Consider the following 72,089-nt stretch of genomic DNA (forward strand, 5'->3'; position numbering starts at 1 on the left):
AGAATCCTCACTGGGCTGAATCTAACAAAAAACTGTCGCAGTGACATTTTCATTAAGTGTGACGGGGAGTTGTCCTGGTGGATGGGCCAGAACAAAAGGGGACCATTCTCTTCCCAGAGGGGGCCACACTACCAGACCCACCGAGCCTGGCCTGCTCTCACCACCCAGTTCCGTGCAGTATCTTCGATCTGAAGAAATATCCAACAATACAGGACAAGCATCAATAAGCTTCCCCACTCTGTAGGGATAAGGGTCACCGTATTCTCTCTGCTCCCTCCCACTCATTGTATATCTGTTATAACACCGATCCCCGAACAAGGCTCATGCTCCACCACTCTCACTACCGCATGCAGCACCTTCTCTCTCTTTCTCTCATCCCTTTCTAATGCCCCCCACAGAGTTATAGAATATTCTGGGGAATGCCAATTATGGAATGTTCCAGGTACTGTTCCAACTTACTCCCAGTTTCAGGAAAACGGCTGTGCCCCAGTGTGTAATACGTAAGAGGATGGAGTAGCGATGTTTTCAAATCACACACAATTAAAATCCACCATGAGGCCATTCAGTACTTCAAATATCCTGCAACATTCAATACGTTGGGGGTATTCTGATGGTTTTCTCAGCTCCATGTTACAGGAACGTTCAGTCATTCAACCCCCAGGTTCCTGTTACCGAGCAGACGATTCTCAGACACTTCATACCCCGGGTCTCTTCTAGCATGTGTTCCGAAGGCATTTCCCATGGGCACGGACTCTCCTTACAATATATTTCATCTGATTTATAAATTCATGCAACAGTCAGCATGCTTTCCACAGACCATTCAAAAACATGCACTTATTTTATGGTTATCGGTATCCAATCAGAATTAGTCATTCTGGTTATTTCACTTGTCTCAACTTATTGTATTCAGCCAAAGACAGCTTCCAAACACTTTTCTCATTATAAAATACAATTTCTAGCAGAGAACATTTTTGTCTCAAATACACCTTGTTCCTTGTCATTAAAATTTCTCTTGCCCTTTTCTGCGGCTGATTCTATGTGTAATAGTTACACAGTCTCCCACTCAGTTGGCTGGATGGTTGGTTTGTGATGCAGAGGGAGGCCACCAGCGCAGGTTCCATTCCCAACACTGACAGAGGTTACCATGAAGGCGATGCTCTCTCAACCTCACTCCATCACCCGTGGGGTGACCTTCAACGTAAACCACCATGAGTGGTATCTCTAATGAGAGTTATTTGGGTCTCGAATCTATCAATGTTAGCATTTCAAATTTTTAGCAAATTATTTTATTGTTAAATATATTTTCATTATTATATTAAACCAATAACAAAACAACTCAAATAACGGAGCAAAATTACACCCATGTGCATGTATATACAAAATAAGTTTAAGTCTCTAAACGGACAGAAGAAAAACAAAAATAAACAATAAATAATAAATAAATAATATGGCTCAGCATAACAAAGTGTTAGCTCTCGTTCTTGGAGAGCATTAACTGATGCCCATTCATATGTTCATAATTTCTAATATGTGATTCATTAGACAATATCGTCATGGCTATATAAAAGCCCTTTTTAGAGCGGCAGGTAAGCCTGTATCGCGGTAATCCAAAAAGGGTTGCCATACCTATATAAATCTCTGCTTTTCGTTGCACCATACTGATGAGAACGCCCAAAGGGATATTCTCCATGACGAGCTTGCAACCACCCAACAGACCCGGGGGTTTTTCAGACATCCAAAACAAAATAATATTTTTCCTAGCACAGGAAGTATGGGGGAGATACTAAAGAAGTATTGTGCATCAGTATGTACTGTGGAAAATGATATGGAAGATATAAAATGTAGGGAAATAGATGGTGACATCTTGCAAAATGCAATATTACAGAGGAAGAAGTGCTGGATGTCTTGAAGCGGGTAAAGGCGGATAAATCCCCAGGACCTGATCAGGTGTACCCTAGAACTCCGGGGGAAGCGAGAGAAGTGATTGCTGGGCATTTTGCTGAGATATTTATAATATGGATTGTCACAGGTGAAGTGCCAGAAGACTGGAGGTTCGCTAACCCTGTGCCATTGAATAAGGAGGGTGTTAAGTACAAGCCAGGAAACTATAGACCAGTGCGCCTGACGTTGGTGATGGGCAAGTTGTTGGAGGGAATCGTGAGGGACAGGATGTGCATGTATTTGGAAAGGCAAGGATTGATTAGGGATAGTCAACATGGTTAGCACTGCTGCTTCACAGCGCCAGAGATCCGGGTTCAATTCCCGCCTCAGGCGACTCTCTGTGTGGAGTTTGCACATTCTCCCCGTGTCTGCGTGGGTTTCCTCCGGGTGCTCCGGTTTCCTCCCACAATCCAAAATAAATGTGCAGGCGTTAGGTGAATTGGCCATGCTAAATTGCCCATAGTGTTAGGTGAAGGGGTAAATGTAGGAGAATGGGTCTGGGTGGGTTACGCTTCGGCGGGTCGGTGTGGACTTGTTGGGCCGAAGAGCCTGTTTCCACACTGTAAGTAATCTAATCTAAGTAATCTAATCTAAAACATGGCTTTGTGCGTGAGAAATCATGTCTCACAAACTTGATTTAGTTTTTTGAGGAAGTAACAAAGAGGATTGATGAGGGCAGAGGGATAGATGTGATCTATATGGACTTCAGTAAGGGTTTTGATGAGGTTCCCATGGGAGACTGAATGGCATGGTTAGATCTCATGGAATAAATGGGGAACTAGCCTTTTGGATACAGGACTGGCTCAAAGGTAGAAGACAGAAGGTGGTGGTGGAGGGTTGTTTTTCAGACTGGAGGCCTGTGACAAGTGCAGTGCCACAAGGATCGGTGCTGGATTCACTACTTTTTGTCATTGATACAAATGATTTGGATGCAAGCATAAGAGGTACAATTAGTAAGTTTGCAGATGACACCAAAATTGGAGGTGTAGTGGAGAGCGAAGAGGGTCACCTCAGATTGACCAAATGGCCAATGGGCTGAGAAGTGGCAGATAAAGTTTAATTCAGATAAATGCGAGGTGCTGCATTTTGGGAAAGAAAATCTTAGCAGGACTTATACACTGAATGGTAAGGTCGCAGAGAGTGTTGCTGAACAAAGAGACCTTGGAGTGCAGGTTCATCGCTCCTTGAAAGGGGAATTGCAGGTAGATAGGATAGTGATGAAGGCGTTTACTTTATTGTCAGAGCATAGAGTACAGGAGTTGTAAGATCATTTTGCGGCTGAACAGGACACTAGTTAGGCCAGTGTTGGAATAGTGTGTGCAATTTTGGTCTCCTTCCTATCGGCAAGATGTTGTGAAACTTGAAAGGGTTCAGAAAAGATTTCAAGGATGTTGCCAGCGTTGGAAGATTTGAGCTATAGAGAGAGGCTGAACAGACTGGGACTGTTTTCCCTGGAGCGTCGGAGGATGAGTGCTGAAATTATAGAGTTTTACAAAATTATGAGGGGCATGGATAGGGTAAATAGGTAAAGTCTTTTCCCTCGGGTCGGGGAGTCAGAACGAGAGGGTATAAGTTTAGGGTGAGAGGGGAAGATATAATAGAGAACTACGGGGCAATTATTTCACACAGAGAATGGTGCGTGTATGGAATGTACTGCCGGGTGGTGTTGGGGAGGCTGATACAAGTACAACATTTAAGAGGCATTTGGATGGTATCTTACACTAATGAACTGTTCCAAAGTACAATCATCCCATAAGCTCGTCCCTTAGCAAAAAGATACACCCAAGGCCAGTCAGTAATCCATGCAGTTCTCCAATCCAGGGGTAAACAGCATCAAGACAGATTTCAGAGAGAATAGCAACTTGGGATCATTTACTGAAGCATCCAACCCTTCTCCCATCCCAGGCACCTGGTGGTTGGTACAGCTCAGAAAAACTGGAAAGCCTGGTCTGTGCGGGCTGACCATTGTTATCATTATTTATAAAAAAAAACTAAAAGCCTCCTAAGTTATTTAATTCAGCGGTTTGCAATAGGCAGTTCGGCCTTTAAATTCTCTCTTTAAAGAAAATGAGCAAATAACCCTTTTGAAAGTGACAGCATTGTCAGAGATGTTAGGTACCTATTCCTTTCCAATAATACACCAGGGGCTTCCTCCTGTTACTGACCACACGATCAGCTCAAAGGCACAAACACAAAAGTCAGACATTCAGTGGACAGGCGCAGATCAAGTTTACAAAATCTGTGAAAGCTGCTGAAAACCCTATCCAATACGGAGCAGCACATGACACATACCGGGAAGTGAACAACAGGCCGACACACGACCCCCTCCTCTCGCTCCCCATCCATGGAGCACCACATAGGACACACCGGGAAGGGAACAAAATCCCAACACAACCACCCACTCCTGAACATGGATCCCCACATGGGACACACCAGGAATTGAACAACAGCCCGACACATACTCCCCTGAACATGGAGCACCACATGGGACACATCGGGAAGTGGACAGAAGCATGACACACACCATTTCATTGTTTCTGAGCTACACAATACCAGCACACAATACTAGGAAGTCAAAAACCAAGGCCAGGGAAAGATACAGAGGGACAGAGAGATTTACATTAAAGTCAGAAACAGACAGTTAATTAATCGAGAAAATGTTGTGAAAGTATATAGAAAAAGACTGGGTGGTGGGACGAACGGTAGGATTGAACTCCTAGAGTCCAAAATTCCAAGAATGATAACATTAAATAAAGTTTTTTTTTTCAGATCAGCTGAAATACTTTGTTTCATCAAATTCTGAATCGGTTTCACAGAACACTACAAGCAGCATAAGCTAGGACAAGATGACAGACCAACATGGCGAGTTGTGCAGACGATGCTTGTGCATTGTTCAGAGAACGGGATTATCTGCCCAGCATGAGGAGCATTGCTAACCATACTATCATATGGGAACGATACACACATCAAATACACACAGGGGAAGGTTTCTGTCTCCATTGGACCAGTATAAGGGGTGTGTGTGTGGGAGGTGGGGAGTGGTGGGGGGTGTGTGGTGTGCATTTGGGATGGTTGAATGTGAAAATCACTGCTTAAGAGAAATGCACTTAAAGGAAACCAGGTTAAATATGAACAACTGGCCGGGATTTGGATAAACGACACAAAGCGAATGAGGGAAGTTTCATGGACACATGAGTTATGCTCCCGTTCATATTAGATTAGATTACAGTGTGGAAATAGGCCCTTCGGCCCAACAAGTCCACACCGACCCGCCGAAGCGAAACCCATCCATACCCCTACATTTACCCCTTATCTAACACTACGGGCAATTTAGTACGGCCAATCTTTTGGATTGTGGGAGGAAACCGGAGCACCCGGAGGAAACCCACGCAGACACGGGGAGAACGTGCAAACTCCACACAGTCAGTCGCCTGAGGCGGGAATTGAACCCGGGTCTCTGGCGCTGTGATGCAGCAGTGCTAACCACTGTGCCACCGTGCTGCTCACATATTGTGGAATAATACATTGACAGAGCCCATTTGTCAGTAAAATATGGAAATGCTCCACTGGAATAAATACAATCTATGGAGACTGACAATAATCACAGTCACTGAACGAACAGGTTCAGTTAACCCCTTCCGGACATCACATTTCATATCATAATAAAAGGAATATTTACTCAGTCTGAATGGAATGGATGAGGGTTACTGCCGGACCAACAATAAATCTTTCAATCTTTCTTTTTACCATTTCCTTGTATCTGGAAGAATCTGTATTCACTCAATCAAGGGAGAAAGTGAGGATTGCAGATGCTGGAGGTCAGAGTCGAGAATGCGGTGCTGGAAAAGCACAGTCCTTCAGGCAGCATCCGAAGATCAGAAGAATCCACATTTCATGTGTCAGCCTTTCATCGGGAATGAGGCTTGTCACCCTAAGGTGCTGAGAGATAAATGAGAAGGGGATAGGAATGGGAGAAGGTAGCTGAGACTGTGGCAGGTAGCTGAGAATGTGACAGGTAGATAACGTTTAGGGTGGAGGTGATATGGCAGAGAGGATGGTGGAGCAGAAAGGTGAGAAGGAATTTGGGCAGGTAGGACAGGTCACGGGGGCTATGTTGAGTTGGAAGGTTAACGTGTGGGAAAGGAAAATGAGGAAATTAGTGAAATCCACATTGATCCCGTGTGGTTGCAAGGTCCAAAGTTGGAAAATGAGGCTTTGTTCCTCCAGGCATCCGTTGGTTAGGGGGTAGTGGTGAAGGAGGACCAGGGCCTTGGTGGAGTGAGAGGGTGTGCTGAAATGTCTGGCCATGGGGCAGTGGGGTTGATTGGTGAGGGTGTCCTGGAGATGTTCTCTGAAGTGTGCCGCATGTTCGCTTTCTGTCTTCCCAATGTGGAGGAGACAACATCAGGAGCAATGGATATGGTAGGTTGTGTGCCTAGAAGTACAGGAAAAACTCCGATGGATGTGGAAGGATCATTTGGGTTGAAACTTTATTGCTGGAACAGCACAGCAGGTCAGGCAGCATCCAGGGAACAGGAGATGCGACGTTTCGGGCACAGGCCGAAACGTCGAAGAAGGGCCTGTGCCCGAAACGTCTTCAAGAAGGGCCTGTGCCCGAAACGTCGAATCTCCTGTTCCCTGGATGCTGCCTGACCTGCTGTGCTGTTCCAGCAATAAAGTTTCAACTTTGATCTCCAGCATCTGCAGACCTCACTTTCTCCTCGAAGGATCATTTGGGGCCTTGGGCTAAGGTGAGTGGGGAGGTGAGGATGCAGGTTGTGCAATTCCTGCGATGGCAGAGGAAGGAGCTGCGATGGGAGAGTGTTTTGGAGGGGGTGGAGGTGTTGACATGAATGCACGAAGCATTAGAAATAAGATGGATGATCTTGAGGCTCTTTTGGAAATTGGCAGATACGATACTCTGGGGATAGCTGAGACGTGGCTTCAAGTGGACAGGGCCTGGGAAATGAATATTCAAGGCTATCGTAAGGACAGACTGACGGGCAGAGGGGGTGGGGCGGCCATGTTGGTAAGGGATGATATTCAGTCCCTTGCGCGGGGGGATCTAGAATCAGGGGATGTAGTGTCAGTGTGGATAGAGCTGAGAAATTTTGAGGGTAAAAACACCCTCATGGGAGTTATCTACAGGCCGTCAAACAGTAGTCCGGATGTCGGATGTAAGTTGAATCAGGAGCTGAAATTGGCCTGTTGCAAAGATGTTACTTCAGTTGTTATGGGGGATTTTAACATGCAGGTAGACTGGGAGAATCAGGATGGTATTGGACCTCAAGAAAGAGACTTTGTGGAGTGCCTCCAAGATGGATTCTTAGAGCAGATCGTGCTGGAGCCTACCAGGGAGAAGGTAATTCTGGATCTCGTATTGTGAAACTAACCAGAATTGATCAGGGACCTCGAAGTGAAGGAGCCATTACGAGGTAGTGACCATAATATAATAAGCTTCAATCTGCAATTTGAGAGGAAGAGGATACAGTCGCAAGTGACAATATTTCTGTTAAATGAAGGGAACTATCGAGCTATGAGGGAGGAGCTGGCCAAAGTTGAATGGTGCAATAACTTAGCAGGGATGACAGTGGAAGAACAATGGCGGATATTTCTGTGTATAATGCAGAAGATGCAGGATCAGTTCATTCCAAAACGGAAGAAAGATCCCAGGAGGAGGCATGGGTGGCCGTGGCTGACGAGGGAAGTTAAGGAACATATAAAGTTAAAAGAGAACAAGCACAATATCGCAAAGATAAGTGGGTGAACGGAGGACTGGGAAGCTTTTAAAGCACAACAGAGGATTACTAAGAAGTAAATACGCAGAGAAAAAATGAGGTACGAAGGTAAACTGGCCAAAAATATAAAGGAGGATAGTAAAAGCTTTTTAGGTATATGAAAGGCAAAAACAAAAATGGTTAAGTCTAAAATCGGGCCCTTGAAGACAGAAACAAGGGAACATATTACAGGGAACAAAGAAATGGCAGAAGAATTGATTTGGTAATTTAGATCTGTGTTCACTGGGGAAGACACAAGCAATCTTCCTGAGGTAACAATGGCTGAAGGACCTGAACTTAAGGGAATTTATATCTGCCAGGATTTGGTGTTGGAGAAACTGTTAGGTCTGAAGGTTGATATGTCCTCGGGGCCTGATAGTCTACTTCCCAGAGTATTGAAGGAGGTGACTCGAGAAATCGTGGATGCGTTGGTGATTATTTTCCAGAGTTCGATAGATTCAAGATCTGTTCCTGCGGATTCGAGGTTAGCTAATGTTGTACCACTTTTTAAGAAAGGTGGGAGAGAGAAAGCAGGAAATTATACACCAGCTAATCTGACCTCAGTGGTTGGAAAAATGCTAGAGTCTATTATAAAGGATGAATTTACAACACATCAGGATAGTAGAAACCGGACAAGTCAGAGTCAGCATGGATTTATGAAGAGGAAATCATGCTTGACTAATATTCTGGAATTTTTTGAGGATGTAACTCTGAAGATGGACGAGGGAGATCCAGTAGACGTAGTGTACCTGGACTTTCAGAAAACTTTTGATAAAGTCCCACATAGGAGTTTAGTGAGCAAAATTAGGGTTGCATGGTATTGTGGGCAAGGTACTAACTTGGATTTAAAGTTGGTTGGCTGATAGGAAACAAAGAGTAGTGATAAACGGCTCCATTTCGAAATGGCAGGCAGTGACCAGTGGGGTACCACGGGGATCAGTGCTGGGACCGCAGCTTTTTACAATATATGTTAAAGATATAGAATATGGTATTAGTAATGCCAGTAGCAAATTTGCTGATGATACTAAGCTGGGTGGCAGGGTGAAATGTGAAGAGGATGTTTGGAGATTATAGGGTGACCTGGACAGGTTAGGTGAGCGGTCAGATGAATGGCAGATGCAGGTTAATGTGGATAAATGTATGCACTTTGGTGGCAAGAACAGGAAGGCAGATTACTACCTAAATGGAATCAATTTAGGTAAAGGGGCAATACAAAGAGATCTGGGTGCTTTATACACCAGTCAATAGAGGTAAGCATGCAGGTACAGCAGGTAGTGAAGAAGGAATGTTGGCCTTCATAGCAAGATGGATTGAGTATAGAAGCAAAGAGGTGCTTCTGCAGCTGTACAGGGCCCTGGTGAGAACACAACTGGAGTACTGTGTACAGTTCTGCTCTCCAAATATGAGGAAAGACATTTTGGCTATTGAGGGAGTGCAGCGTAGGTTCACGAGGTCACTTCCTGGAATGGCAGGACTACCTTGTGCTGAAAGACTGGAGCGACTGGGCTTGTATACCTTTGATTTTAGAAGACCGAGAGGAGATCTGATTGAGACATATAAGATTATTAAAGAATTGGACACTCTGGAGGCAGGAAAGATGTTTCTGCTGATGGGTGAGTGCCGAACCAGAGGACACAGCTTAAAAATACGGGGTAGACCATTTAGGACAGAGATGAGGAAACTTCTTCACCCAGAGAGTGGTGGTTGTGTGGAATGCTCTGCCCCAGAGAGCAGTGGAGGGCTAATCTCTGGATTCGTTTAAGAAAGAGTTGGATAGAGCTCTCAAGGATATTGGAATCAAGGGTTATGGAGATAAGGCAGGAACAGGATACTGATTAAGGATGATCAGTCATGATCATATTAAATGGTGGTTCAGTCTCGAAGGGCAGAATGGCCTACTCCTGCACCTATTGTCTATTGTGTATTGACTCCCTCCGGACACCTCACCATGTCCAACCTCCCCACCTGCACCAGCACTAACAGCAAGGCGACTCACTCCCACACTCGCTCCCTCCCTCCCTTCCTCCCATTCCAGGCAGAAACAGCCTGAAATAGGACAGAAAGGGCCAAGCCGGGTGGTGAAGTGCCCAATATCCGTTCCCTCACACTCCCTTCACTCCTGCCTTGTGGGGTGTGGTGGTGGTGGTGGTGGTGGTGGGGGGGGGGGGGGGGGCGGGGGTGGGGGGGTGGGGGAGGGATACCTGGTACGAGCCGAAGAGGACCAGGACGTTTTGTGTGGAGATTCTGAAACATCCACGTCCCACCAACCGAGAAAGGAGCAATGTTCAGTGAAGGGCAATTCTCACTTTCAATCCATTGGCAGCTCCGTTTCCCCCCGGCGCAAATTAGAAGCCGTGGCCCTGATGCCATCTCCCTTTTGTGTCGAGCTGGTACAAATGGAATCCAGAAGGTCTCGGTGGGCAGCAGGGTGGGCTCACAACACATCATCACCACCACCTCTCAAGAAAGGAGCATGGAGGCTCCCTCATTCATATCCTTCTGTAAACAGCTCAGATACTGAAACTTATCTGTGATAGTTACTGCTCTCCCCACTTGTCCCGTCATCTTCAATAATCGTTGATCATTTACACTCAGGTCTTCTGTTCCTGCACTCCTTTTATAACGGTACAGCCTGTTTTATATTGTATTTCAATGTTCTTCCTACCGAAGTGTATCATCTCACACTGCCCTGCATTGATCCTCATCTGCCATAAAACTGAAAACCAGCGTGTCACTGTCCTGTTGGCGTATCACACTGCCCATCACAAACTTTATAATTCTTCCAGGTTTGTTACCTGCAAACATTGAAATTGTCCTACAGTCACACGCCACACGGACATACCGACTCACTCACTATTGTGATCAAGTGCAATACTAACAAACTCCCTGAGTACAGAATTAAATCCTGACACACACTAGATAGGGCAAGTGACATATTGACAAGAAAATCATGGAGCAAGAGAATTACTGACAGACTCTCCATATCTGTATTAATTTCTGTGTATTAGTGAGTGTCTCTATGTCTCTGTATTAGTGATTGTGTGTATCTGTGTGGGGCGAGTCTGGCAGTTACTATGGTTCTTAAAGTGATGTAATATCCCCCTGTCATGAGTTCTGAGGAAAGGTCACTTTACCTGAAACTTTAACTATCATTTCTGTCCACAGATGCTGTCGGACTTGCTGAGCTTTCTGTTGCTGTCAGTCTATGCTTCACTCTCCACACCACTGAACAGGGATTTAGTATAGGAGGGACCAAGAGATGGCAACAGTTCACAGCACCATCAACACACACACACACACACACACACACACACACAGAGGCAGATATATATATACACACACACAAACACAGAGAGAGAGAGAGAGAGAAACAGACACATAACATACACAGAGAGATAGATACACTCGGGGGCACACAGAGACACATATAGACACACAAACATAGACAAGCGCAGAAAGAAATATGCAGATACATGCTTGGACATACAAACACACATGGAGTCATAGAGTTACACTGGGTGTTTGTAAACAGTCCTATTGGCTCATACAGTCCATGCTGATGATAATCTCAAACTAAACCAGTCCCACCTGCATGCGCTTGGACCATATTGTCCCAAACGTTCTCTTATACTTGTACTTAATCAAGTGTCTTTTAAATGTTGTAACTTTACCCACATCCATCACTTCTTAGGAGTTCATTCCATACACGAACCAAATGGTGTATAATCAAAATGCACTTCATGGGTCCTGATTAGGTATACATGAGAAATCTGTGGGAAGCTCGGCGAAATGAGTGCTGGCAATCTTAATGGCATGTTCTTATCATCAATAGCCAAAGATGAGGTGCTGGAAGACATGAGGCCGACTAACGTGATGCCACCATTAAACAAACTGGAAAGGAAAAGCCAGAGAACTATAGACCAATGATCCTGACATCGGTGGTGGGCAAGTTATTGGAGAGAATTATGAGGGACAGGACGTACATGTATTTGGAAAGGCAAGGACCAATTGGGGATAGTCAACATGGTTTTGTGCATGGGAAATCATGTCTCACAACCACGATTATTTTTGCTTGAAGAAGTAATGAAAAAGATTGATGAGGGCAGACCAGGGCAAGTGATCTATATGGACTTCAGTGAGGAGTTCAAAAATGTTCCTCCTGGTAGACTGGTTAGCAAGGTTAGAGCTCATGGAATACAGGGAGAACTAACCATTTGGATACAGAACTGGCTAAAGGTATAACGCAGTGGGTGGTGGTGGTGGGTTGCTTTTCATACTGGAGGCCATAGATCAGTTGAGTGCCACAAAGATCGGTTCTGGGTCCACTGCTATTTGTCATTCATATAAATGATTTGGATATGAATATAGGAGGCATGATTATTACGTTTATAGATGACACAAAAGTTGGAAGTGCAGTGGACAGAGAGAAAATGTTATCTCAGAGTATAACGGGACCTTAACCAGAAAACCAATGGGCTGAGGAGTGGCAGATGGAGTTTAAGTTAGATAAATGTGTTGTACTGCATTTTGGAACGGAAAATCAAGGCTTGGCTGTTACGTTTAAAGTTAAGTTCCTGGGGAGTGTTGCTCAACAAAGAAACATTGTACAGAACATTGGTTAGGCCACTTTTGAATACTTGCTGCAATTACGGTTTCCATCATAGAGGAAGGATGTATGAAACTTGAAAGGATTCAGAAAAGATTTACAAAGGCACTGCCAGGGTTGCGGGTTCTGAGATTTATGGAGAAGCTGAGTAGGCCGGGATTATTTTACCTAGAGCACCAACGGTTGAGAGGTTCCAAATTCATAAGTGGAATGAATAGCGTGAATAGCTAAGGTCTTTTCTCCCCAAGTTAGCACGTTCCAAAGCTAGAGGGCATAGGTTGAAGGTGAGAGGGGAAAGACTTAAAACCTATCTAAGGAGCAACGGTCTCAATTAGAGCATGCTGTGTCTGTAACGAGCTGCGAGAGGAAGTTGTGGAGGCTGATACAATTATAACATTTAAAAGGCATCTCATGGGCACATGAAAAGGAAGCGTTTCGTGAATATGGGCCAAATGCTAGCAAATGGAACTACATTAATTAAAGACGTCTGAACAGTAGGGACGAGTTGGATAGGAAGGTATGTTTCCATGCTGGACAGTTCTATGACACTATATCTTCTGTTAAGCTTACTCTTGTCATCTTAAAATTACCCAGTCTTGAAATCCACCACCCTAATGTAGGACACCTGCCATTCAACATTATCTATACCCGTCATTGATTTATAAACCTCTATACGTTTAATAAGTTCGCAAACTGCTACGCTGCAGTGGAAAAGGTCCCAGTCTATCGAGGCTCTCCTCATAACTTAAACACTCCATTCCCAGCAATATCTTGGTAAATCTTTTCTGAAATGTCTCCTGTTTAATAATATCCTCAATGTGACTGGGCGACCAGAACTGCACACAGAACTTCAGGAAAGACGTCACGAATGTCCAGCACAACCTGAAGATAATGATCCAGTTCCTGAACTCAAAGGTCTGAGCAATGAAAGCCAGCAAGTAAAACGCCTTCATACCCACCCTGCCACGCATGATGCAAACTTCAAAGAAATATACCAGAACCCCTAGATCTATTTTTTCTACAACAGTACCAATGGCCTGACCTTGAATTGTATATGTCCTCTCGTTGTTTGTTTTACCAAATACTGATACCTTGTAATTAACGAAACTAAACTCCATCTGCCACACCTCAGCTCAGTGAGTGATAGTACTGGGGTAGAAAGGCTGGCAAATAGTTCGCTGCCTTGGATCATTTCGTGGTTTTCAGAACAGGGCCGTCATACGTTACTGGCGGGAAATTGTGATCCAGAAAGTATGCTCTTTCTAACTCTCTGGTGTTCACTGATAAGTATCTGTTCCAGATCCTTTATAGTGCAAAGTGTGTCTGCAGGATGTCTTTCCCTCGTATTGCAGATGTCAGATAATAGCCACTTAAGGTGAAAATCATAGCCAAACAATTAAAGATCTTCATAATTTATCTCGAAGGCAGAGCACATAAACTCAACATCCTATTTTTGAGGTGAGTACCTTTCATCTGTTAAATAATATAATTCTTTTAACTGTGTAATTCAGTAAAAGTGAACCAAATTTTAATGAACCCACAATGAGCTGAAAGCTGACATTTAAAATGTGACCCAAAATCTGGCCATGTTTTAAGTATTGTGTAGTCGGTAACGCCCATGCCTCTGAGCCAGAGCTCTGGGTTAGATTCCAAAACCTGAACTTGCGTGGTTGTGCCTCTCACTCTGGACCAGAACGTCTAGATTCAAGTCCTGCCTGTCAAGGAGGTATGTCACAGTATTTAACAACAGTCTGTTGAACAAACATACAGGAGACTAATGTTGCAGCTTAAGGGATTGCTGTCAAGTGGTTGTGGTGTTCCAACCTCTGAGCCCAAAAGTCTAGATTCAAATCCCACAGAGGTGTTTTAAAAAGTGGCTGAACAAGTTGATTAAAATGGTTTTAGAACAGTGACTTTATGCAGAAGAAAGACTTGTCAGTATTGAATTTCAAAACTTAGGCCCGGGATGACTGAAAACACAGACATTCGTGTTGATTGGAGTCACATTTACCATTCTAGTGGTTTGTAAAATCATGAAGACCATGGATAGTGTGAATAGTCAGGGCCTTTATCCCAATGTAGCGAATTCCACAACTAGAGGACGTAGATTTAAGGTGAGATGGACAGAGGGTGGCGCATGTATGCAATGAGATGCCAGAAGAAGTGGTGGAGGCTGGTGCAATTACAACATTTAAAAGGCATCTGGATAGGGACATGAATTAGAAGGGTTTAAAAAGATATGCAACGACTGCTGGAAAATGAAACAAAGTTAATTTACAACATCTGGTTGGCAAGAATGAGTTGGACCAAACGGTGTGCTGTACAACTCTATGATTCATTGATGCAATTAGTTATGATCTTTTTATAATCTTTTGTGACCTTCTTCACCTTCCACGATAGAGCTTATGATTGATGTCAACCATAAACGTGCTCACGATAACTTCTATTATTTACATCTAAATTACTGATATACATGACAACCTAAAGTGGATCCAGCACCAATCCCTGTGGAACGCCGCTGGTCACAAGCCTCCAGTCCAAAAGAGAACCCTCCTCCACTACCCTCTGTCACCTGCCAATAGGGAGAAACACACACACAGACATACGAAGACATAGACACATTTTTGTCTTTAAGGCAGAGGTAGATATGTTTCGATTGTTCAGGGGATCAAGCATTACAGTGCGAAGGCGAGAGAATTTTGTTGTGAAACATGTCAGCCGTGATCAAACATCTGATTAGACTTGATGGACCAATCACTGTAGTTCTGCACCAATTTGGTACGCTTTGTGTTTACTCTATCTGAAATGTCTGCCTAAGAGAGCAGTGAGGCTGAGTTTGATAAATACTTTACTGAAAGAGTCAGTGGAATGTGGGATAGGTTTGAGGGGCTAAATGGTCAATTTCTTTCCTATTCGTCGTGCCCTCATATCTAAAATTGCGGTGACTTGCTGTAAAGATCATACACTTTTAAATTTAGAGGTTGTCCCATTGAAGATTGAGATAAGGATGTTCTTACCTCCTTAGGGTTGTGCTGCCTGTGATATTCTCATCCCCAGCGAACAGTGAAGACTGGGTCATTGAAGATATTCAAGGCTGACATTGACTGACTTTTGCTGGACAGGAGAATCAGTGTTTATTGGGAATAGACACGAAAAGAGTTTTCAGCCGCAAAAAGAACAGCCATGATCTTCATAAACTGAGCAGCCGGCTGGAGCTCGTATCTCATATGTTGTTCGCTCACTGCACCCCTTGAGCCTGTTATCGAGTGAGAGGAATACCCCATTCAGCCAGTCAGTATCACTGCAATGAGGTGGGGTTGGGGGGGGGGGGGAGCATTCTGCCCCTCTAAGGAGATACATAGGAATAGAATGAAGGATTCAGTCATTGTGTATTAGAGATATACATCTGGGAAATAGACTCTTTGGTCAAGCTCGTCCGTGCCAACCAGATGTCCTACAGTAATTTAGTATCATTTGCCAGCATTTCGCCCATATCCCTCTGAATCATTCCTTTCCACGTATGCAACTGGATGACGTTAAATATTGTAATCACACCAACCTCCATCACTCTCTCTGGCAGCTCATTCCATACACACACCATACTCTGTGTGAACAAGTTGCCCATTAGGTCCCTTTGACATCTTTCCCCTCTCACCTTAAACCAATGCCCCCTAGTTCTGCTCTCCCTTACCCCAGGAAATATACCTTGCTTATTTACCCTTTCCATACCCATCATGATTCTAAAAACATGTATAAGGTCACCTCTCAAACACAATACTTTATTTTAATGTGCAGTGACTGCGACAATTTTTCAGCACATCACCAACAGCCACGAATGAAGATTATTGGTTGTGTTGTTAAGGGGATGCATGTTAATCAGACTAATAGGAAATTCCCCTCTTCCTCAGTGTCTGCCTGGTGAAAATTGAGCACATGATTGATATTGCAGAATGGTTCGATTGCTGCATCTGAAAGACCACATTTCTGACCGGGTAGCGACCATCCCTCCCCGCAAATCTTAGTCTATATTCTGTTCTCATATTTTAAACTCTCAGGGATCAGGCTCAATGACGGTACAAACTACACCTGATCATCTGGCAACAACTGGCCGGAAGGAGGATCAATGGGATCAGAAACAAGTCGACACTTAGCTACATTGCAGGAGGCCATGCAACCTTTCTGGGCAGGTACACAGGAACAGGGGAGCCCTAGTCAGCTACCAGGAAATACAGGGTAGAAATAATTATTATTTTCATGTTGGAAAGCTGTCATTATTGGAATTTGTCAGGGATCAGTGTGGGGTTATCAACAGATTGAAATCTAGATTATTGATTTGGATGAAGGGGCTGATTGGACTGGAGTTCAATTTGCTCAGATACCAGAATAGTCATTCAATGAGATGTCAAGTGGTGACACAGTGTCTGCAATGGGATACAGACACGGGAGGGTTGTGAGCAAACCTTCAGCAAAAAACAAAATGCACAAAGTCGGTGACGGGAAGTTTGTGTTTGAGAGGAAGCATAAACCCACCAACACTCTCAAACAAAAAAACTCACAAACTTAAAAGACCATGTACAAAACCAACGTCGCTTCCAAACTCCATGCAAGGACTGCCAGAAACACTACGTAGGAAGAAAGTAAGCCAACAGGACACACGAACATCAGCTAGCCACAAAATGGCACGACACTCTTATCCTCATAGCCCCACACATGGAGAAAAAAAACACCATTTTGTCTGGGACAACACATCTATCCTGGGACAGGCTAAGCAAAGACAACCCAGAAAACTCCTAGAGGCCTGACACTTCAACTCCAACGCCATAAACAAACAGATAGATCGAGATACCATCTATCAATCCCTCAGAAAACGAACAGGAAATGATATCACCACAAACCCCAGGAACCCCATCCAGGACAAACATATAAATAGAAAGCAGGAGACAACAGCTTCGTTTCACTTGGAGGTCGCCACTGATAATGTTGCCTCGCCAGGTAATGAAATGTCTGCATATCAAACCTACAGCTCAACGAGCAAACCTACACCCCATAAAACAACAATACACTATGTAACTGGAGGCAGAATGCAGAACTCGCTGGTACAAAGGGATTCCTGTGTCCTGGTACGTAAATCATATCATGTTAGTCTGTAGATTCAGCACGTGATTTGAAAATAAATACAATGGTATTTTTTTCTTGCAAAGAGTATTGGGTCTGATCTTAAGGATGTTTTACTGTATCTGTAAAGGCCGTTGCTGAGACGACATCTGAAGTACTGTGTGTGGTTGTAATTCCACTGAAGTGAAAAAACAAAGTGTTTTTGAAACTTTTCAAAGACGTTTCTCTTTACTCATTCTTGGGATGAAGGCATTATGTTCTGTACGATTAGATGTTTAGACCTGAGAATGAGCCATGTTCTTATTGACCACATAAGATTTTAAGCTGGTGTATATCTGATGAATATTTCATCTTGTATGGGAGAACAGACTGGGAAAGTACTTTAAGACGAATATGTGTTCATTTAAATACAGATATTATGAAGATATTAAAAGTTGTATTTTAAATGTATACCGGAATATGTAAACACATCTATAAATCTAATGGGGCTATTTGTTACGAAGGTATTGGCTCTGCATACGACAGCAGCAATGATGTAGCTACATGGAGAAGGGAATGCAATGGAGTCGTACAGTTGAAACACTGTCCAAAGAGACCTCATTTGGTCCAGTTTGGGGCTAGATAATGGTATTGTGTGATTCAACTCAGAGAGGCAGGAAATGTATCCTTCCTGGGAAGGAACAGCTTGTTGCTCCCTCCCTCTACGCGTTCCTCTTCCCAGCAATGTGTGTGAGCTGGAAACTCCTTTGCCACTCATGGAGGATTCCTGTTGAGGATTCACTAAAATAGCCCCACTGCCTGAAGTAAAGGGAATTCAGCAAAATCATCTGTTCCAGAAAGTGATCCCATTACCAGTACCTTGTGAGAACAGAATAGCTCCATAAGCTGAATGATATTTGGAACAATCACTAATGTTCCCTTTCATCATGAGTTCAATTAATATTTCGGCAAAATTCTTCCAAATTAACGCTCTGCCGAGATTTTTTTGTTCTGTTGGTCATCAAACGTGTGCATGTGTCAGTACTTTTCGAAAGAGAAACATTGGTGCTCAGATTTGTAATATCCAAACTGTTTGTCATGTATCTTTCCAAAGTAATTTGAGTAACTTTGTTTGGGTGATAAATTTGTTAATTTTAGCTGATTAAAGAATCCTGCCTAATTTGTTCCTAACCCTGACCCAGTCTGCAACCTATATTGTTGGTCAAATAATCAACCCGTTTGCATTAGCATTTGCAGTGAGCAGTGGAAGCATGGGACGAGGAAAGGGAATAATGACCTGAATTATAGATCAGTAAGCCTGATGTCATTAGTGGGCACGTTGTTGGAGAGGATTGTGGGGGATAGGATTACTTGCAATTGCAGATGCAACTACGGATTAGCGATAGTCAACATGATGTTTTGCAAGGGAAATCATTTCTAACAAAATTGATTGAGTTTTTTGAAGAGATGACAAACAAGTTTAATTAAGGCTGTGTGGTCGACGCTGTCCACACAATGTTCAGCAAGGCATTCGACAGGATTCCACACAACAGACAAGTTAGTAAGTTTGGATCATAAATGGATCCAAGATATGCTCGCCAATCCACTACAAAATTACAGTGAATGTAGGAGGCAGAGGGTAGTAGACGACTGATTTTCAGACTGGAACCCTGTGACCAATGGTGTAACACAAAGTGCTGAGTCCACTGCTTTTGTCATTTATATAAAGGAAATTGGATGTGAATATTTGCCTGTTTATTATGTTTACAGATCAAATCAAAATTGGAGGTGCAGTAGCCAGCAATTGGAGTACAATGGGATCTTGATCAGATGGGCGAAGGAGTGACAGATGGAGTTAAATTTTGATAAATGTGAAGTGCTGCATTTTGGAAAGGTAAAGTACAGCAGGACATATACAATTAATGGTGTGGTCCTGGGGAGTGTTGTTGAACAAAAGGGTGCAGGATCATTATTCCTTAAAAGTGGAGTCGCTGGTCAACAGCGTGGTGAAGAAGGGGTTTGGTATGCTTGCCTTTATTGGTCAGTACGTTGAGTATGTGAGTTAGGGGATCATATTGCAACTGGGCTGGATGTTGGTAAGTGAACGTTTAGAATATTGTGTCTAATTTGGTTCTCATTGCTATAGGAAAGATGTTGTTAATCCTAAGAGGGCGCAGAAAAGATTTACAAAGGTAGTGCTGGGCATGGAGGGATTGAGCTACAGGGAGGGTCGAGACAGACTGGGGATTGTTTTCTCTGGAGCATCGGAGGCTGAGGCGTAACATTATAGAGGTTTATCAAATCATGAGGAACATGGATAAACTGAATATCTAAGGTCCTTTTCCCAGGATCGGTGAGACCAAAACTATCGGACAAACGCTTCAGGGGAGAGGAGAAAGACTTTAATAGGATAACATTTCCATGCAGATTGTGGTGTGTGTATGGATTGAGCTGTCAGAGAAAGTGATGCAAGCTGCTAAAGTTACAAAATTTCAAATGTTTCTGGATGTGCATATTAATAGGAATGATAAGAATGATCTAGGGCTAATGTTGGTAAATGAGTTGAGATAAGGTTGGGATGTCTGATTTATGTGGACATGGTTCCCTGCTGTACGACACTGTAAGAGAGATGACACGAAATTCTACAAGATCCATTTGAGTGGGGATTTTCTTCCTGAGAGGTATGTGTTGCCTCTCTGTTCACATTTATTCAAACTGAGTTCATTAAGTATTTTACAAAGATTGATTTATGAATAATAGGATAGAGACAGGAAAGTGGGGTTGAGACCAAAACCTGATCAGCCACAATCTTCGTGCCTAGTGGAGAAGGTTCATAATGTCAAACGACCTAACCCTGCTCCTGAGTGCGATGCTCCATTGTTCCATTCAACCCCTCTAATCTGCTAGACAGGAGCAGTTGGAGGCCACTTACTGCTATAACCTGGTGCACAGAAACAGGGAAGACCATTCAGAGATCTTTCAGTGATCTAGCTCCCCTGACTCTCCTGAATAGAGAATTCCTGACGTTCACTACACTCTGTTTGAAGAAACCATTGTCTGCTCTTACACCAAGATATATTGATACGAACGATAGAGGTGAATACAAGGGCTTAGCTAAGAGTGACTGGTCATGATATCAAGGCAGTATTTATGTGAGGAAGATATCAAGGAGCCTGAGCAAAGTCGCACTTCATAAGAATCCATTGCAAACTCTCCACTGTTGGAGTCATTCACAGCACAAGGGAATATGTTTATCATCAGTGGGCATTAATAATCTCAGCTGTGGGGCATCACTCAGTGGAGCTCCCCCAATTCAGGCATTTCTAGTTGGACAGCGGGGAATCCATGCATTGTGGAAGCAGGCCATTCAGTCCATTGAGGTCTCACTAAACAGAAGTGGGGATATTCACTGTCGGTTACAGAATGTTCAGAACACTTCCCTCGGGTCCTAAAGTAGTCTGTGTCCATGCGCAACAAAGACCTGGACAGCATTCAAGTTAACATGTCGGCAGCATTCTTGGAAAAGCGCTGCCAGACACTGCGCATTTCCACAGTAAACAAAGGAGTTCATTCTGTACCTCAATCTGGCTTCACAAGAATGTGGAAAAGTCATTCAGCCCCTCAAAACTATTGTATAAAGGAGGGACAGCCCATTCAGTCCCTCCTGCCTTTCGCACAGGAAGACAAGCAGTCTGTCCAACAGCACATGTCACTTACACAGGATCAGAAAGTGACCATTTCACACCTCCTGAGACCGCACAAGCCTTCCAACATTTACCAACATTAGCCCTAGATCATTCTTATCATTCCAGAGACAAAATAAGCTACTCTGTTCATTTTGCCCATTATCCAACTTTTAATCCATTCGGTGTATTCCACCCTTACCTACCCATGGGCGCTAGCATTCTCCACCCACCTGCATTTAAAATGTCAAACTTCTTCTGTAAATTCAAATACGTCAGTCCCGCTGGTTCTCAGTTGTCAATGATACAATGGACAGAGTCCACAAACTCCAGCAGGTTTAGCAAAGATCATTTGCCTTTACTGAACCTCGGCCAAATCCATCAAATTATATCATTGTTCTCCAGGTTTCTTGTTGTCACATTTATTATAAAAGACTACAATTTTTTTTTTTCTCACAGCTGGCATCAAGGTATTTAGTTTTATGTTTTCACTCTCTGTCCTGATTTCAATATTTATGTTTACAATATTTATGTTTTCCAGGCTGCAGGATCCTTTCCAGACTCAAAGCAGCTCTGAAGAATAATTAGTAATTCTTTCACTGGTTCTGTTGCCACTTCCTCAATACTCAGTGATGGAACTCATCAGATGCAGCACCTTACCAACCTTTAATTCGAATGGATTTTCAAAAACATTAATTCTAGTTGCACTCAGTTCCGCATGTTCACCACTCCCCCTGTTCCCTTGTACATCTGGAAGTTTGCTTCTGTATCTTACTCAAGGAGAGGGACTCAATGTCTTCCTCTCAGCTGGCAGATGGCTTCTGACAGCCAGTGAATATTTCGGAGGACTGCACTTCGGAGATGATGAATATGTTAACAACTCCTGCCTGGAAAGTTCCAGAATTAATCCAGTTCACTTCATGTTGAGTCCTGTTTCTGGTGTGAGTTTATAGGTTATACTGATGGAGGGGACACAGCTCAGTGACCACCTCATTTTTGAAATGTTCACATTATACGTTTGGAATTGGTTCAGCTAAGAAAAATATTCCTGGAAATCCCAGGGAGGATAGTACAGTACCCAGCCCTTACCCGTGTACAGAGCTTACCTTCTGTATAATCACGGCTCTATTTGTTTCCCAAACACTCTATGAATGCAGTGTCCAGAATAGGGTCACCAGACCCTCAGATCTCTCTGAATACGCGCAGCAGCTGATAATACTCAAACCCGAGGATAGCACCCACTGAACCTCCCCTTACTGTCTAATGACAGGCACTAGTCAAAATCTCTCACACACATAGTGCACCCATTCCGTGTTGAAAATGCTTTTCTTCCTGGCTGAAAAAGCCGTTAAATCTCTGCACAGTCCTACAGTAATAGCCCCTTTTTCTGAAGAAGCAGTTGACAATGTCACATTACGTTTCTCTGTATCCAACCAACTATAAGAACAGCATCAATATTGCCAATGGAGTTGATCTTCACACTCAGAGAAGAGCGATGGAGGGAATATAACTCACTTTAAACAGGAGCATATCTAAGTTGACGTGATATTCAGGAATAAGTGAAAAAGGAGTTATGTTAGAAGAAGTTCTCTTTTTATTTTCCTTCTACTTCCTCATCAGCAGTCCCTTTTTTTTTGCATTTCATTTCTTTCCCTGTCTTTCTCTCTCTCTTGTTCTCTCTCTTGCTGGACAATTCTCCATCCATTCAACTAACTTCCCCTTCACTCATCCAGCCTTCCCTGATAGAAATAATATTACTTCTCAGTTGCTTTCAGTGTTGATGCAGGATCACTATACTTGCAACTGTATCTGATTTTCTCCTGACAGAAGCTGCCATACTTGCTGAGATTCTTCAATATTTTCAGACGCTGGATAATTTTATTTCAAATCTCCAAACATCCATAATTCCGTGGTTTATGTCACCTTTAATGTTGTTGTTTCACAGGATGTCAGCATCACCAGCAATGGCAGCATTTGTTGTTCATCACTAACTGCCCTTGACTGTGAGGCCATTTGTGAAGGCAATATGGCGCCACCATGTGGTCATTGGTCTGAAGTCACACTTAGTTTCTTTAAGAAAGGCTATTAGTGAAATAATGAAAGAAATCCTGAAGGTTTATGGTTGCCATTAGTAAAATGAGATTTCATTCCAATTTTTGCCATTCGAATTTAAGTTCTGTCATTGGCTGTGATAGGATTTGAAACAATACCTTTAAGGTTATAACCTGTGCCTCTCAATTACCCATCCAGTGACATTGTTACTCTGATATGGGGTCTCTATTATTAAACAGCTGGAGAAGCAAGAACAAGTTTGTATTCAAAATATTTGCAATTGGAGGAGAGGTCAGAAGAGAACTGGAGCCGTAAATCTGAAGTTAACAAGGGGACAGTTGATAGCTAATTCAACAACAGCACTGAGGCAGAGCTGGAGACTGGGGATATTACAGAGCTGGGTGTGGGCAGGTATGATGGCGGAGAAAATACAGAGAAACAGTTGAGGGTGAAACGAAGACAAAACGGTCTAAACAATTTCGTTCCTTCAAAGATATTTATGAGAGAGGAGTCTGAGATTGGTGGAAATGAAGTGGAGCTTGTGACTGAACAGAAGATAACAGTTTATGCATTTGTTAAATTTTATTAACTGAAATAGCAATAACCATCACCACAGTTTATAGAAATGACAAAGGTAGGCTTACCAGGAACACCAATCATAGCAAGCATGGGATAGTAACCTGCTTGAACAATCATCAGTACGGCTTGTATCCGCAACTCTAACCATGCCCAATCCAGTGAAAGAAAGTAAAGACCATCGGATAAACTTCTGTCCATTGTTGGAAGATTACAGTCTATTGTTCTAAGACTCTCTTCCTCGCCGTCTCTCTGTAGCTGCCGATCCCAATCATCTTCAGGATGACAGTGCCGCTGATACTGTGAGATTAAACGTTGAAGGAATCCCCTTATTAATAGAATAGGAAACCCTCCAGTGACCCAGTTAAGATCCAAGGAGACTGATATCAATCACAGTCACTGTACAAACAGCTCCAGTTAACCCCTTTCGCAACAACCCTGACATATGACAATAATACTTGGTCTTCCTGAGATGTTGACATCGCTGACTATTGGGCTAATGGCACATCTCGAATTGTAATGTTAGAGGTGAGGCAGAGAGATGATGCTTTCTCTTCACAAGCTCGATGATTCTCCTCCGTTTTGGCAGGGTCGGAATTGCTGTGCTCCAAAGGCCGTCTGTGTCTGCTCACCAGGCCTGCTGCATCCTTTGGCTTTATTTATTTATAATTAACTTGGACATTTATCTTATCAACATTGCACGGCTCAGCTGGGGTTAGGCATCTTTGAGAGGCTCCTACAGTGGCATAAGCAGTGTAGATACATTCCATTCCTTGTGGTCCTTCCAGCCGCAGCCTGGTCCAGTGAAGTGATGGACAAACTCTCCCAGAACCAGGGTTTTCAGGTTTCCCATTCGCCAGTTTTTGCTGGGGTCTCAGCAGAGTTGGAAGGCAGTAAATCTCTCCCGGCTGCTACACCCTCTGAGATTTCTCTCAGAATTGGCTTCTGATGTTCATTCTTCCTGGATTGGAGAGCTTCATGCGAAACAATATGTTTCCTGAATTTCTTTTGTGACAAGTGTGTGTTTTAAGGATGTCACCATGTTGGAACAGTTATTGTTTAGCAATTAAATAACCGTTACATTTTCCAATGCATGAAGTTATTCCAAGTTCCTCTTATTTTTATTGTATTTTGTCTACAATGCCTTAATAAATTGTATTTTGCTTAATGTCGAATATTTTGTCCAAACGAATTGCATCTGAAACACAGCACCTACCTGGCAATTACCTTTAAAATAAGAAAATGTTCGGGTTGAGACTATCTTCTGCATTAATTTGGAGGAGCGTTTGCTCGCCTCCATAACAAGAAGGACAGGTATTCATGTTGTAATTGGATAATTACTTAATGGGCAATAAGTTGCAAAAACACGGGGTTTAACAACTGAATGCGCTGAGCTGGACCAGTGATAATTCTGTCAGGAATTATATCAGATACACAATCCACCTCACAGATCCAGCCCAGACAATTATGAGACCACATGAAACTGTGCAGACAAGGCTCAGTACAACTCAGCAATCTGTCCAGGGTGGAATACTATGCAGCTCTCACCAATCCATCTGTCCAACATGGGGAACAGTACACACAACACCAGTGCATTGATTCAGAAACCTGGATGAAACGGTCTGTCCAGCATGGGGTGATATGCATCCCACACCATAAACGTTGACAAGGTATCTGTTCAGTACGGGGAGCTGTACAGTGAATAGCATTGCATTGATCTGTAAACCAGGAGCAGTTACCCTCCCAGCATGTAGAGCTGTATACACCACCCCAGTACATTGCTCAGTAAGACGGTGTTAGATCGCAGCCGAGCTTGGGGAAACTTGCAGCCCATGCTAGAAGTGACAGAATGTGCAGCCCCCATCCATTTACTGTTCCATATCTCCGTTGAAACATGACAAGGGGTGCTGTGGGAGTGAAACGCACTGCTAGAGAGAGATGTCAGGGAAATCAGTTTAAATACCAAAAATCAAGAGTTTTGGGAAAAGGAGAAAAGGAGATTGAGAGACAATTTCATGGAAGACCACAGGTTTCAGAATGCTGAAGTGAAGATATTTCAATGGCATTTTGCAACGTTAGCCAGTATTCCCAGGAATGATGGGTGAACGAGATATCGGTGTGAGTCCAGATGACGGAGAGTTTTGCATGATGATTTGTTCTGCAGCTTTGTAACTGGGAGTGGGGACAGAAGAGTCTTCGATTCATTGGGCTCAATGTAATAATAATTTCTCTCAGTGCCATTTTCATTGAGTGTGACAGAGGGATTGTCTGCATGAGTCCGAACTAATTTCCTGGTGCTATCTTATCGAACGCACCTCATTAACTACCCACCCACCCCATGGTATCCCTCTCATTCACTGCCAGCCCGATTCTCCCACACATCATGGCTTGTGGTACTCACCATCGCCCGGATGCCCCTGGATATTCCATGATCCCTGGCACTGGTGTCAACTTTAAAAGGCCATGTGCAAACGTTTGAGCTTTCTCACTTCGGAGCTGCCCTGCATAGTTTACTCATAGCATGGCAGATAAGGGGCAATTACACCACGGTGTGTCGACAGGAGCACGGAGGGCCTGGTGGATGGGCTAATACAGACGAAGATCATTCTCTTCCCAGAGGGGGCCACACTACAAGACCCACCAAGCATGATTTGAGCTCGCCACCCAGCTCAGTGCATCTATGGTCTGAAGAAATATCCAGCAAGACAGGACAAGCATCAATAACATTCCCCGCTCTGTCAGGATAAGGGTCACCATGTTCTCTCGGCTCCCTCACACTCACTGTATATCTGTTATAGAACCTACTCCCAAATAAGGCTCATGCTCCACCACTGTCACTGCCGCATGCAGCAGCTTCCCTTTCTGCCTCTCCCCCTCTCTCAATACCACCAAAAGGTAAAAGAATGTTCTGGAGAATGGGGATTATGGAATGTTCCAGATAATGCTCTAAATAATTCCAATTTTCAGGAAAATGTCAGTGCCCCAGTATGAAACTCATAAGTGGAGGGAGTAGAGATGTAAGCTTTTGGAAATCAGATATTATGCAATTCCATCATGAGGCTATTCACTCCTTCAAATGTGCTCTCGTATTTAATAAGATCGCGATTGATCTGATGCTTTTCGCAATTCAATGTCACAGGAACTTTCAGTCATTCAACCCCCTGGGTTCCAGTCACTGACCAGACGACACTCAGGCACTTTTACCCCGGTTTTCTTCAAGCACCTGTTCGAGGGCATTTCCCATGAAGATGGACTCTGCAAACAATATATTCCATCAGCTTCATACTTTTGTGCAATGGTAAGCACATTTTACATAGACCAATCAAAAGTATACACTTATTTGTGGAGATCGATATCAAATTTCAATTAATAATTCTGATAATTTCACTTGTCTCACCGTATTTTATTCAGCCTAAGATGGCTGCTAATCACTTGTCTCGTTATAAAATACTATTTATAGCAGAGAACGATTTAATCCTCAGCTGTTATCTTGACCGTTATCTACATTGTACCTTTTTCCTTGTTATGATTGTTTCTCTTGCCCTTTGTCTGTGCCTGTTTCTGTCTGCAACAGTTACACAGTCTCCAACTCAGTTGGCTGGATGGCTGGTTTGTGATGCACAGGTAGGTCAACAGCGCTGGTTTAAGTCCCCACACTGACAGAGGTTACCATGAAGAGGATGTTCTCTCACTCTCACCCCATCACCCGAGATGTGGTGACCCTCAGGTTAAACCTGCTTGAGTGGTCTCTCTCTCTAATGACAGAGCAGTCCCATGGCTCTTTCGAACTATATTCTATCACTGCTACATTTTATTTTTTTTCCTATGTTATAATTTTGTTTTGTATTATATTCCTGTATGTTTTGAATCTGTGTCATTTGGTACCACTGTCAGCATATCTCCCACACTGCATATTCCTGCTTAATAATCCTTAACTCTATTGTTATTTATGAACTTTCCGTCTGTACCTCAAAAAAAAAATCAATATCTCTGTCTCCAATAGTCTGCGGGGAAGAGAGTTACAAAGACTCACAACACTGAGAAAACAAACATACAAAACATCTGAGATTATGTTCTGTATCCTTACCCGAGTAATGATGTAATGACATTGGAAGCAGATCAGATATGTTACGCTTCACATATTCCAACGATGAAGGGCTTATATTATGAAGGCTTTAACAGGTTACTCTTGGAATGAGAGCTGATCTTATTTATACATACAAAACCTTGCGGAGAGCAGATCAGGAAGATGCCGACTGGGTATTTGTATAGTCCAAACTTGTTGTCATTGTCATAGAATCTCTACAGTGTGGATGCAGGACAGTCTGCCCATCGAATCCACATCAACTCACGAAGCAGCATCGCACACAAACCTGCCTCCATGTAACCCTATATTTCTCATGACTAACCCACCTAATCGACACATCCCTGGACACTATTGGCAACCTAACATGACCAATCCACTCTAAGCGGCATATCTTTGCTCTGTGGGAGGAAACTGGGGCACTGGGAGGAAACCACCATAGACACGTAGAGAATCTCAAACTCTACATAGAAGTTCGCTCGAGATTGCAATTTGAACCCTTCCATTCCTGATGGAGAGCTTTTGTTCGAAATGACGATTTTACTGCACCTCGGATGCTGCCTGACCAGCGGTACTTTTCCAGCACCACTCTCATCTAGACGTTGGAGTTGAAACCAGCCGTGCTATCCACATATCCACCATGCCCCTCTGTTAGATATATACGTTACTTGTGTCTGACTAAAGAAATCTGCATGACTTCTTCTTATCACTGATCCTGACACTGTTTGAGACCTTTATTATCAGCCATTTCAAAAATCTGGTTACATTTAAAATTTGTTGTGAGCAGTGGAGGAGTGGGACTAGAAAAGGAAACAGTGACACCCTCCAACCTCAGTCAGAACCGGAGTGAAGAGAAACTCACAAAGTAAGTACTCGTTCAAGTGCGAATTCTTGTTCTCATAAGTTTGGGATGGCTTCGTCTGACTTTCTATAGACAGGTAAACCAGGGATAATGGTGCATGGAGAGGTAAGTGCAGCTGGGACCACAATAAGGTGAGTCATAATCGTTTTTAATTGTGGAGTAGTGTCAAAGGGCCGAATGCCGTCGTTTTGTCCCTCATCTCTGTGTTCTGATGTCCCATTCAGCCCTTCAGGCCTGCTACACAGGAGCAGATCGAGGCTACTCCAATGGTTAGGTGTAATTTCGGAAATGTTCTTGAAAAATCCAAGCCGGGTCAGGAAGTGACCATCAGGACCCCCTCCAATCCCTCTTTCCAGGCTTCTCCTCTCTGTAACTTCTGTTGGAAATGTGGGTCATGTTGCAGATCCAGATTGCTGTGAATGCAGCCCCCTGCCGAGCCCAGTGTTAACAAAAACAAATCCTCTGTTCTCCCTGAATGCAACATTCTACAGCACGACTTCTAGGAAAATTACCACTTTCCAACAGCATAACTTTAGTACGTAAGAAATGGGAACATGCCTGTGCCAATAGGCCCCTCAAGACTGGACTGTCGGTCAATAAGAGCATGGCTGATCTACTCCAGGGCTCAACTCCACTTTCCATCTAACCCCCAGTATCCCTCAACTCGCTGATGTGTCAAAACCGAATCCACCCCGTCGGTAAATACATTCAGTGACTCACTGAGTTAGGGAATTCTGGATATTCACTATCTTCTAAGTGGAGACATTTATTTACATCTCATTTTGAAATCGATATCCCTAATGCTGTACCTGTATCCCCGAGTTCGAGACTCTGCCCAGGAATGGAACCACAACTTAACACCTACCTTGTCAATACCCCTCTGTATCTTATACCTTTCAGTAACATCACCCTCATTAATTTCAAACAAATGAACAAACACCTCACCATTTTAGATGTACTCAATAATTGAACCCTTTTATCCCAGAAATCCGCCTAATGAATTAAACTAGTTACTTACTGCATCAGCATGTTGATTTTATGGTTCTTTCACAGAAAAACGCCCATCCCTTTGTACTGTTCTTTAGTTTGGGAGTCTTCTTCATTTAGTAAAAACCTACGTTTTGGTTCTCAGTGTCATCCCCAAACTCGGATGTATGTTGCACTCAGCTCCCGCTAACAGGCTATCAATGTGGATTGTAAATAATGAAGCTACCGGACTGATATTTGTGTTACTCCAGTAGATACGTCTTTGTCAGAAAGATTGATTAATTCTGACTCTGCGATTTCTATCTGTTAACCAACCCGTCGTCCAATGCTAATACATTATCCAGCTTCTGGATGTGAGCTTCTATGAGCTTCTGTCTTGTGTAGGAGCCGAAATTTTGTGATAACATGTGGAAAATCTCTGAAAAGCCTCGTGTCTACAAGTGCCCCTCCATCACGAACACATTGAAGGTTCTCCAGTTTCACTGGAACACTCCTGTAATCCAGAGAGTTATGGAATATTTCACACAGCGCCACTATTCACTCTGTAACCACTTCTATTAAAGCCAGCTATGAATTACTGGTGACCTGCCTACCTTTAGTTTTATCTGTTGAAAAAAAACTTGGTCTTATTGGTTAGAGACTGTTCAAGAACGCCTCTCTTATTACCATTTTGTTTATATCATTGAAATGCTTACAGTGCCTTCCCCTGTCAGGAATGAATGTATAATACCGGTGTAAGTTATCTGCCTGTTCTCAGTAGCCAGGTCCCCAGTCACACCCTCCAAATGTTCTCAATATACTTTCCTGACTTTATTTCTACCAAAGGTCACACACTCACCTTGAACATGTTTTCATAACACAGAAAAGCTCAAAATGCTTGCTTTTATATTTCTTGCCAATTTAATTACATCATGTCTATTCTTTCTTTTCTCTCGCTTTCTAGATTCACACAGTAATATCGCACACAAACCGACCCTTTGATCTATCTTTTTCATGCTGTCCAGGTTTTCCAAAACAGACGAGTCCCATCTGCTTGCACGGGTCCCATATGCCTCTAAACATTTCCTATTCATATGTTTGTCCAAATGTCTTTGAAATGTTGTAACTATACTTGCATCTACCACGTTTCCTCTGGCATCTCATTCCAGACACACACCATTCTCTGTGTGAAAACGTTGCCCCTTTGTCACTTTTAAATCTTCCCCCTTACACCTTAAACCTATGTACTCTATGTTGATCTCCCCTGCCCTGTGGAATAGACCTTGACTATTCACCCTATCCATGCCACTCATGATATTATATACTTCTAGAATTTCACCCCTCAATCTCCTACACTCCATCTGATACTAACTTCAAGAACAATCATTTCGAGCTAAGCACTGCAAAGTTGAAGCAATATCGAAAATGACAGGTAAACAAACATCATGTTGTGATTTGGTTTTCTCTGTTAAAATACTAAGGCAGCATGAAACGCTTACTCATGCCAAGAAGAAGTAAAACACCTGAAATCCTTTGTCTAAAAGGGATGATGATGTCGACAGTGAAAACGTTTCTCTGGATAGATCTTTGTGAGAGACGAAATTATTATACCAGACGGACAGCATGCAGTTGCCTTTAGCAGAGTGAAATGAAGGCTGAATATACTTTTGGAAATTTGGATTAACTGTAAATTCAGTGCAAAGGTGGAGAGGTGATTTCAATTAGATTTATTCCAAGAAGAAAAATTTCCTGAATGAGCAAGAATGGAGAGGCCGAGCCACATTGAGACCCAAGGCAAAGTGGCGTCACAAAACACAGCTTGATGCAAGTGCAGCGAAGGAAGACTTGATCAAAGAGTTTCAGGTGAAGTGCGGAGGGTCCATAATGTGAGAGAATGTACTCTGTAATTTGAGAGGGAGAACCTGGGATCAGAAAGGGGAGACGAGCAGGGAAGAAGATAGAGCATTAATGGCAGTGGTTTCTTGGGGGGCGGGGGGAGAATTCAGGAAGCGCAGCTGAAATGCATGCCCAGCATCTGCTTTTTGTCTTTAAACTAAACATCCTAAACCCGATCCTACACAAACACTCATCACATTGTGATTGAATAGTATCCTTTACAGCTTTTGTCAACCATGGGTGGTTCATCTTCTTATCGAGTCGTTCTTTTTGAACAAAAACAATAATCTCTGAATATCATGGAATATCTGCTTGAATGTGTGCCCATGTACACCCACTGACCTTCCTCTGGGTCTACTTCCACATCTCGCTTCAGAGCAGGTGTGAGAGAGAAATCCTCAATTTAGATGTCTGGTTATTTTCAATTATTCAGTGGGAACTTGTGCATGTGGCTGAACACATGATCAGCGGAGGCTGACTCCATTCTCCCAGTTTCTCCATCTTTGTTGTTTCTGGTTGATGATGCCACATTCCAATGAACTGCCTGTGACGTGACCTCCTTTTCCTTCAAACCAGAACCCCAAACTCCAGGGCCTTCAGCAGTCACTGTCCCGTCTCCCTCACTCCACCCCCTCCTTCCCAGAACAATGATAGATCTCCCCTTGTCCTCACTTCCTACTGCACTAAATTCCACATTCACGGAATCATCCTCCCACCACCTCCAGCAGGACACCACCATTAACCACATTTTCCCCTCCTGTCCACTGTCAGCATTTCACAGGGACTATTCCTCTGTGACACCTTCCTTCACACCGAACACTTCACCACTCCCTCCATGGCACCTTCCTATGCAATTGCTGAAGCTGCAACACATGCTCATTCACCTCTTCCCTACTCAATGTCCAAGGCCCCAATCACACTTCTCAGGTGAAGCAAGATTTCACTTGTAATCATTAAATCCATTCTCCTGTCATTGCTGCTCATAATACAGTCTCCTTTACACTGGGGAGACCAAACAGAGACTGGATTGAGGAACACTCTCAATCTGTCAGTAGGAATAACCATGACACTCTCATTGCTTCCCATTTCAATAACCTACATTGCTCTAATGATAACGTATCGGTCCTGGGCTGCTTCAATGTTCCAATGAAGCACAACCCCAGCTCGAGTAACACCTCATTTTACACTTTGGTACTTTTCCACCGAGAGGAGTTAATATTAAATTGCATAACTTCACAGCCTGGAGCAATTATGGCTGTTCTCCATTCTTCATGCATTCTGCTTCCTGGTTTCCCTATTTTCCTTGTCTCCCAATGAGCTTGTCTTTGTCTTGTTTATCTTACGCACAATACAAACAACGCATTTTTCCGATTCACACTTTAATTTACACCTATTTTACGTCAGTTTCTCTTACACCACAATCAAAAGCCCCTCCTCTGTGGCATTGCACCTCCACATGCTCTGTTTCCCCTCATCCTTTGTCCACTTTTGTTCGGAAATGTGGCCATGCTGGACTTGAAACATTATCGCTGGTTCTCTGTATCCACAGATGCAGCCAGACCTGCTAGGTTTCTCCAGCAATTTCTGATTTTAATAACGTGTCAAAGCTGCTCAAACGCCCTATGCAACATGTAGCGCCATAAACCAGGAAGTGAACAATAATGCAAGATGCACAAATTCAGTACTAGACTGAGGAAGAGACCAAGGATCCTGACCAAAATCGCACTTAATGATAATTGATTGTGATCGCTCCACTACTGGAGTCATTCACAGCACCAGGGAAGATGTTTATTATCAGAGGGCATCAATCATCCCTGGCGTGGGACATCACTGCAGGGGATCCTCATGGTAGCTCCTTTAGAACAGGTATCTCCAATTTATCATCAAACAATCCCTGCAGTGTGGAAGAGGCCATTCAGCCCATTGAGTCCAAACTGCGCAGAAGTGGGGATATTGTTGAAGTTTGAATAATGTTCAGAACAAATTGTCCCCCTTCAGCTCCAGAAGCAATCTGTGTTCATATCTAAAATAAAACCTGGACAACATTAAATATCGTGCTGTTCAAGTCTGGGTAACATTCATAAAACAGCACTGTACATTTCCACAGTAAAAGGAGGAGCTCATTCAGCACCTCAATCTGGGTTCACAGGAATATGGGGAAGTCTTTCAGCCAAACAAAACTACTTGGCAAGACATATGATAGCTCATTCAATCCCTCCTGCCGTTACACAGGAAGAGAAGTAGGCTGCTCACTCCCACACGTCACTTACACGTGATCAGAACGAGAGCATTTCACACTTGGAATCACTTACAAAGGAACAGGAAGAGGTCACTCAGTTTCACAAGCCACTAACACAGGAACAGTAAGAGCTGAAAGATGCTCCAACATCACAATCAAATAATGAAGGAATTGCACAGATAGACTGGTTCAAATTGAACCACGTGGCTTAATTACTCATTGTACTTAAAAATTAATTTAATATGGTTTTCTGAGTAGGCATAAAGCCGACATTTTCAGCCATTCTCTAAGTTGTCTTCCATCTCCAATAGAGCAGAACCATGGTCTCCATGGAGGTCAGAATGGCTAACTGTTTCAGGATGAGGTTATTTTAGCTGCTGACAGGATTGCGTACAAATGACAATCAATGCAGTGTCACGCAGTAATTGTGCATTAAAGTGTTCAGAGTTAATTCAGAGCCTGCACCTCTGTCAATCGACATGTGGGGCTCTGCAGATGCATCTAAACTATCTGGAATCAAACATCCAATGAAAAGTATGGAATTTTCACATTATTCAGCTGCTTGAGACATAATGCGTGTCCGCCCATAACCATCAAGTTTCATTTTCTTATTCTCTCACAGCGCGACAGATTGAACACAGAGTTACTGCACTCTCTCCTGATGGTAAAATCATGCCAGGGTTTAGTCTGGTGAAGCTCCTTTGCATTGTCTCCGTGACAATGAGATCATGATTTAAAAAGCAGAACAAATATGTACACAATGCACCAAATGCCTCCCTCAACAAAACACTACCATTGTGAAAGATATACTAACTCTGGTACTTCAATGATTTTGCATGAAGACCCACGTATCATCTACTTCCTGCCCCGTCAGAATTCTGTTTGTGACTTATGACCAAGGACATCCAGGTCCTTTTCAACAACAGCACTACCCATTGTCGCACCATTTAAGAAATTTAAATATAGAATAATGATATTTGTTGTTCGCATCTGAATCATTTTATACCATGTGAACAGCTATTGTCCAAACAGTAATCCATCTGATAACCAACAAGACTTCAGTCCAGAGAAAAACACTACTCTTCTCGTATCTCCATTACCCAATTTTTAGCCAGATGGCATATATTCCACCCCTAGCTACCCATGGACACTAACATTCCCCCCACACCTGTATTCATTCATGTCAAGCGACTGCTGAAAATTCGAATACTCCACTCCCATTGGTTCTCAATTAGTGATGTCGGACAATCTCCGCAAACCCCAGCACGTTTATCAAAGATTATTTCCCTTTCCTGAATATAGGCCAACTCTACCAAATCAAATAATTATTCTCCAAGTGTTAAGTAGTCCCATTCTTATGATGAAGGGCCTTTGCCCCAAACGTCGATTTTGCTTCTCCTTGGATGCTGCCTGAACTGTTGTGCTCTTCTCGCACCACTAATCTACATTCTTATAACAGGCTACAATTATATTTTTTTCCTCACAGCTGACATAAAGCTATCTAGTTTTCTGTTTGTTATTTTTTCACTCCGATCTGTTTCAAATATTTAGTTTCACTATAGCTGCTTTCCAGTCAGCAGGATCATTTCAAGAATCGAAGCAGCTTTGAAAAATAATCAATAATTATTTTACTAGCTCTGTTGGTACTTCCTCAATACTCTTGGAAGTAGCTCATCAGATGCATCAAATTACAAACCTTCAGTTCAATGAGACTTTCAAATACATTTTTTTATAATTCTAATTTCCTGTTGGTCACCTTTTACACCAGCCACTCTGTTCCCTAGTTTGTTTCTGTAAGTTCCTCTGTGGAGACAGAGCCAACATATTCCTCTCAGCGGAGCAGATGGCTTCTCTCAGCGAGTGATACATCAGAGGACTGCACTCCGGAGATAATGCATATGCCACCCACCCCTGCGCTGTAAAATTCCACAATTAATCCAGTTCACTTCATGGTGAGTATCAGCACAGTCGTGTCCCTGGTTTGAGGCTACAGGTTATACTGAAGGAGGGTACACAGCTCAGTGACAACCTCATATCTGAAACAAATTGGTTTCACACTTTATACTTGGAATGAGACCAGCTTCGACAAATGTGCCTGGAAATCCCGGGGAGGATAGTGCAGTGCCTACTTCCTCCTATTTACAGAACTTCACTTCTGTGTGGTCTCAGCTCCATTTGTTTACCATGGACCCAGGCACTCTGTAAATGTAGTGTCCACAGTGCCGTCGCCAGACCCTCGGGTGTCCCTGAATGAACCAAGCAGCTAACAAAACAAACCCGGGAACACCATCCACAGAAACTACGCTGACTATCCAATGACAGGAGCAAGTCAAATCCCCACACCCATGATGCACCCATTTAGTGTTGAAAATGCCTCTCTTTCCTCAGTTTCTCTTCCTGGCTGAGAAAACGGTTTCATCTCTGCACAGTCCCGTAGTAACAGTTCCTCTGTTGAAAAGGATGGTGGGAGGTAGTCGTGACTCTGTGAGTGACTAACATGGTAATCATCGGCCCTGATAATAGGTTTATAAATTCCTCATAAAAATCACTTGAAAATCCGTCAGGACTCGGCGCCTTTCCGCGCTGAAGCTGCTTTATACCGTCCAGCACTGACAATGGTGCGTTCAAGCAAGATGCATGTTGGGGGTTATCCTTGGAAAATCCAAGTTCTTGAAGAAAGATTCCATCTTAATCTACTTATCATCATAATGCTCAGTCTGATATAATTCGGGCTAAAATTTCCGAAATGCTTCTTTCATCTTTATGGGATCACAGGTAAAAGTTCCAGTATCTTCGCTAATTGAATTAATGGTTTGGGGATGCTCTTTGTCCTCGCAAGATAGGCTAAATACTTGCCTGGCTTATCACCATGCTCAAACAGCTTTTGTAAGTAAGTTCCTCTTTGGATGTCTGTGTGAGCATAGAATTCACTGCAGACTGAATCCTCTGCAGTCTAGCCACCGAGGGTTTATCACAGTATGCCCTCTTCGCTGCCTTCAACAGTGCCTGGAGCAAGCGTTCCTGTTCCAGCTTCCCGCATCCTAAGGAATAATTATTCCTTTGGCGTAAGCCTTAGCAATTTCCCATAGAATGGATGGGTTACTGGTTGAATCTGAATTAATGGCTAAGAAAGCTCCAAATTCATTACAAAAATACTCAATGAACTTACTCTCCTTAAGAATAAAGGGATCAATTCGCCGGTGTCTCGAACTTGCTATATTGCCCTTAATCTTAACCAATAAGTATACTGCTGCATGGTCAGAAATGGTAATATTCCCAATTTTACAGAACGCAATCGAATCAAAGATTGCTGCAAGGTGTGGAAGAGATCAACAATGTGGCATTTCTGCGGGTTAAAGAAGAAAGGAAAATCTCTATGTGTGAGGTGGATCTGCCTTCAAACATCCACCAGCCCTAGTTCCACACAAAAATCCACTAATTGCCTAGATTGTAAAGATGCTCACTTCGGAGCAGCGAGAGGCGGGAGCCGGGACGATGTGACATTGGTGCGAGGTAATTGTCAAGAAGGCCGGTAAGTATATTTAACCTTCTTATCTTCAGGCCAACTGTCCATTTCGGAGCAGCGAGAGGCGGGAGCCTGGAGGAGGTGGCGTTTGTACGAGGTGATTGTCAGGAAGGCCGGTAAGTAGATTTAAACTTCTTACCTTCAGGCCAGCGAGGAAGGAGCGAGCAAAGGACTTCTGGGAAGGGTAAGTAGAACAGTTTATATTTGCGTGGTTGAGAGCAGCCCCAAGTCGTGGTCCACATTGGCACCAACGACATAGGTCGGAAGAGAGATGGGAACTTGAGGCAGAAATTCAGGGAGCTAGGATGCAAGGTTCGAGCTAGGACAAACAGACTTGTTTTCTCTGGTTTGCTGCCCGTGCCACGTGCTAGTGAGGTGAGGAATATGGAGAGAAAGGAGATGAACACGTGGCTACAGGGATGGCGCAGGAGGGAGGGTTTCGGGTTTTTGGATAATTGGAGTTTTTTCTGGGATAGGTGGGACCTCTACAAGCAGGATGGTCTTCATCTAAACCAGAGGCGTACCATTATCCTGGGTGGGAAATTCACGAAAGCTATTATAAACTGGTATCTGCACCATCCTCAGCCAGTTGTGTTGAATGGATGCTCCACCTCATCCTCGCCATGACATCCACAGAATCACAGATGGCAGTGTTTAACCAATTCGAGTTGCTGCCCGTGACATGAAGAAACAGCTGAACACAGTAGATTCGACAAAGGCAATGGGCCCTGACACCACTCCTGCAATAGGACTGAAGACTTAGGCTGTACAACAAGCCGTGTCCCTGGGGAAGCTGTTTCATTCCAGCTCCAAGTCTGACATCTCCCTGGCAATGTGGAAAATTACTCAATTATGTCCCGTACCCTAAGAGGGGATTAATTACAATCTGACCAATTGCCACCCCCTTATGCCCATCACGACAGTCAAAGTGATGGGAGCTCTTTTAGACAGAGCTGTCAAGCAACACAGAAATAACTTGGTCAGTGTGATTTCTGAGAGGTCCCCATGTGGAGGTGGTGCTGTTTTGGAAATGTCACTGGATTACTACTCCAAACCAGGATAATGCTCTGGCAGCTGGTGGAAGTTAAAAACAATTCATAAAATATTAAGATGCAAAATCGAGTGTCAGTAACAGTGACCTTGAAGTCAAGTCGATTGTAGGCACTAATTTTCTTTTCCAATGTACTTGCATGAAGTGAATCTCCCGTGCTTTCCTGGTCTGGCCTAAAAGTGACTCCAGACTCACAGACATGTGATAAGCTCTTCAATGGTCCCTGAAACGGCCAAGCAAGACACTCAATTGTATCACACTGCTCCGAGGTCTTAAAGGATAAAACCTGACAGAATACCCAGCACCAGCCTCAATATCAGAAAAGAGAACGGGAATCACAGTACTGTTGACCCTGCAGAGACTTCCTTCCTAACATCTGAGAGCTTGTGACAACATTTACAGAGCTTTCCCACAAACTGCACAGAAACATCGGGCAAGGAGTAGGCCATTCAACACATTGAGCCTTCCCCATTCTAGTTCTTGGAGAAAATCTCCTCAATGCAGATTTTCCGACACAGTGTTCATATCGATTAATATGTTTAAACATTGTGAAATATAAAATAAGAACTGTTGTAATCCCTCCGGTCCATCCATCTTCATCCTCGATTCAATATACAGGCAGTTTTTTGATAACATGTGTTTATTAAACTGATTTGACTGCAATGCGATTTGCGAATTGCGCACCTTTTTGCTATAAAGTGAACTCCCGTTCACTGTCATGCGACTCCTTGCCAGGCACCAGCCGAACAATAAAACCCAGCCTCAGGATCTTCTGCCTGCAAAATGCACCCTCTGAATGTTCAGTTAAAACAGGAATGCAATCCGCTCTGCAAACCTTGACCTTGAGTTAGAAACAGGGAAGTGTTCTCTCCAACTAGAAGGAACTTTATTTCAAACCAGGGGGAGAATCTTGAGGAGAACTGGAATGCCGTGTTGGCATCAGGTTGTCAGTCAGCCGTGCACGCTTTCGGGTGAAGAGCTTGGTGAAAGGTACAGGGATGTAGCCAGTGACTGTATTGTAAAAGTGTTACATTTGCAGCACTATTTCATTACAATATATGATTTAAAGGTTTATTAGACTGTGCTAGTGTGTGTGTTAGACTCACTTTAATTTTTGAATTTTACTGATGTTTTGCGGTTCAGCCATTATTCTCTTTTCCCCATAGAGCACATCATTAATGTTGCATGATTTTATGCAACACAGTGATGCACAGGAACACAGCTACCACGTTATTGGAGAACAACCTGGAATGATATCTGATCCTCTATCTTTATACCATACCCTGCTCTCTCCCTATCACTTTAGTTTCCAGAAATCCTTATTTCTATTCAGTGCCTTGGTTTCCATAGCCTGATCTGGGAGATAATTCCCCAAGCTCACCAGTCTCTGAATGCAGACATTTCCTCTGCTCTGAATGCAGACATTTATTCTCATCTCATTGCAGAGTGCCCTGCCTAACCTAATACTGTGGCCCCTAGTTTTGATGTCCCAGCCAGGGGAATTGCCACCCCTGCTTCCAATCTGCCTTGCCCTAGCAGAGTTTTATGTATTTCATTGAGATCTCGACTCATTTTCCGAAAGCCCATGGAATACAAGCCCAGCCGCTCCAGATTCTGACCGCACAACAAGCCTATCATCCCAGAGATCAGTCTGGCCATCTTCGCTGCTCTCCATCAATGTCAGGTTTGTCCTTTATTAAGTAAGGAGACCCAAACTGCACATAATACTCCACAGTGTTCGAGACAATGTCTCACCAAGGTTCTATAGAGTTGCAATAAAACACCCATACTCCTATATTCAAGTCCCCCTGAAATGAAGGTAGAAACACGATTTATCTGCCTATCTGCTTTCTGCTCCTGCAACATTGCTTTCATTGTCTGGTGTACAGGGAGATCCAGATCCTTTTCAATGTTACAGCTCCCCACTTGTTGGATCTGTGTACACTGGTCAGCGTCCCAAAGCCATTCCCAGTATTGATTTCTCGGTTCAGATCTCATTGCCCTGCACTGACTCCGATGGGTTGCACAGAAGGAAACAAAAATGCAGCTTAAGTTCCTGGATAGATCAACATTTTTAACCAACCCCTTTTCAAATGATAGGCTCCCGTTCTGTTTTTCCCATCAAAGGTCACAATAGCACATATCCCAAGCCCCCGCCCGCCATTGCTCTCCATATGCCACGTATTTACCCAACACTCCACTTGTCTCAACCAACGTGGAGCATTTTGGCATCCTGCTCACCCACGCACAATCTGATATAGTTCAGTGCCATCAGCAAACTTGGAAATATTGTATTTAATCCACTCAGCCAAATATATGATGAGTGTTTGGAATAGCTGGGTCCCAAACCCTGATCCTTGCTATATCCTCCAAGTCGTCCATTCAAAACAAATGTTTTATTCCTACTCACTGCTTCCTGCCAGCTCTCCCATTCTAAAACCATATTAGTCCCAGTTCCAAGGGATTTGAATTTGCATAATAGGCTTGGGGCTTTATCAAAATTCTTCTGAAAATGTGATCGTATTGCATTGATTGTTTCTCCATAATTATGTGAAATGTTACTCTCTCAAATATGGTGCCCATTTGATAAACCTCTGTTGACTTTGTCTGTGCTCATTACTTTCAGTTTCAGTACTTCCTCTAAAACTGTTCAGTTGCTAATTTCATTCTACTCCCTTTTTCTCAACAGACTAATGTTGACTAGTAGTTGGGACGTTTTCTTTTTTATTTTGTTTTCTTCTGTGAAGACATAACCGAAGTATTTGCTCCATAGTTCTGCCTTTTCCCTGTGCTCAATTCTCTGGTATCAGACTGTAAGAAAGCTGCACCTTTTTCCACTTAATTTTGCCATTGACATATTTTCAGAAGATATTACAAGTTCAATCTTAAAACCCTTGTTAATATACTCTTCAGAAACCCATCAATTCCTTTCTTAAGCTTCTCAATGATTAACTTTCCACAGCCATGCAAACACAGAAGCACAGACTTTGTACCATCAACAATACAGCACGGTCTACATTCGTCCCGCTTTCTGACACAAGACCCGTAGCCGTGAATCTTATGGCATTTCAAGTGCACAGCCGTGTGTTTTGTAATGGCTGTGAAGTTACCATGACAACTCCTCTCTCAGGAAGTGCATTCCAGCCCAACACCCTCTGGGTGAAAAACAATCCTCAATTCCTCTCCAAATCTTAAACCCTTCACTATAAAATGTGCTCCATTGTTTTTGGCCCTTTGACTAGAAGGAACAGCTGCTGTCTATCCGTCCTGTCCATGCCCCTCGTAATGCTATCCTTCTGAATATCGGCCCACTCAGCCTTCTCTCCTCCAAACTGGACAACCGAGCTTATCCAACTTCTCTCCACAGCTGATGTGCTCCATCCCAGAGAACATGCCAGTGAATCTCCTCTGAGCCCCCTCCACTAAAATCACATCCTTCCTGTAATAAACTACAATCAGAATTCCACCTTGACCAAACCTAAGTTCCGCCTAGCTCTTATAATCTATGCCTTGATGAATAAAGGTTATATCTACGGTCCCTATGCTTTCTGAAATTGTGCATCAACCTGTTTAGTCATATTCAAGGGTGTTGTGAAGACGCACCCTCTGAGCTTCCTCGTGTGCTGCCTTTCATTGAGTATTCCCCTGTTCAGTTCCTTCTTCCAAAGTGTATCACCATATATTTATCAGGGTTACATTTCATCTGCCATTGACCTGCCCACCAGACCATACCATCTGTATCTTCCTGTAACATAAGGCCTTCCTCCTCACTACCAACCACCCGGACAATCTTTGTATCAAACACAAACTTAGTTGTCACACTCCCGCCAACTTCGTCTATATTCACAGCTGCATCATTTATGAATACCACAAATAATAAGGTTAAAGACGACACAATACCAGATTATTGTCCAACAGGTTTATTCGGAGGCACTGGCTTCGAAGCCCTGCTTCTTCATCAGGTGGTTGTGTGCTTTGAAAGCTAGTGCCTCTGAATAAACCTGCTGGACTATAACCTGGTGTTATGTGATTTTTAGATTTGTCCGCCACAGTCCAACACCAACACGTCCGAATCACAAATAATAAGGGACACAGCACTGATCCCTGTGATACACCATTGGACACCTGTCTCCAGTCACACTAACAGCCTTCAAACACTACCCTCTGTCTCCTAACACTAAATTGATTTGGATGCAACTTGCCAAATCACGAATGACTCCCACCTGTTCCCTTGTTATTCTTCTCCAGTTGACACACTTGAAGAATATCTGGGGACTCTTCCTAATCTTGCCCTACCAGCAGGTTTCTATGCCCCTGTTTTAGGCAGATCACACCGAGTGAAGAATTTCCTCATTATTGTGGTCTTAAATGGTCTGTCACTTAACCTGCAGTTATTTGCCTTGAATGTGGATTTGTCAGCCAGGGAAACGTTTTGTGTATTTCCAACCGGTCATATATTTTGTGAATTTCCTAAATTTCATTGTGACCCTCATCTCATTCTTTAAAACTCTAGAGAACACAGGCCGAGTTTCCTCATCAGGCAATCTCGCCATCTGAGGGATTAATCTGGACAATGTCCATTGCACTTTTTTGTAGTCAGTATATTCTTTCTCAGATTGGCTCAGCAACATTGTACACAATGGATGCAGGTTTGTTCGCTAAGCTGGAGGGTTCATTTCCAGATGTTTCGATATCTTACTAGGTAACATCTTCAGTGGACCTCATGCGAAACAATGCTGAAAATTCCTGCTTTCTATTTATCTGTTTGGCTTTCTTTTGGTTGCTCATGTCCTGTGGTGATGCTATTTCCTGCGGTGAAGTCACTTCCTGTTCCTTCTCTCAGAGGGTGGTTGATGGGGTCTAAAATCTAATAGCACATCGAGTTAGATATCTATCAGAAATACATACGGATTTTCTGCATTGTTGCTGTTAATTCCTAAATATCCGATATCACATGCTGTATAATAGATTCCAACAATTTCCATGCAGATGTCAAGTTACTTGATCGGCATTTCTCCAAAGTATGTCTTCTTCCCTTTATACATGCTTGGATTCCTTCCATTAATCTATAGTGCTTGGGCCATGTTTGCTAACTTTCATTTATCCACAATGGCTTCTAGCCTCTTCAGAATGCACAGGAAAATAAAACACAGTCATCGACAGTGCAATTAATACTTCTTTTGCCGATTTATGCCTGACATTTTAATATGAAGTACATCAGGTTTATCAGACTTAGCCATGCTCAATCCAGTTACATTCTCAAATACTTCCTTGCCACTGATATAAATTGACTTTTTGTCTTTAGTTGTACAAGCCCTACAGTATCACTTGGTATTACTGGGTGATTTTGTGGATCTCCCTCCATGAAGACAGATGCAAATGAACTGGTTATTTTATTTGCCATTTCCCTGTTATTCACAATAAACTCTCCTCTCCCGATTACAAATTTCCATATTAGACCCTACTTTTATTTTGTTTCCTTTGAAATACGGATTGTAGATTTATGCAGTGTTCTTATTCCTGTTTGTTATCATTCATGTTCTGCTTTTGATTTCCTTATCAGTTTCATGGCCCTTGTGTCTGGATTGTGAATTTCTGAGAATTCTCAGGTTTCCACAACGACTGAAATTCTTCTGAAGCAACTTCCTATGATTAATACATTTTCTAATTTGATATGTTAACCATCATTGTGTCACCTTCCCTTTCTTTGGTGTTTATACCTAAAATAAATAGACGTATTTTTCAGACTTTGCAGTATTTCTATAACTCTCCTGGTCGTGACCAGATGTAATCAGAAACACTGCAGGAGGACAGAGTAGGAATTTTGGGAGCCCTGACTGATATTTTTGCATCATCGCTGGCCAACGGGTGAGGTCCCAGAGGACTGGAGGGTGGCGAATGTTGTGCCCTTACTCAAGAAGGGCTACAAATAAAAGCCTGGGAGCTATGGACCACTAAACCAAAAATCTGCATTAGGTACCTTACCTGAAAAGGTTCTGAGAGATAAGATATACATGCACTTGGAAAGACAGGGTGTGATTAGGAGCCAGATTAGTGATGATCTGAAGAAATGCTCAACAGTACAGGACAAGCGTCAATAACATTCCCCGCTCTGTCAGGATAAGGGTCACCATATTCTATCTGCTCCTTCACACTCCCCATATATCTGTTATGGCACCGCCCCCGAACAAGGCTCGCGCTCTATCTGCAAATAAGGCTCAGGCACTTCCAAACGCATTATTGAATTCAGCAACTTTGTTCCTCACTTTCTCTGTCACCTACGCAATACCCCCCATACTAATAATACTAAATGGATTTACAACAGTCAGCTGACTTATTCCGGACACTACACCATTACCCCCAGCCCCACCTCCACCAGCACTAACAGCATGGTCACCCATTCCCACTCTCCCTCCCTCCCTTTCTCCTGTTCCAGGAGAAACTGCCTGGAATGGGACAGAAAGGGCCAAGCGGGTAGTGGAGTGCCTGAGATCTGTTCCCTCACACCTCCTACCCCCACCATCTGGGGAGGAGCCTGGCATGAGCCGGACAGGAACAAGATGGCTCATGTGGAGATTCTGAAACATCCACTTCCCATCAACCGAGTAAAGAGCAAATTTCAGTTCTCACTTTAAACCCACTGTCAGTTCCAACGTCAGTCCTTTCACTCCCAAACAAAAACAGATACCTAACTGCACAGAGATGCAGACACAGAAATGCACAGATGCATTGGTAAACACCCCAACATGCTAATATGCACAACACATATAAGGAGATAGGCATATGCACATATTTCAACACAGAGAGATATATTCAGTTGCACACAAATAGACACAAACACAGATAGAAACACAGAGGCTGATGCACAGACACACAGATGTAGGCACACCAAATACACAGATAACAAGCACATGGACACACACACACATATGGACATGCACACATACATATACGTACACGCAGAGACAAAAGCACTAGTGTCATTAAGACACAAGTCGGTACGTTTTTGGTTTATAAAGGGATCAAGGATTCCAGGGAGAAGGCAGGAGAATGAGGTTGATGTACATACAAGAAATTATTGAACGGCATATCAGACTCGATGGGCCAAATGGCCGAATTCTGCTCCTTTTTTCCTGCTCATGTGGTGTTATGCTATCAGGTACTCACTTTCTGAGACAGCAGCAGAGGTTGGGTTTGATACATATTTGACTGGAAAGAGTCAGTGGGAATGTGGGACAGGTTTGGAGGGCAGAATGGTTTATGATTATGAAAAGAGGTGGTGATTTGATGTGAGGTTAACGCAGTTTTAAAGTAATGGGTCCCACAATGAAATAAGGATGTCCCTTTCCCTTTAGCTGTGCTATCTGTGGTATCCTCATCCTCAGGGAATAGGGAAGACTTTCTTATTGAGGATTTTCTAGGCTGAGCTCGACTGATCTTTGTGGACAGGAGAGTAAATGTTTATCGGGACCATACAGGAGAAGGATGATCAGACACAATTGGATCAGCCATGAGCATTCTGAATGGTGCCGCCGAATGGCCAACTGCTGCCCCTACCACATGTGTTGTTCCCTCAATCCACCACTCGAGGCTGTTACAGAGATGTACTCCTGTCCCTACCTGTGGTGTTGTTCCCTCAATCCGTCCCACGGTGCTGTTACAGTGATATACTGCTGCCACTACCCCATGCGTTGTTCCCTCAATCTACCCTCGATACTTTTACAGAAATATACAGGTGCCCCTACCTCATGTGTTGTTCCCTCAATCCACCCTTGATGCTGTTATAAAGATGTAATGCTGCCCCTACCCATGTGTTGTTCTCTCAATCCACCCTTCGATGCTGTTCCAGGAAAGGGGACCACCCCATTTAGTCAGACAGGATGGTTACAATGAGACAGTAGGAGACCATTCTGCCCCTCTAAGTGATTACACAGGAATATAGAATGAAGTAATTTAGCTCGTTGAATACATTACACAGCCCAGAACGAGGCATTCAACCCGCCTGAACGGCTACACAGTAACAGAGAATCTGTCGCTAACAGGTAATAGAGAGTAAGAGAGAAATGTTTACTTTCAGCCTACAAAGCTCTATCTGATAGAGTGCCTCAGAGATCACTGTTGTGTCATCAACGTCCAATAATCTGTATCAAAGATCTGGAGGAAGGGGAGGGAATAGCTTGCAGCTCAATTAGCTCGTACACCAAGATGGTCATTGATTGTGTCATCAAATGGAGGAAGTCTGCAATATGATTATAGACAGGGAAGATTAGTGCGCAAACCTTCAGTAGAAATAACGTCAGGTAAGAAGTGTACTTTGACATGAAGGATAAAATAAAGGTAATCAATTTAAATGGAGACAGATTGCAGAACTCTGCGATACAGGCGGTTTCCATGTTCCTGGGACATGAATCATGTGAAGTCAGTATGCAGGTGCAGCATGTAATTTGGTAGGTAAGTGGAATGATGCTGTTTTTGACAAAAGGTATCAGGTTTAATCGCAGGAATGTTTTACTGCATCTGTACAGGGCATTGCTGAGACCACACCTCATGCACTGTGTGCAGTTTTGATCCTCTAACAATAAAATAAAAGGATATAACTGTTTTCGAAAATTTCAAAGAGGTTTCCCTTTATTCATTCCTGGAATGCTGGCCTTTGGTTATTGGGGATAATCAATTTCGATCTTAGCCTAGAAATAGTATTGAACCACCCATGACTTTCAGAAAAATGCATCCGCTGGATGCATTTTATCCCTTGTCAGGGAGACTAAAGCTAGAGAATAAATTTGAAGGAAAAGATGCATTGATATTAACACATATACTATGAAGACACCAACCAATATTTACAAATTACACAGACACATGTAAGCATGTCATCAAATTATAAAGTGGTGATATTTTTAGAGATTGAATGGAATTGTGTACAACAAGAGCAATGATGCCCCGGCATATAATCCATAATCAGATTTTCCAGAGAATGTTCCTGGAGAGCACACATAGTCCAATTTGGTGTTCAGTTGACATCATTTTATGTTCCAACACAGAGAGGGAGAAACTTGTTCCCTGCCTGAGAAGCAGCAGCCAATTGATCCCTCTCTCTTACTTTGTTCTACCAGATATCTGAGTGTCAGTTCATAAAATCCTGCGTTATTGTACCACTTGTGAAGGATTCCTGGTGAGGATTCATTGGAATCTCTCCACTGCCTGAATTCAGCCAAATCCAACTGTTCCAGAAAGAAATCCCACTACCAGCAGCTTATTTGAACAGAATAACTTACAAAGCAGAATAACATTTGGGGCACTCTGTCATTTTACCATTTGATATGAGTTCAACTTTCTGTGTCTCACATTTTTTCTAGAAAATGACCTCCTCTGAGACCGATATCATTGGCCACATCACTAAACTGGTTGCATTTAAAATTGGTGTAACCAGTGGGGATTTAAAATTGGTGTAACCAGTGGGGAGTGGGACTGGAAAAGGAAACAGTGACTCTCCAACATTGGCTGGAACACAAATGAGAACATTTGAAAGGGCTGTCCAAGTGGAAATTCCCTCCCCAGTCGTTTGTGGTGCCTGTATGTTTGCATATGTTAAAAGTTGTATTTGGTGACATTTGAAAGAAAAGTGACTGTCAGAAAATGGTATACAGACAGAAAAATGTGGGGAGACCACAGTCACATGACCCATAAGTTTTTTGCATGGTGGAGCAGTAACAAAGTGTCTAATGACCCACTCCTGCTGCTCAGTCCTATGTTCCTATGTTCCATTCAACCACTCACAGCTCCTGCAAGAAGCAGTTGGAGGCCACTTGCTCCAAATGCCCGGTCCACAGTAACACAGCATCTCATTCAGTCCCTTAAGACTTCACACACAAACGGCTTGGTGTGGTTTGGAAATGCTATTTGGAAATCCAGGCCGGGTTCGAAAGACGCCTCTGGTCTCTTTGCAGAGTGTCTCCTCTCTGTAACTTGTGCATTATTTGTTGGTCATATTATAGACCCAGACTCACTGTGAATACAACCCACATACCTCACTCAGAGATGACTCACAAAATACTTTGCTCTGACTGATTGCAACGTTCAATAACAGAACGTTCAGGAAAATTACAGTCATTAACTTTGTATTTACAGAGTATGAGGACATAAGGAACCGGATCAGGTAATTCGGCTGATCCACTATTGATATTAACTCTTCTTTAATGCCCCAGTTTTTCACACCCCTAAGCTGTCTGGCAGGTCAAAAATCCATCTATCTCCTTAAATACTTTCAGTGATGTAGCTCCCATAACTCTCCAGCCCAGATAATTCCTGACAGTAATTATCCTCTGTGAGAGGAAATCACTCCCTACACATACATCTTCACCTAATTAATATGAACAAAATGTGAACAGAGGGGCTCAGCAAAGAGTGAATGGTTTTGATATCAAGGCAGTATTTGACTGAAGATGGCATCAGGACCACCCACTTATTTGAGCTGAATGGGAATCAAGTGTAACTTCCCAGTCGTCTGGGTCTTTCAGAGCACAAAGAAAGATGTTTGTGGTCGGTGGTCAACAATCCTATCAGCCCCGGGATATCTCTGCAGGAGATCCTGAGGTGAGCCTCCTCAGCACAAACATCTTGATCTGCTCCATTAATGTCTTTCCCCATCATAAGATCTGAAGGAGAGATGATGACTGAAGATCACACAATATTCAGAACATTTTGTCCCCCCTCAGCTCCTGAGCTATTCTGTGTCCATGTGCAGCAAGACCCGGACAGCATTCCGGTTTGTGCTGTTAAAGTGTCGGTAACATTCATGTAACAGCGCTGCCAGACACTGCACATTTCCACAGTTGAAAGAGGAGCTCATTCAGCATTTCAAGCTGGTTACACACTAATTTGTGGAAGTCATTGAGCCCTGGAATCTACTGAAAATGAAGAGGGACAGCCCATTAAATCCTTCTGCCTGTTCCTCAGGATGAGAAAGGGTCTGGTCAGTACATCGAGATGTTAAACAGGAACAGTTTAAATAGTGCGGTGAGTAAGGCATATGGCGTACTGGCTTTTATTGGTAGAGGAATTGAGTTCCGGAGTCCTGAGGTCATGATGCAGTTGTATAAGACTCTGGTGCGGCCGCATCTGGAATATTGTGTGCAGTTTTGGTCGCCATACTATAGGAAGGACGTGGAGGCACTGGAACGGGTGCAGAGGAGGTTTACCAGGATGTTGCCTGGTATGGAAGGAAGATCGTATGAGGAAAGACTGAGACACTTGGGGCTGTTTTCATTAGAGAAAATACGGTTTAGGGGTGACTTGATTGAGGTGTACAAGATGATTAGGGGGTTAGAGAGGGTTGACAGTGTGAACCTTTTCCCGCGTATGGAGTCGGGTATTACAAGGGGGCATAGCTTTAAATTAAGGGGGGGTAGATATAGGACTGAAGTTAGGGGTAGGTTCTTCACTCAGCGAGTCGTAAGTTCATGGAATGCCCTGCCAGTAGCAGTGGTGGACTCTGCCTCTTTATGGGCATTTAAGCGGGCATTGGATAGGTATATGGAGGATAGTGGGTTAGTATAGGTTAGGTGGGCTTGGATCGGCGCAACATCGAGGGCCAAAGGGCCTGTATTGCGCTGTATTCTTCTATGAGTGCTACTTTAACATGGTTTGCTGGCAGTGAGGAGGGAACCCAAATATTTTCTGTCAAGTCTCAAGGAGGCATCTTCCATCTCCGAGAAGACACATCCATGTTCTCCATGTAGGTCAGAAGCTGCTGAGAAGAATTAACTCTTTTATAATGAAGGTATTGTGGCTGCTGTCAGGATTATGGATAGCATGACGTTCATTGCAGGATCACGCACCAATTGAACTGTATTAATGTTGGCAGAGTTTATTCAAAAGCCTGAACCTCTCTGTCTCTCTTTCCCTCTCTGTCTCAATCGAAATAGGGAGCGGGGGTGATTGAGTGGAACGTTCTCTGATGCTCTTAAAATATCGAGAATCATGTGACCCGAGTGAAAAAAATGCCATGGAATTTATCACCATATAAGTGCCTGTTTAGAACATCATTCGTTATTGTCCATCCCCCTTTAGGTTCAATGCAATCACGTCTTATTCTCTCTCTGAGCTTCACTCACTGCTCATGTTGTCATCATCCCAGAGATTAGTCTGGTGAGACTTGAGAGAAAGTCTATCCACAGAACGCCAAATACTGCCTCAACAACATTCTCAGGGATGAGTGCAATAATCCTTTTCTCTCACTTAGACATCGCCGTTTCTTTCCGTATTATAAAACGCCATTATTTCTCTATGCACTGCAACTGACATGGAATGTATAAGTTCCTTACATCTGTACGTCAGCATCAATAAAGCCAGCACCAGAGTTGCCTATGGAGACGTGCATCACACTCGGGGAGAATTCCAATGAGATCGAATACACCTAAAGGATGTAATGATCACCTACCTGAATAGAAATGGGCTGTACAAATACGGGAAACAGGCAGAGGAAAGGAGCTATCTTTACTTTTGTTCTTCTCTCACAGGAGGTATGCAGCCCTCGTCAGGGCAGCATGTTACGCCAATTTTAAACTGAGTTGCAGTTTCAGTTGTTCCACCCGACAGTGAAGAGTAAAACACATTGCTGGGGGTTTGTAGTGTTACAACACCGGATAGATTTTCCTGCTTAATTAAAACCAGCAACAGAGAAAAGATTTATCCAATGCAGTAATGTGTGATAATTCTAGAATCTAAGAACTATTTAAAGTAAAAATTAACAACTTTATTTCTTAAAGTATTACAGAGAATAATAATCGAACGAATATTTACCGACGTCTTCCTCTAACCTATCTTTGACCTTTCCCCCTCCACAATACGAGTCCGATAAGACTCCTAATTAAGATTTACAAAATAAAACTTCTTATCTCAAAACCAGGAAGCTTTCGGTTCTTCTCCATAGTCCTGTCTTCTTTTCTTCTGGGGGATTCTGCTTCACTAGTTACTAATCAATGAATATACTTTTAAAGGAGCTATTTTTCAGGCAGTCTTTGTATGCTGGCAGCTTGGCAGCTCTGCTCTCAACTGTTCAATTTTCCACGGCCTTGTACCTCGAAACTATTGGATTGTGTTATTGGCTTTCAAGATTATCAATATATTCCATTCAAACTTGATTGGAGGTGGGTCATTTGGGGAATAATTTAAACTGTTTGGCTGAATTTGTTTTTGTCTCAAGACAATGAGCTAATCGAGTTTTTCGACAAAATGTTAAATTATATTTATTTTTCAGAAGACTTAGTGCTGTCAGGTAGTTTAAAGGTGCAGTACACCCACATGTTCATCACTGAAGTCACACGGAAACCTGATTAGGGAAGGGTGACACATTGACTTACCTAAAGGACTTCAGGCAAACAGATGGGCTTTTATAACAAATGATAATGGTTGCTTTTAAATTCCACTACTTTCCTTCATGAGATATCAACAGACTATTATTCTGTGGCTCTAGATTATGAGTCAATGACTTGACTATCATAAACTGTCTTCCTGTCCGTGCAGGGAACACGTCAAACATCCTCAAGAGCAATTATTTAGTGACGGACATGTGATTATAAGGCACTTGAAACTGTTGCATCCAGATTGAACAAAGGCAAAAATCATGGTTCATTCAGAAGTTACACTGAGAATGCAGACGAGACTGAGATATCATGATGGTGGTTTTGGACAGGACTGGTGAGTGGGGAGGACATGGAGATGAAAAGCCGTGAAGGACAAAATGGATTATGGAGTTTGAGAACATTCTGTGTCCTTATCGCATATCAGTGAGTAATTTATAAATAGTAGTTTGACAGTTATCATTTATCAGGAAAGGATTTTTTGATTGGAACTGAAGACATTGACTTGCATTTTCCAAAATTTATATATCTTGAGCAGAAATTGAGTTCAACCCAGTTTAGTAGGCAAATATAATGACTTACCAGGAACACCAACTATCGCAAGGATGGGGTAGTAACCACCTTGAATAATCCAAAGGATATCCTGGATCCGTGATGCTAATGATATCCAAGGCCGAGAAAGCCAGTAAAGACCAGAGGATAAACTCCTGCCCATTGTTGGAACATTCCAGTGTAATGTTCTCAGATTCTCATCCATTGCTGGAATATTCCAGTCTCATGTTCTCAGATTCTGATCCACTGTTGGAACATTCCAGTCTAATGTTCTCAGATTCTGATCTCTCCTCCCGCTCTCTCTCTCTCTCTCTCTCTCTCTCGATCTGCTGATCCCTGTTAGTGCTGTCAGTGATGCTCCTACTCACACTATGTGATAGCACATTGAACAGAGCCCATTTATATTTCAACCTTGGAAACTCTCCACTGCCATAATTAGGATCCACTGAGATTGATATTTATCACAGTCACTGAACAAATAGCTCCAGTTAACCCCTTTGAATCCAATAATGATTTTATTAAAATTCAAAAGAACTTTTAAAGTTTACACATTTGGCATGGGAGATGTGTGGGGGGTGAACAGGAAGAAATATGTGAGATGGTAGATTGATTGAATGTATTCATTCAATCTGCCTTAGATATGGCAGTAATGTCAAAGGATTTTCAGAACCTAAACAACTTTCTCGGCTTATAAATCGAAACATATAATCTGTAACTACTAATCAGTGATTATAATGTCAGTAAAATATGTAGAGAACTTTCCTAGTCCATAATCTGACAGAAAATTGCTTATGACAACATGAGTGATAAAAGACAAATGGCATGGATATGTTAACAGAGAATATGATGTGACATACAATTCAGATGGTTATTCAAGGATCAGAGAGGGCAGGTAAGGGTCATGCTGATAATGTTATCGATGTCAATCAACTGTATTGAAGTAAATTTCACTGGATTTTAATTGCAGTGTGATTATGATATCGGGGCATGGCTGCTGAGACTGGAGGGAGGGAACATGATATTTCCCAACCATCAGTATTGGAATTTTATTCTTCATAAATCATATAAAGATCAAATTCAAGGATACATCTCCAATGAAGAACGAGGAGAGCCAATATTAACTATACAACCAGAAGACATTGGAACAGAAATTTCGCCATTAGGCCCATTGAGCCTGCTCCGCCATTCCATGATGGTTGTTATGCTTCTCAACCCCATTCTCACATTTTCTACCTGTAACCCTTGATCCCCTTTACAGTCAAGAACCCATCCGTCTCACTCCTTTTCCTCCGCTACATCGATGACTGTATCGACGCTGCCTCGTGCTCGCACGAGGAGGTTGAACAGTTCATCCACTTTACCAACGCCTTCCACCCCGACCTCAAATTCACCTGGACCGTCTCAGACTCCTCCATCCCCTTCCCAGACCTTTCCATTTCTATCTCGGGTGACCGAATCGAAACAGACATTTACTATAAACCGACCGACTCCCACAGCTACCTAGACTACACCTCCTCCCACCCTGCCCCCTGAAAAAACGCCATCCCATATTCCCAATTCCTTCGTCTCCGCCGCATCTGCTCCCAGGAGGATCAGTTCCAAAAACGTACAACACAGATGGCCTCCTTCTTCAAGGACCGCAATTTCCCGCCAGACGTAGTCGACGATGCCCTCCACCGCATCTCTTCCACTTCCCGCTCCTCCACCCTTGAGCCCCGCCTCTCCAACCACCACCAAGACAGAACCCCACTGATCCTCACCTACCACCCCACCAAACTCCATGTACACCGTTTCATCCACTGTAATTTCCGCCACCTCCAAACGGACACCACCACCAGGGATATATTTCCCTCCCCTCCCATATCAGTGTTCCGAAAAGACCACTCCCTCCGTGACTCCCTCGTCAGGTCCACACCCCCCACCAGGTGCCACTCAGGTGGATAGACCTTGTAAGAAGGCCTATGGTGTATTAGCATTCATTAGTAGAGGGATTGAATTCAAGAGTCGTGAAGTGATGTTACAGCTGTACAGGACTTTGGTTAGGCCACATTTGGAGTACTGTGTGCAGTTCCGGTCGCCTCACTTTAGGAAAGATGTGGAAGCTTTGGAGAGGGTGCAGAGAAGATTTACCAGGATATTGCCTGGAATGGAGAATAGGTCGTACGAGGATAGGTTGAGAGTGCTAGGCCTTTTTTCATTGGAACGGAGAAGGATGAGGGGTGACTTGATAGAGTTTTATAAGATGATCAGGGGAATAGATAGAGTTGACAGTCAGAAACTTTTTCCCCGGGTACAACAGAGTGTTACAAGGGGACATAAATTTAAGGTGAAGGGTGGAAGGTATAGGGGAGATGTCAGGGGTAGGTTCTTTACCCAGAGAGTGGTGGTGGCATGGAATGCGCTGCCTGTGGGAGTGGCAGAGTCAGAATCATTGGCGAACTTTAAGTGGCAATTGGATAGGTACATGGATGGGTGCTGAAGCTAGGACAAATGTTCGGCACAAAATCGTGGGCCGAAGGGCCTGTTCTGTGCTGTATTGTTCTATATTCTAAGTTCTATATTCTATGTTAACCCAACTTCCACTCCCGGCACCTTCCACTGCATCCGCAAGAAATGCAAAACTTGCGACCACCCCCCCCCCCCACCATACTTCCCTCCAAGGCCCCACGGGACACTTCCATATCCGCCACAAATTCACATGCACCTCCAAACACATCATCTATTGCATCCGCTGCACCCGATGTGGTCTCCTCTATATTGGGGAGACAGCCCGCCTACTTGCAGAACGTTTCAGAGAACACCTCTGGGACATCCGGACCAACCAACCCAACCACCTCGTAGCCCAACACTTTAACTCCCCCTCCCACTCCACCAAGGACATGCAGCTCCTTGGACTCCTTCATCGCCAGACCATGGCAACACGACGGATGGAGGAAGAGCGCCTCATCTTCTGCCTGGGAACCCTCCAACCACAGGGATGAACTCAGATTTCTCCAGCTTCCTCATTTCCCCTCCCCCCACCTTGTCTCAGTCAAATCCCTCGAACTCAGCAGCGACTTCCTCACCTGCAATCTTCTTCCAGATCTCTCCGCCCCCACCCCACTCCGGCTTCTCACCCTCACCTTGACCTCCCTCCACCTATCGCATTTCCAACCCCCCTCCCCCAAGTCCCTCCACCGTACCTTTTATCTTAGCCTGCTGGACACACTTTCCTCATTCCTCAAGAAGGGCTTATGCCCGAAACGTCGATTCTCCTGTTACTTGGATGCTACCTGACCTGCTGCGCTTTTCCAGCAACACATTTTCAGCTCTGATCACCAGCATCTGCAGCCCTCACTTTCTCACTCCAAAATATACTCAATGAGCTGGACTCGACAGCCCTCTGTAGCAGTGAATTCCATAGATTCACGGCTGTCTGGCTGAAGAGGTTTCACCTTATCTTTCTTCGAAAAGGTCTTCTCTATCCACTGTCCCCTCGGGTACTAGTCACTCTCCTACACTGGATACATCTTCCCAAAATCTCCTCTCTCCCAGGTCGTTTAGTTTTCTGTAAGTTTCAATTAGACCTCCTAACATCCTTCTGAATTCTACCAAATGCAAACACAGAGCCCTCAAATAGTTTTTATATGTTAAGCTTTTATTTCCTGGCACCATTCTCGTGAATCTCTTTGGAAAACGCTCCAGGACCAGTACATCCTTCTTGAGATTTGGGACGCAAAACTGCGCACAATAATCCAAATGTGGCATGACCAAAGCCTTGTAGAGTCTTAGAAGTACATCCCTGCTTGTATATTTAAGCCTTCTTGAAATAAATACCAGCATTGTATTTGCCTGTCTAACTACTGAGAAACTGCAAGTTTACTTTCAATACTCCGGGACTAAACTCCCTCGTCTTTTTGCCCATCAGACTTCTGAATTTGCTCGCTATTTCAAAAATAGTCCATGCCTCTCTTCATCCTGGCAAAATGCTTTCCCACACTTTCCCACATTGTACTGCCGCTTCTTTGCTCACTCTCCAAACCTGTGAAAGTCCTTCAGCAGGTGAATGTGAGGACCGCAGATGCTGGAGATCAGAGTCAAAAAGTGTGGTCATAGAAAAGCACAGCCTGTCAGGCAGTATCCGAGGAGCAGGAGATTCGACGTTTCAGGCATAAAGCCTTCATCAGGAATGTGGGGTGGACGGAAGGGGGCAGAGAGATAAATGGGGGTGTGCTGGCGCTGGGAGGAAGGTAGCATGGAAGGCGACAGCTAGATGAAGGTGGGTGATGATAGTGATAGGTCATAGTGGAAGATGGATTTGATACTTGGGAAGGTAGATGGATAGGTAGAACAGTACAACAGGGTGGTGCTGAGTTGGAGGGTTAGACCTGGGATAAGGTGGAGGGAGGGGAGATAAGGAAACTGGCGAAATTGTCCTTGATACCGTGTGTTTGGAGGGTCCCAAGGCAGAAGATGATGCATTCTTCCTCTAGAAGTCAGGTGGCTAGAATTTGGCAGTGGAGGAGGCCAAAAGCTTGCAGGGCTTTGGCGGAGTGGGAGGGGGAGTTGAAGTATTCGGCCACGGGGAAGTGGGGTTGTTGGGTTTATGTGTCCAAGAGTGTTCCCTGAACCGTTCTGTAAGTTGACATCCTGTCTCGGCAATGTATAGGAGACAGGAGCAATGGACTGTCTAGAAGAGGTGTTTGAATACACAGGATGTTCTCTGCCTGATGTGGTAGGATCCTTTGGGGCCTTGGGTGGAGGTGAGGAGGGAGGTGTTGGCACAGGCTTCATATCTCTTGCAATGACAAAGGATGGTGTTGGAAGTGGAAGGTGGCTTGTTGGGGGCATGTGGACCTAACGAGGGAGTTGTGAGGGAATGATCTCATCAGTATGATGATAGGGGTGGGGAGCGAAGTATATCTGGTGTTGCGGTCTGACTGTTGGTGGCAGAAATGGCGGAGGATGATGCGTTGTATCCTGAGGTTGGTGGGATGGAAGGCGAACACCAGAGAGGTTCTAATTTGTTGTCGTTGGAAGGATGGGGTGCAAGGGCGGAGGTGTGGGAAGTTGAGGAGATGCGCTAGAGCACCCTCCTGCAGCCGAACCACCTCTTCAATGCTACCTGTCCCTCTATCTATCTTTGCACTGTTTGAAAGCTGAGCCAGAATGCCCTCAGTTCCTTCATATAGATAATGAATGCACAAAGTGAAAAGTTGTGGTCCCAACACTGAGTTTTGTGGAACACCACTTGTCACTGGCTGCCATCCTGAGAAAAACACTTTTATCTCCACTCTATGCTTTCTCTCAGGCAGCCAAACTTCTATCCATGCTAGCACCTTGCCTCTAATACCATGGGCCCATACCTTTCTCAATAACCTCATGCATGGCACTTTGTCAAAGGATTCTTGAGTGCAGAAGGATAACATTTATTGGTTCTCCTTGATCTAATCTGCTTATTACTCCCTCATTGTTTTCTAGCCGGTTTGGCAGGACTGATCTCCCCTTGATGAAACCATGCTGACTCTGTCCTATTTTACCAAACACCTCCAAATATCAGTAATCCCATCCTTCACGATGGATTCCAGGATGTTACCCACAACCAAGGTTAGGCTAATCAGTCTGCAGTTTTCCATCTTCTACCTAACTCCCTTATTAAATGTGGTGTCATGTTAGCAATTATACAGCCACTTTGCCGTTTCCTGATTTTAGTCATTCCTGAAAGATTACCACTTACGCTTGCAGTAACTCTTCAGTTATCTCCCTTACAAGGCTGGGGTGTAGTCCAACTGGTCCAGGTGAGCTATCCACATTCAGGCCATTCCGTTTTCTAACATGCTCTTCTTGGCGATGACCACCATATTCAGGACTGCCCTTTCACTCTCTTCAATTCTTGAGAAATTACTCGTGTCTTCCACTGTGATGGCTGATGCAAAGTTCCTCAGCCATTTCTTTGTTTCCCACTACTGTCTCTCCAGCATAATTTTCCAGTGGTCCATATTCACTTTTACCTCTCTTTTGCACTTTATATATCTAAAGAATCTCTGAAAGTTTCCTTTATTTTACTGGTTAGCTTACCCCCATATTTAATCTTCTCCCACCTTATTTATTTTTCCTTGCCTTCTGTTGGCCCCATTCTCCAGTTTCCCTTTGCCCTTCACATTGCTTGCACTTTTACTTATATGAAATCCCTGACTTCCCTCGTCAGCCCTGGTTGCCTCATTCTCCCTGTACCATGCCTTTATTGCTCAGCATGTATCTCTGCAGTGTCTCCTGAATTAATCTTGGAATTTCCTGCCATTACTGTTCCCCTGTCTTTCCTGCGAGACCCCTGTCCCGGTCAATTCTACCCAGCTTCTCCCTTGTGCCTCTCCAGTTGCCTTTATTCAGCTGAAATGCTGTTAACTTTGATTCTACTTTCTCTTTCTCAAATTGCAGAATCAATTCAACCATGTTCTAATCACTGCTTCTGAAGTTTTCTTTCACCTTAAGTTCCCTTATCTAGCCTGCGTCATTAAATCCAGTGTCATCTGTTCCTGAGTGGGCTCCCCCACATGTTGCTCCAAAAAGCCATCCCATAGACATTCCTCAAATTCCTTTTCTTGTGATCCACTCCCAAAATGGGTTCCCATTCCACTTGCATATTGAAATCCCCCTATGAGCACTGTAACATTTTCTTTCCTACAGATCTTTTCTATCTCCTGGAGTATCTTGTACCCCAGCTCCTGACTACTCTTTGGAGGCCTGTGCAAGTCTCCAACTGTGATTGTCTTATCTTTGTGATTCCTCAATTCTACCCACGCAGATTCTACACCATCTGACTTTACTTCCTTTCTTACTATTGATTTAATTTCATTTATTAATAATGTAAACCCATTCCCTCTGCTAACTGTCTTTTCGATAGGATATCTGTCCTTGAATATCCTGATCCCCTTGCAACCACTTCTCTGTGATGCCCATCACGTCATACCTACCAATTTCAATCTGTGCCACAAGTTCATTTACTCTATTCCTTATATGGCGTGCATTCAGGTATAACCCCTTCAATCTTGTACTAACGGTTGCTCTTCTCATTTTCATTTGTTTATCCAGTGTGCTTGAAGTCTGATTGCTTACACTTTCCATACACTCTGTCTTATTTGCGTCTGTGCTGGAGATTTTAATAAACTCTCCTGAGCTCTGTACATTTACCTCCTCTTTTCTAATTTAACCCCATAACGGACCCCCCACCCTGCCAATACACACACACTCCTAATCAGTTTCGACCTCTGTCGACAGCCTTAGTTAGGATTCAATCGGAAAGTGGTCCCAACACAAAATAAAGGTACAAAGAACAAGCTTTTCTGTACATACCAAAACATGGAAACCACAAAGATGCAAGTTTGTTAAAATACACCTATGATGTGGAGTTATATGAATTGAAATGTGAATTTAGAAACCATGGACGAGGTTTTCAACCTTTATCAGTCATTATTTGACCCACAGCTGAGATGCTGATCTCCCCCATGTCAGTGATCCCCATCACTGAGAATCTCTCGCCCTGTCTCTCACAACGTGTCGAGAGGGACGACAAGTTCCTATTGGCCCAGAATATTTAAATTAATTCACCTTCTCCCTGGAACTAATCTATTGTTCATTTGGATCCTGTTCAGCGTCAGCAACCCGTTTCTGTGAAATTATTGGAGATAAGTGTTCTGGGATGACAGCATAGTGCTCACAGGTTACGGCACCAGACAAAGGGCTTGCAGTCTGTGGGAGTTTCCAAATGAAATTTCTGTGTATTTCTCCTCATGCTGTCTTCTGATATAACTTCAGACTCGTCTGACACCTCTTGCTCTCACTCACTCTGCGGCTCAGTTTTCTCTCCATTCGTTTGATCTCTCTTCATTTCCTTTTTTCTCTGTTAATGTTTCTCTCTCTCACGCACACACGCACAGACACATACATTCGGTTCTCTCTGTTGACAAATTGTGCTGTTGGAGAGCTCGTCGGTGTACAATGGGCTAAATGGCCTCCTTCAGTGCTCTATCAATTCTGAAGTTCTCTCACCCACAATAAAGACTTCAGGTGCCTGGAGAGACAAGCTGATCCTGCGAAGGACACAGTGCAGAATCATCCTTCATCTCTTCCTGTTGTCTGATATGCAGCGGCCTTGAAATATCAGCTAAAAAAAAAATAGAAATTCGAGCAGTTGGGAGAACGTTCACCAGATGATTTTGCTGTCAGGATTTAACAAGCAGTTCCCACATACAAAATTGGATTTGCCTGATAGCAGCTCCTCCCAATTGACACGTCCTAGCTCTGCCTGATACTGACGTAATTTGCCTTCCGCCAATTCAGTAGATTCCCACAAGGTCCTGAAATATCCGTGTTCATAGCTATCCTAAATCTGAAGGAACTGTGACCACTGTTTCTAAAATTATGTCCCACTGAAAGGTCAGTCACCTGGCCAGGCTCATGAGCCAATACGAGGTCCAGTATGGTTCTTCCTCTCGTTGGACTATCCATATACTACTGCAGTTAACAAATTCTGCCCCGTCTAAGCCCCTTGCTCTAATGGACTTCCAGTCCTTATTGGAGATATTAAAGTCACTCACTATGACCACTTTTTTTAATACACCTTTCCTGAATCTACGTACATATCTGTTCCTCAATCCCTCCATGGCTGTTGGAGAGATTATGGTAACGCAGTGCTTGCAGCCATTTTATTTTTGAGCTTGACCCATATTGCTGCAGTGGATGGTCCCTCCTGTATGTCCTCTTCAAGTGCAGATGTAGCTTTCTCCCTGATCAGTAAAATAATTCGTCCACCTCTTTCAGCTTCTTCTCTATCTCGCCTAAACCAATGAAAACCTGGATACTTTGAACGGCCAGTCCTTTCCCTCTCTCAAACAAGTCTCTGTAAAGCCGCAACATCATAGACCCATGTATGGATTCAGGCTCCCAGTTAATCGTCCTTACCCATATTCTTGCATTGAAATAAATACACTTTAGCCAAACTCCATCAGATCCTGACCTGGTATTTGGTTTGAGTTTCCCTGATGTACATTCTCCTCGTCTATTCTCTGGTAACAGGAGATTACAAAGGACTGTCAGTAAAGTGGAAAATATTGTAAACAGACAATTTCAGTTTCCTCCCTTGTCCCTTTAATCTGTACATTGCATCCCACACTGCCCAATTCCAATAAACTGCTGGGTAATTATTTTGCTTCAAACAACCATCTCCAGCCTCTCACTGCACATTCTTCAACTCGCTCTGGACCCATTGGATTGACAGTTTTCTGATCCCCCTCTCAACCAAATCTCTAATATTTGTATCATAGTTATATATACTCATCTGTCTTGCCTGTCACACTGCTCACATTAAAATCAGCACACTTCAGACTTCCAGCCCCATTGTGTTAACTCCCCTCTGCCAGTTTGTTGCTGGTCTTGGTTGTACTGGAATTAGTCTCCAACTGCTCTTCAGTCACTGTGCTTGTGGATGTACTGCTCTGGCTCTCCCCCCATTCCCCCCCCCCCCCCCCCCCACCGCCACACTAGTTCTAAACCTCCTGAGTGACAATAGCAAACCTTCCTACCAGGAGATTGCTGACAGTTCACGTACATCCCTTCCTTTTTGTGTATTTCATACTGACCCAGGATTCCCAATGACCCACATATCTGAGGTTGCTGCCAGTTCAGCTGCATCCCGTCCTTCTTGTGTTTATCCTACCGACCTGGGAATTCCAATGATCCACATATTGTAAGTGCTGCCTACCCGACCAGCTCTTTGGCCATGTTTTTTTAACTATACTGCCTACCTATTCCTAACCTCACTGGCACGTGGTATAATCTAGTCTCCCCAACATTCAAATATGCTTTCAGCACAACTCCAGCAAGACCTTTACTTTAAAATGGGTAGACTTGACAATAAAAACTTAAGTGTGATCTCATTAACTAGGAAAGTGGAGCCCAACGAATCAGTCGTAATGACCATAGGATCTGATATCTGTCACCTCCACCAAACCTATGGGACAAGATATACTTTTGGAGCATCTATTTGTACATGGACGAGGATAAACAGAAATTAGCCCAAAAGACCTGAAAATGTCACAACAGATGGGTGCCAGTCAGCCTGTTTACTCTGCTTTGCTGTTCTATTTGGATTTTAGTATTCTGTTCCTTTTAATGGCTGGGTCTTTACCTCGGATCCCTAGCGCGTCAGAAAGTGCCCAGTGTCTTTGTGCGCTCACCGCGTAGGGAACATCCAGTGCCAGGCAATGGGGTGTGGGGAATCCCGGGATGGCTCGATGGAAGGCTGCATGCAGTGACGGATGGACTCGGGGATTGAGAGAGACAGAGTAGGTAATCAGGGACATGCACTCACATGAGTAGCTGGGCAAGATTCCCAAGCACTCAGGAAGCCTGAGGACCAGAGCTACTTTTACAATAAACCCGTCATATTTGCAGCAATTCTCCATCAAACACAAGCAAATATACTGTAGATGGCAGAAACCTGAAACAAACACAGAAATATACTGTGGAGAGAGAAAAGAGGAAATTCTCCCAATGCAGAGATTGCAAAATCTCCAGAAAGACAGGGTCCAGAGATTGGAATTGAACCCGAGTCCCTGACACTGTGAGGCAGCAGTCTTGTGTCACCACGCTATCTAATGATGGACAATAGGATTAGGACAGTTACATTAGTATATTTTCGACAGTTAGTTAGCAGGAATGCTCTCACGCAGCCTGTCTAAGATTGGGAAGCCTTTATACAGCAGCAGAGGACAATTCAAGAAGCAATAACGTGATGAACACGAAACATGTAGGCTAGCTTGCTTTAGAAAAGGAGATTGCAGGAGTTTTGTTAAGATATATAAAAGGGGAGAGCGAACATTGGACAACCAGAAATTGAGGCTGGCTGCAGAGAAATGGAAAACAAAAAATTGGAGAATGACCTGAATAGGTACTTTCTGTCAATCCTCACAATGGCAAATACTATGAACATTCCAGAACTACAAGCGAGTCAAGGGTGAGGAATGGATGTAGTGATCAGCGCTGAGGAGAAGGTACTAGGGAAGCTGCAATGTTTGAAAATGGATAAATCACACAGAATGGAAGGATAACAACCAATGTTCTGAAGGAATTAGCGGAGGAGATTGTGAAACCATTGGTCGCGACTGTTCAGGAATAACTATCATCAAACAAAGTCCCAGAGAACTGGAAAATGGACAATTTAAAATCTCTGTGTAAGAAGGAAGAAAGGCAAAATACAGGAAATCATAGGGCAGTAGAGCCTGGCAACGGCCGTTATTAGGGATGTAGAGTGCACTGCTAGCAATGAGATTGCAGAGTACCTGGAGATGCATGGTAAAATAGGGCTTAGTCAGCATGGCTTCATCAAGGAGTGGTCCCGCTGACAAGTCTGTCAGGCCTCTTTCAGAAGATAATGAGCAGGTTTGATAAAGGGAGGATGTGATCTGATTTGCTAATAGGGAGTGTATTAAATTTGAATCCGTGTTAAATTGAATCATGTTAATTTATTGGTTATAACTTGCATAAGCAGATGTACAAAAACAACTAAAAATTGTTAAGGAACAATTCAATAGTAGTTAAATAAAATAAGCATGGCGGGTCGGGTGATTTGTTGTTTCTACATGATGTGGGAGTGGTGGAGCCCATTGTGGTTCCCAGTGACCATGTCTGGAATAAATGTAGCATGCTAGAAGAACTCTGGCTCAGAGTCGATGAGCTGGAGTTTGAGCTTCAAATATCGTGAGGCATAAGGCAGGGGGAGAGATCACTGGATGCTGTATTTCAAGAGACAGTTACACTCCTTAGATCAACTGACTCAAACTCAGCCAGTGGTTAGAAAACAGAGAGTTTGGCTCTGAGTGAGGCAGGTAGAGGGATCCAGGAGGTAGAGTTGCAGGAGCCTCAGCACCTGTCCATGTCTAACAGGTTCAATAATCTTGTTCCCTGTGTGGATGAGAATGGAGACTGCAGAGAGGGTGAGCTGACTGGCCACAGCACTGAGTTGAGGGAAACTTTCAAGCGGGAGAAGAGAAGAGAAATATTATTGTAACTGGGTAGTATAGTTAGACACTGTTCTCTGTGATCGCGATTGAGAGTCCTGAAAGCTGCGTCACCTACTGGTGTTTGGGTAAGGGATATCTCATCTGGGCTGCAGAGGAACTTGGAGTGGGAGGGTAAAGATCCATTGGTCGTGGTCTGTGTAGGTACCAACGACAGAGATAAAACTAGGGCAGAGGTCCTGCTAAGGGATACGAACAGCTCGGAGTTAAATTAGAAAACAGAATCAAAAAGGAAATAATCTCTGGATTATGGCCTGAGCCATGAGCTAATTAGCACACGGTCAGCAGGAAAATGCGTGGTTCAAAGTTTGGTGTGGGAGAAATGGGTTTGTATCATGGGACATTGACACCAGTACTGGCGAAGGAGGGCACTGTGCTGATCGGACGGTCTACATCTGAACCGTGTCCTGGTAAATCACATAACCCGGGCTGCAGACTGGACTTTAAGCTAAGTGAGGGTGGGGAGGTGTCAGTTATAGAGAAAATTAGAAAACCCGAATTAAAGGAGGGGGTAATACTGCAGAACTCAAGAAGAAGGCGTTTTGTATGCTTTCCTTTATTGGTCAGAGTACCGAGTACAGGAGTTGGGAGGTCATGTTGCAGCTGTACAGGACATTGGTTAGGCCACTATATTGTCAGAATATTGCATGCAATTCTGGTCTCCTTCCTATTGGAAAGATGTTGCGAAACTTGAAAGGGTTCAGAAAAGATTTACAAGGATGTTGCCAGGGTTGGAGAATTTGAGCTAAAGGGAGAGGCTGAACAGGCTGGGGCTGTTTTCCCTGAAGCATCGGAGGCTGAGGGGTGACCTTATAGATGTTTACTAAATTATGAGGGGCATGGATAGAGTAAATAGGCAAAGTCTTTTCCCTGGGGTCGGGGAGTCCAGAACTCGAGAGCACAGTTTTTGGGTGAGAGGGTAAAGATATAAAAGAGACCTAAGGGACAACTTTTTCACGCAGAAGGTGGTACGTATATGGAGTGAACTGCCAGAGGAAGTGGTGGAGGCTGGTACAATTGCAACATTTAAGAGGCATTTGGATGGGTATATGAATAAGAAGGGTTTGGAGGGATATGGGCCGGGTGCTGGCAGGTGGGACCAGATTGGGTTGGGATAGCTGATCGGCATGGACGGGTTTGACCGAAGGTTCTGTTTCCATGCTATACATCTCTATGACTCCAAGTTATTCAAATCTCCAGCACAGACGCGGCACCATACACAGGGAGTATAGAAAGTGTGAGCAATCAAACTTCAAACCCACAGAACAAACAAATGACAATGAGAAGAGGAATGGCGAATACAGGGTTGAACTGTTATATTGGAATGCATGCAGTATAACAAATTAAGTAAAAATGCTTGTGACTCATACACAAATTGGCAGGTCGCCATCACGGAGACGTCGCTGCAAGAGGACCAGAATTGGCAGCTGAATATTCAAGGATATGCATCTTATCAAAAGATAGGCAGTTGGATAGAAGGGATGGGGCTGTCTTACTAGAAAGAAATGAAATTAAATCAATAATAAGAAATGAAGTAAGGTCAAGTGGTGTGGAATCTGTATCGGTAGACTTGAGGAATTAAAAATGTTAAAAAAAATGTAGTTGGAGCTCTGTTCAGGCCTCCAAACAGTAGTCAGGAGCTGAGGTGCAAGATATACCAGGAGCTAGAAAGAAGTGTAGGAAAGACAAAGTTACAGTGAGCATTTGGGATTACATTACGGAGGTGGGCTGGGAATTCAGGTTGGTAGTGGTTTGCAGGAAAATAAATTTGTGGAATGTCGATGAATTGGTTTTTTGGAGCAGCTTGCGCAGGCATTTTAGATAAGGGAGCTTAAGGAGAAGGAAATCATAGGAGGCAATGATCATAATATGATTGAATTTACTCTGCAATTTCAGATGGCAAAGTTAGAATCAGAGGTAACGGTATTAGAGCTGAATAAAGGCAATTACAGAGGCATGAGAGAGGAGCTGGGTAGAATTGACTCGTAGATGGGCCCAGCAGGAAAGACAGTAGAGCAGCATTGGCAGGAGATTTTTGGAGTAATTCAGGATGCAACAGAGATTTACCCCGAGTAAAAAGTGGCATGATACATGGAGAATGAGGTAACCGTGACTGACGAAGGAAGTCAGGTATAACATTAAAGCAAAAGAGAAAGGATATAATGTTGGAAAGTGCAGTGGAAAACCAGAGGGTTGGGAAACTTACAAAGACAAAACAGAGGCACACAAAATAAAATAAGGAGGGAGATTATTAAATATCGGGGTAAGCTCGCCAGTAATGTAAAGGAAGAAATGTAAGAGTTTCTTTCGATATATAAAGTACAAAAGAGAGTCAAAATATGGCATTGGATTGCTGGAAAATGACACTGGAGAGATAGTAGTGGGGTCAAAGAAATGGCCGAGGAATTGGATAATTACTGTGCATAAGTTTCATTGTGGAAGACACGAATAATATCTCAAACATTCAGAAGAGTGAGTGGCGAGAGCTGAGTATGGTGACCACCACCATGGAGAACATGCTAGGAAAAAGGTGAATGGCTTAAAGTTGGTTAAATAACCTGAACCTCAGGAATTAAATGCCTGTGTTATAAAGGAGATAGCTGAAGAGTTAGTTGAGGTGATGGTGGTGATTTTTCAGGAATCACTCGAGAAAGGAACGATCCTAGAACATTGGAAACCCCCTAATGTGACATCTGTTTTTACCCAGGGAGTGAGGAAGAAAAGACAAAAACAAATGCTTAACCTTTTTCGTGGGTAAGATCCTGGGGTCCCTTGTGAAGGATGAGATTTCTGAATACTTGGAAGTAGTTGGCAAAATAGGGCAAAGTTAGCATGGTTCCATCAAGGGAAGGTCATGCCTGACAAATTTGTTGGAAATCTTTGAAGAAAAAATGAGCAGGCTCGATCAAGTACAGCCAATGGATGTTATCCACCTGGACGTCAAGAAGGCCTTTGGCAAGGTGTCACACAGGAGATTATTGATTACATAAGGGTCTGTGGTGTTAGAGGCAATGTAGAGGCGTGAATAGAAGCTTGCCTGTATGACAGTAAGCAGAGAGTGGGGATAAAATGGTCCTTCTCAGGATGGCTGCAGGTGACAAGTGGTGGTCAGCAAGGCACAGTATTGGTACCATAACTTTTTACCTTATACGTTAACAACCTAGATGATGGAACTGACGGCACTCTGGCTATGTTTGCAGACGAAACTAAGATACGTAGAGGGTCAGGTCGGAGAGAGGAGGCAGAGAGGCTGAAGAAGGAGTTGGCCAGGGAAAGGGGTTGGCAGATGCATTCCAACGTCTGAAAGTGTGAGGTCATGCTCTTTGGCATGAAGAATAGAGGCATGGTCTATTTCCTAAATGGGGAGAAAATTCAGAAATCTGAAGTGCAAAGGGACTTGGGAGTTCTAGTGCAGGGTTCTCTTAAGATAAGCTTGCAGGCTGAGGTAGTAGTTAGGAGGGCAATTGCAGTCATTATTGATGGCATTTATTACGAGAGAAATTGAATATAAGAACTGGCTGTATACAGCTTTGGTCAGACTACATTTGGAGTGTTGCGCGTACTGTTGAGCTTCATATCTCAGGAAGGATGTACTGTCCCTGGAGCATGTTCAGAAGATTTTCACGGGAATAATCATAGGAGTGAAAAAGCTTATTGTATGAGGAATGTTTGAGTCTTTAGGTCTATATTGATAAAGTTTATGAGGAAGAGAGGAAATGTAATTGAAACATACAGAATACTGAATGATCTGAACCGAGTGGATGTTCATAAGATGTTTCCATTGGTAGGAGAGACTAAGACGAAAGGACACAGCCTTAGCGAAAAGCGGACATCTTTTAGAACGTTGATAAGGAGACTTCTTTAACCAGCGAATGGTGAACCTTTGCAATTTATTGCCAGAGAAGGCTGTGGGGCCAGGTTATTGAATATATTTGAGATGGAGATAGTTTTTTTATTATCCAGCGGATTAAGGATTACGGGCAGAAGGTCGGAGAATGGGTTTGAGAAACTTATCAGCGATGAATGATTGGTGGAGTAGAGCCAATAGGCAAACTTGCCGAATTTCTGCTCCTATGTCTTATAGTCTGTGGTCTAAACCTTAAGAAGGCACCTTACATCCCTGATGATATGGATTCATGCTCTTCATGAATGTCAGAAGCTGGTGGAAATAGTTGACTGTTATAGAATGAAGGTATTGTGGCTGCTGCCGGGGTGGTGGATAATATGACATTCAGTGCGAGATCACACACCAACTGCACTGTATTAATATGGGGAGAGTTTATTCAAAAGCTGGACCTCTCTATCTCTCTCAATCGCCGTAGGGAGTGGGGGTTTTTGTGGGTAGGCGTAACGGCCACAGAGGCACTTAAACTATCCAGCATCATGCATCCTGAGTGAAATACAGTCATGGAACTTATCACATTCTCATTGTATGTTTAGAATACAAGGAGTGATTGTCCATCCCCTCAAGGTTCAATGCAATCATCTCTTATTATCTCACAGCGCTACAGATCAACCTTCACTCACTCCTCATGGTGCCATCATCCCAGGGATTAATCCGGTGGAACTCCTGTTCATTCTCTCTGTGGTAAGGAGATCACTCCTTATAAAGGAGATAAAATCTGTCCACAATACCCCAAACACTGCCTCAACAACGCTCTCAGAGTTGATCACAATAATTTCTTCCCTCGCTTAGCTGACTCAATTTCCTTCATGTGACACAGGAAACCATTCATTTACAATGCACTGCCACTGATGTGGAATTTAAAACATCCGTACATCTGTAGGTTAGCAACAATAAAACCGGCTCCAGAGGTGCCTATCGAGATAGACATCCCTCTTGGGGAGAGACTCAATCACAAAGAATACATCTAAAATAGTGAATGGCCACCTACCTGAAAGGAATTCAGCTGCAGGAATATGGGATACACGCAGAGGGAGGGAATTATCTTTCCTTTAGATCTGCCCTCACGGGATGTGTGCAGCCCTGGTCAGGCCAGCATGTTATGCCGACCTTGAACTTAGTGGCTGGTTCAGCTGTTCTACAGGACAGTAAAGAGTAAAACACAGTGCTGTAGGTTTGCAGTCACACGGAGAGTTGACCAGGGAAGAATGACCCATTGCCTACTTTAATGGGCATGAGGCAAGCCGATATCAACAGATTATTATTTTGTGGCTTTTGATTATGATTACACTGTCTTCCCATCTTTCCCATCTTTCCATATCTGTGCAGAGAACGTAAACATCTCAAGTGCAATTATTTTGCAATGGATACGTGGTAAAAAGGGACTTGAAACAGCTGTATGTGGAGATGAACAAAGGCACAAACGATGGTTTATCCAGGAGTTGTACTGAGATTGAGGCGGAGACTGGGATGTCACGATGGTGGCACTGGACAGGATTGTTAAGTGGAGAGGATATGGAAATGTAAACTTGTGCAGGAGTAAAATAAATCAAGGAGAACAGTCTTTTTAATCCTCGCATAATGGTGCGTAATTTGTAAATAATCATTTGCTAGTTATAATTTGTAAGGAATGGAATCTTTGATTGGAACTGAAAACACTGACTTGCACCTTTCCAAAGTTTACATATTATGACCATCAATTCAGTTCAGACCGTTTCACTAACCAATCTACCAACTGCAGATGCATCTGTCCATGACAGCATCAGTAAAACTGACCACCGCACTGTCATTGAGGAGACAAAGTCTCACGGTCACATTGAGAATAAACTATATTGTGTTGTGTGGCACTATCACCATGCTAAATGGCACAGATTTCAAATAGATCTCGCAACTCAAGACTGAGCATCCATAAGACGCTGTGGTCCATCAATATCAGAACAATACTCCAGCACTATCTGTAATGTCATGACACAGCATATAAACCACTCGATCATTACCATCAAGCCAGAGGATTAACCCTCGTGCAATAGAGAGTGAAACAATGGGAAAACAAACTGCTCAAGTATTTTCCGTACATAAAACGCAGGACAAATTCAACCCAGCCAAATACCACCACATCATTCTACTCCCCATCATCAATAAAGTGATGGAAGGGTTCATCAATAGTGCTATCAAGCAGCACCAGCTCAGCAATAATCTGCTCAATGACACCCAGTTTGGTTTATACCAGGGCCACTCAGCTCCTGACCTCATCACAGCTTTTGTTCAAACATAGACAAATGAATTGAATTCCAGCACTTGAAAATCAAGGCTGCATTCTTTCAACTGTGGCATCAAGGAACCCAAGCAAAAAGATATTGTGAGTAATTACTTCATTATTGGAGTTATACCTGACAGATAGGAAAACGGTCATTGTTGTTGGAGGTCAGTCATCTCACTTTCAGAATATCTCTGCAGTAGTCCCTCAGGATAATGTGGACGTAGGTTTGCTCCATGAGCTGGAATGGTCATTTCCAGACGTTTCGTCACCATACAAGGTAACATCTTCAGTTGCCCTCTGGATGAAACCTAGATCCAAACATCTTCTGTTGCTTCATCAATGGTCTTCTCTCCATCATAAGGTCAGAATGGGGATATTCGACGATGACTGCACAATATTCAGCACCATTCGCAAGTGCTCAGGTACGAAAGCACTCCGTGCCAAAATGCAACAAGGTCTGGACAATATCCAGGCTTGGGCTAATAAGTGACAAGTAACACTCACACCATACAAATTCCAGACAATGACAAGAAATAATATAACCAATTGGTATTCAGCAGCATATTTGTCACTAAATTCCCCTCCCCACCACCCTATCAATACACTTGGGGTTACCATTGACCAGAAACTGAACTGGACTCGCCACATAAATATAAGAGCAGATCAAAGGCTAGGAATACTGCGCGAGTAACTCACCTCCTGTCTTCCCAAAGCATGTTTACCATCTACAAGGCACAAGTCAGGAGTGAGATGGAATACTCCCCAATTGCCTGAATGAGTGCAGCCACAACGACACGAAAGATGCTTGACACCATCCAGGACAAAACAGCCCAATTGATTGGCACCACATCCACAAGCATTGACTCCATTGACCAGCAACGTTCAGTAGCAGCAGTGTGTACTATCTACAAGACAGCACCTTCCAATCCTACGAACACTTCCGGCTTGAATGACAAGGGCAGCAGGCTTTTGCGAACATCACCACCTTCAAACTCCCCTCCAAACCAGTCAACATCCTGAGTTGGAAATATATCACCATTCTTTCACTGTTGCTGGGTCAAAACCTTAGAATTCCCTCCCTCGTAGCATTGTGGATCAACGCACAGCAGGTGGACAGCAGCGGTATAAGAAGGCAGCTCAGCACTACCTTCTCAAGGGGGCAACTAGGGACGGACAAGAATTGATGGGCCCATTCAGTGATTTCCATAACCAGAAAATAAGTTTAAAAAGTTCCAAGTTGAACACCTCGATGTGACAGGTTGTCTAATTTGAACATGAACAGGAAAGCAGTGTTTCTGATACTGGACATTTTAGACCATTCTGTTATTAGATGTGTGTTCAGTGTTCAATGACATATTGTTGCTGAGTGCTGTGATAAATTGCACCTGTTTTGTTAAATTCAACAACACTAGCGTAACAGGATCGATCCTTCAAAAATACCAAACTGAAAAATGACAATCATTGCAGAGACAACGTACTCCCACCAGCTGAGACTCACAGATAGCAGCTTGTATTCAACATATTACTGCGCTACTGACTGGCACTGAATTCTCCCACCGTCCGTATTACAGGGGTTACCATTGACCAGAAGGTGAAGTCAAAT

Source organism: Chiloscyllium plagiosum, unplaced genomic scaffold (genome assembly GCF_037043375.1).
Source record: "Chiloscyllium plagiosum isolate Xiang-an unplaced genomic scaffold, Cpla_swu_hap1 HiC_scaffold_44, whole genome shotgun sequence".
Taxonomy (NCBI): domain Eukaryota; kingdom Metazoa; phylum Chordata; class Chondrichthyes; order Orectolobiformes; family Hemiscylliidae; genus Chiloscyllium; species Chiloscyllium plagiosum.